This window comes from Rattus norvegicus, chromosome 9 (assembly GCF_021556685.1).
Source record: "Rattus norvegicus strain SHRSP/BbbUtx chromosome 9, alternate assembly SHRSP_T2T, whole genome shotgun sequence".
Taxonomy (NCBI): Eukaryota; Metazoa; Chordata; class Mammalia; order Rodentia; family Muridae; genus Rattus; species Rattus norvegicus.
The window spans coordinates 113606126-113678214 of record NC_141542.1 but is presented as its reverse complement, the minus strand read 5'-3'; the positions used below and the strand labels follow the sequence as shown (position 1 = coordinate 113678214).

General features: G+C 41.4%; 1 long non-coding RNA gene across 1 annotated transcript; it reads right to left on the bottom strand.

Annotated features, from left to right (window-relative positions):
* Window positions 1-52091: 52091 nt before the first annotated feature.
* On the bottom strand, window positions 52092-56799 carry LOC134480423 (uncharacterized). Its single transcript, XR_015629763.1, has 2 exons — window positions 54241-56799; window positions 52092-52952 (listed from the first exon to the last, which is right to left on the bottom strand). It is a non-coding gene; the product is annotated as an uncharacterized LOC134480423 (long non-coding RNA).
* Between the last annotated feature and the right edge of the window lie 15290 nt (window positions 56800-72089).

The window sequence follows — 72089 nt, the reverse complement described above, 5'->3', positions numbered from 1 at the left end:
GTTGCGAGTTGTAAGGTAAATACCCTAGATTCAGAGTATCTGAAATGCAACCCCAGGAAAAGGTCATTTGACCTTTAACACACATACGCAAAGGGGTTGCAGCCCACAGGTTGGAAAACACTGCCATGGACCCCTAATGTTACAAAAGTGAGGGCTTTTGCCCTAGCCAGCCCTATTAGTACTTTTGCTTTGGTCTCTGTACTGCTAGAGGGGAATTTTCCAGACAAAAGTTGCCAGTTTTACCCAGACGGGAGAATCTGTTCCTGTGCTGCGGTCCTCTGTGTCAGAGATCAAAGCTTCCGTCCGTGGGTCATCTGCCCACTGTCTTAGAGCCAGTGCCTTCCGTGGGCGCTCACTTCAAAAGAGAACCCAGACACACAAAGAGTGCTTGGTCAGATTCGTGAGTCACACCAGCGCTGCAAACTCATTCTTCCTACGCTTCGGACTAATACGTTTTTATGAGATTTGTTTCAAATGAAAACTCTTTGGAGCTGCAGGCTTCAACTTCATGGTTTGGGAAAATACTGACCAACAGGCAGGAGAATGTAACGGGCTGGTATTGAGATATTACTCAGGAGTGTTGGGGGTAGCACCTTGGCCCTTCTGCTTGTAGGCCCTCCTCTCAGAATTCCTTGCCAGTTGCCTGGTTTTGCTTTCCGCCCCTCACCTTTATTTCCTTCGGCCACATGATTCTGTGTTCTCGTTTCTTGTCCTGGCCACTCAAACCTGGCTGAGACCTGTGTTGTCATTCCTCTCTTGGCTTCTTCTGAGGACCCACTGGCAGAATAAAAACCAGTATCTCCCATGCCCTTGGCAGTTACTAGTTAATGTGAAGATGTATATGTAATGTGCACACCATATACATGTTGGTCAGCTAATGAGCTTCTGCCCCCGGAACATAGATGTTTTTGATCTCAACTAAAACTGCAAACACATTCTTTAGGGGAAAGGGCAGGTAGGGGAGGCATTGATATGGGGAGAGAACTGAAGTTCCCCTGAGCAAACACTAACCTCACTTCTCCGTTTCCCTCCTTGTTCTCTGCCCCCAAAGGCCACTCCCCTGCACCAGTATGTTTTTCAAATTTTTATCCAAATATATATATATATATATATATATATATATATATATATATATATCCAGAAATAGCACACCATAGATGTTTTTCTGCCACTTCCTTTTTTAATTCAACATTAAATTTTTGAGCTATGCCCCTGATAGTTTATATAGCTCTAGGGCTTTGCAACTCCTATTTTTGTAAAGAATCCCCAATTACTTGCTAAGGAAGAAATACCATTTGCTAGGTCTCTAGTTCACCACCCCATCCGCAGTAAGCCCCTTCGTAAATACAAGTGCTAGAAACTGGGAACTGCTCTGACATAGTAGAAGGACTTTTTTTTTTTTTTGCAGTAAATCCCAGGTTTGCAACTGAAAGAGAAAGCTTCCCTTAGTAGGTTTAAACAATTCCATGCTCACAAAAAGTATTTCTCCTGCAGGCTAAATTAAGGCACGATGAAAGATCGATCCGAGAAGACGCTTTGGCTTTGGGATTTTTTTTTTCCTTTTCTTGTGGTTAGAAATCAGATACGTTTCCCCCCCCAAAGCTCTTGCCAGTTTGTGCAGTCTGCTGCAGGAGTTAAATAAAAGTCAATAAGGAGGCCAGTCAGTCCCTTAGTAATACTCTCGTCGCTCAAATGACCTATTTTGGGCAAAGCTTTGCTCACACCCTTCCTGACACCTTTCCAGAAAATATTCAAACAGGGTTCCTATTGTTCTAAAGCCTTTTCCTCCACTGATGCTTAGGAGGGTCCATCCCCCTGCAGCTCTGAAGCCTCTCTGCCTCTTTGTGTTGATGCAGTCTGGAAGACTCATCCCCTACTGACTGCTTCAGGGATCATTTTCAGACATCATCTATTTAGTTTTTGTTTGTTTTGCTTCCTCAAATGTTTTCCCCCTCCTAAGGACCCATATTTCACCTAGAAGAATCATCTAAAATATTATTATTTATTTTATGTGTGGTGGTGTTTTGTCTATGTACCACTGCTGCTCACAGAAGCAAGATCTGGGTTTGGTGTTGGCAATGGTTGTGAGTCACCATGTGTGGGTAAGGAATCAAACCTGGGATTGCTGGAAGAGTAGCCATGCCTAGAATTTTAATGAAAATTCCTGGGGAAAAAATTACCCTGTGTGTGGTGAGGACAACATATATGTATCAGAAAGCATGCTGCAGTTGTTGGTATCTGCCTTTACCCTAGAGTCAGCTCCTTGAATGACCCCAGAGTTTTTTGACCTGTCCTTTGCTCTGCTGATGTTTCTAAGTGTTTTACCTGCTATATCTCTTCTCCCTCTCCTCCCGCCTGCCTCCCACTGTCTCAGTCACAAACCCACTTATCCTGTGTACAAATGCAGGTTAAAACGCTGTGTGTTATGATTTTAGGGACCATAAATCTGTTCCTATACTCCTTGGTAGAGAGAACTCCTGTGCATGGTTGTTGAAAGGATAAAAATTGCACTCACTAGTGAGATAAAACAAGGATAGAATGAGGGTGAATGGAGGAACAAACTGCAGAAAAGGGCACTTTTCTGTACACCCACTCAGTCTGATCGGCCCAACCTGCACGTGTGTCTTTCCCTTTTGCTGTGTGCACTCTATGTCAACATATTTCTCTCCATTCACACCAAATGCCCTGCAGAATCCCACAGCTGGAAACTCGACGTGTGTGTGTGTGTGTGTGTGTGTGTGTGTGTGTGTGTGTGTTTATGTGTACCAGTTTTTTTCTATCTTATATTTCCTAAAAAATAAAAATGAAAATACCAAACCTCCTTCCGTATATGAATGTATGTTATTGCAAAGATAATAAAATAATTTTCTGCTAATGTGCTTCCAAAAGAAATGCCCAGTCACCAGCTCATACTGAAGGAACCCAAACTGGGATTATTTTGGGTGGGGGAGGATTTTATTTTTAATTGTATATTCATTGCACATAGTTCTGTATTACATACAAATAGTTTCATACAAATATATATTAGATATTCAACACATATAATATATATAATATAAATATATATAATATTTAACTGTTCCCATTCATCTCCTTGTCCCCTAAAGGGCTTTACTTCCAATCTCGTGTCATATATACACACACAATTATGTAGATCTATATTCTACAAGCCTACATAAAATACAGAAGTCACATATATTTGTCTTTCTGAGACTAGCTCAACTTTCTTCCTTTTTAATTTAATTTTAGTTTTTTACTTATTTACATCACATCCAGCTCCCTGCCTCCCTCCTGGTCACCCCCTCCCACAGTCCTTCACCCTTTCCTTCTTCCCCTTTCCCCTTCTCCTCTGAGTGGGTGGTACCCCCCTGGATGTCTCCCAACTCTGGCAACCCAAGTCTCTGTGAGGCTAGATGCTTCCTTTCTCACTGAGGCCAGACACAAGGCAGCTTAGCTAGAAGAACACATCCCACGTACAGGTGACAGTTCTGAGCTAGCCCCCAGTTCCAATTGTTCTGGACCCACATGAAGACCACAACTGCTACATATGAGTGGCAAGGCCTAGGCCCAGCCTGTATATGTCCTTTGGTTGGTGGTTCAGACTCTAAGAGCCCAAGGGTCCGGGTTAGTTGATTCTATTGGTCTTCCTGAGGAGGTCCTATCCCCTTCAGGTCCCGCCATCCCGTTCCCTGTTCTTCTGTAAGAGTCCCCAAGCTCCATCCATTGTTTGGCTGTGAGTGTCTGTGTCTGTTTAATGCCGGTGAAGGAAGGGATTTGCTAACAAAGGTGGAAGCAGCAAGGTGAGAGAAGGACCTTCCTTCTTCAGCAGAAGGGTGGTCCAGACTAAAGGTCGATCTCCACACCTCCAAAGATCCGGATAGATGGTGTGCCTTCCATCTTCAAATGATTTAATTAAGAAAACTTCCCCATAGGTGTACCCAGTCGCTTGGGCCTTAGCTAATTCCAGATGTAGTCAAGCTGACAACCAAGGACAGTCATCACAACTCCCTGGCAGTATTTCCTCCAGAGCTCCCGACAAAGTGCTTGTACTTTCATCAGTCCTGCTGTTGAATCCTGTCTGCTGCCCCATGAATCCTTAACAAATTCCACCTTGCTATCTACTTCTGAAGAGCTCAGTTTGTAAAAACATAATAAATAAAACTGAACAACACGCAACAGGTTAATAATATAGCAGCTCTCATAGCAACAGAAAGGAATATACAGCAAAACAAAAATTACCCTGATACTGTAAGAAAAAAAAACCCTATTAAAAGGAGCTTGGGGAATCTTATGGAAGAATAGGAGGAAGGATTGCTGATCCCGAAGGGGATAGGAGCTCTACGGGAAGATCAACAGAGTCAACTAACCTGGAACCTTGGGGCTCTCAGAGTCTGACCCACAACCAAAGAACATACACAGGCTGGGCCTAGGCCTCCCACACATATGTAGCAGATGTGCAGCTTGGTATTCATGTGGGCCCCGAACATCTGGAATGGGGCTATCCCAAATGCTTTTGCCTGTACTTGGGATATGTTCTATCTTGTCTGGCCTCAGTGGGAAAGGAAGCACCTAGCCTTGCAGAAACTTGAATGCCAGGGTTGGAGAATACCCAGGAGGGCCCCCTCACTCAGAGGAGAAGGGAGTATGGGGGAAGGATTGTGGAATGGGGCGATCAGAAAGAAGTCAGTGAGTGAGTGGGATGTAAAGCGACTAAGTAAAAAGCAAAACTAAATTAAAAATTTTAAAGTTAAATAAAGAAATCATCCAGAAAAAAAAAGGAAAGAAAAATAGAAAACTAAGGCAAAGTTCCCATATATGCAATGAGAAACAAAGCAAAATAAAATCAAAATAATCAGTGTGACACGGGGTGGATTGGGAAAGGGGTTGGCCCTGACATTTAAAACATCGATTCCGACTGAGACTGGAGAAAAGAAAGCAGAGCAGAGATGTGTCTTGAAGCGTTATGTAATCCCAGCACCCGAAAACAGCTGGATCCTCGTATAGGAAAGGTTAGGAAACCTCAAGCCATCTGTCACAAAAGTGGGAAGCCCACTCTTCCTCGACAGGGAAAATGAACATCCCGGATGCCCAATACTGTACCACACATAGGCTTTCGGTTCCAGAGGGATGGCATAGAAACTCCCCAACTTAGAATTAAGATATCCTGAGCCCAGAGTATTGCTAGAAAATTAGACGGCAGTAAATTGGTCTGAATTGAATCATAAATAAATGAATATAAATATAAATAAATAAATAACAAAGGCCACACAACACGTGTTCAGGAATGGTCTAGGATAAATGAGAAGCAGAGAAGATAACAAAGAAGGAGAAGGAGGAGAAAAGAAAAAGGCATAATTAAAGAGGTTTGCATAGAAAACATAAGGGAAGACGAACTCTGAAAAAAAGAATAGCAAGGGATCTCAAAAGAAACAAATATTGCTGCTAAAAAGTGAGTCTGGATACTTGAAACTAACAATTCAGTGATAGATTAAATAGCAGATTAAGTAAAGCTGAAGAAAAAGCAAGGGCTCGCTTTTATATGTGTAGGTGGTTTGCCTGCACACGTGTACATAGGTACTATATGTGTGGCTGGTGCCCATGGAGGCCAGAAGCGGGATAGCAGGATTCCCTGTGATTACTGAGAACCAAACCTGGATCCTTTGGAAAAGCGACTACTGTATTTCACCACTGAACAATCTCTCTAGGCCCAGGACAATTTTGTTAAACGCTCTAACAATGCTTTACATTGCTATAATGGCCATAGAGCAGTCCCACTCAGAATTCCCTTCAAGAGAATCTGTTGAGAAGAACAAGTAACAACCCTAACTCCTGGGCTTTTGAGACCCTGCTTGACTTAATTCTGATGTCCGGTATCGTGGGCACGAGGATCAATAGGAAACGCTTATGCTGTGTAGCCCTTGCTAAGTGATTCCCCTCACCCACTCTACGACCTCAGACCGTCCAACCTGCACCACGGCTGTCTCTTGCTCCCCAACATTCTTTTTATCTCTTCTTCCCCCAAGTCAATCCTGTATGGTGGCCCGAAGTGGCGCAAAGACCTTCTGTCGTAGATGGTTTGTTACTGCTGTGATAAAATACCAGTCACCAAAATGACTTTGGAGAGGAAAGGTCCTACTTGACTTACACTTCCACATCGCGATCCATCACTGACAAAGCAGTGAAACCACAGAGGCAGGCTGCCTGTGTGCTATGAATGGCTTGCCTACCCTGCTTTCTTGTCCAACCAGAGGCAACGTTGCCTGTAGTGGGCTGGGCCCTCTCACATCCTTAACCAATAAAATGCCTCACAGAATCGCCTACAGGTTCATCTGATGGGGACATTTTCTTAACCCAAGTTCTCTATTTCCAAACGACCATAGCCTTTGCCAGACTGACAGCTATCTAGCCCACCATCCTTATGGGCTATTTTTGGCCCCGTCTTTTTTTTCCTATTTCTTTCAACAATTGTTTTTCATATTTCAATTTTACTTGTGCTTCTTAGGGATGCCCAACTTACACACAAATAAACCTGATGTCACCTCAAAGCACTCATTTTAAACATGGGCGGGCCCAGTCAACATTGTAAGGGCTTTTCATTACTTTTCTGCCAGGATCTTCATACATGAAGATAGTGTTTACATCATTCTTACCCCACACTCTTCCCCTCTAACTCCTTCCCTGTCCCCTTTACTCCCTCTCGAGTTTATGAGTTCTTTAATTATTATTTTTGTGCACACACACACACACACACACACACACACATCTGTATTATACTAATGTTGTAAGCAATTAACTCAACAAGTTGAATTTAAAAATTTAAAATCTAAATCCAAATAAAGTAATAGGAATACGGGATGAATGGATGGGGTGGGTGGAGTAAATACCTTAGATAGCTTTGAAATATTTGGCCTCGTGGAACCATTTAGACAAATGTGCAAGGAAACTTGGAGATACTGGCAATATTTTTAATTAACATTATGCGCCATTTGCTTTACTACTCAGGCACACAGTGAGAGAAAACTTCTTTCCAGTCTGAAGTTAATAGTGGGTGTATATATATATAGAATGGAAAATCACGTATCTCCTCTTGCAAATGCAGCCTCTCTAAGGAATAAGGTTACTGTGAGTGTTGTGAGACTAGACCCTTGGGAGAGGTGACGACAGAGTGCAGGAAGACAGCTCATTCTCCTGAAAACTGTCACCTGCTTGCCTCATGAGAGAATCCGCATCTGCAGTTTGTTTCAGCCTGCATAAACACTGCACCTCTTGGGAGGAGTGGGGCTGCCCTCCCTGTTGGCCTCAGGGGATTTTGGGCCGCTTCTTGCAGGCTGAGGAAAGCCTTGATCATCCCCTTTGCGCACCGTTCCTGTCACAGCACGGCCACCAACGGAGGCCACATCCACACTTTGACTTTCTGCTACTCTGTAGGATCCATAGGATCCAGCTTTCTTTCCTAACGCCCCTCAGAAAACCCACATGCTTCCCAGCAAGTGACAGCCCTTAACACCTGATCATGTCATACCTTGCTCAGCTGGATTTGTCTGTCCCCACCACCCCTTCAGAATGTCAAACATCTCCGCGACAGCAGGCACCGTCTACACCTTGTTCTCTACCAAAATGGTAACCGCGTCTATTTGTCTTAGCGTTTCTGTTGCTGTGAAGAAACACCATAGCCAAAAGCGACTTGGGGAGGAAAAGCTTTATTTTGAATACGCTTCCATATCCCAATCCATCACCTGATGAAGTCAGGGCGGGAACCCGAAGGCAGAAGCTGATGCAGAGGTCATGGTGCTCCTTACAGCTTGCTCATCCTGCTTTGTGATAGCACCCAAGACCACCAGGCAAGGGGTACAACTGACCACAGTGGGCTGGGCCCTCTCACAGCAAAAAGAAATGAAGAAAATGCCCTACAGGCTTGCTTATAAGCTGATGCCATTGAGGCATCTTCTCAACTGACGCTCCCTTCTCTCAGTCGGCGCTACATTGGGTCCTCTAAACTAGCTAGCACGCTAACTATATTTATAGGGATTTAAATATGTTTTAACAGATTAATTGAACAATGAATTAGTCGCTCCACAAACGCTCAATGAATCGCCTCTCCGTATGAAGGCTGGAGGGAAGATCGCTAGTACCAGTGTCCATTCTTTAAAGTGATTCTTCTGTTTTAGAGCCTGCCCGTGGCTCTAGAGATAATGTCACGCAGATCCCCCTGTCCATCTTTCTCTGCCAAATAAGAATTATACTCCTGCATGCTGGCCCCGCGCCCAGATTCAATGGCCTCGACTACATCAATTTTAGTTGGGGCAAGATGCCAGCCAAGGACCATTTGGGAGAAATTTCCCACAGTAGGCAAAAAAGAGCCACCTCATTTGCATGTGTGAACTGCTGGGCAGCAAGCAGAGTTAAACAATCTGGCTCTGACACCGCACAGTGGGAGAACACACCTGGGCATTCTGCAACGTGACGTCAGCAGCCGGAAATTGTTTCTTGTTCAAATGCCAACCCAGGAAACCAAGAAAATCCATGCACGCAGCAGGGAACTTCTTGTTTGGCGGTGGCCACTTTACAGCCCTTAATTAGTCCCCCTCCATGAAGGTTTTCTCTACCGCATTTGCTTATTTCGAAGATACCTAAAAGTTCAAAAACCAACAGTCATGCTATTATTATTCTCCTTATGTTTGGATTCTTGAAAAAAAAGGGGTGGGGGGTATGTTCAATTGAGAAAAGACGACCAGAGAATGGAAGCATAATCCTCACCAACACTTCCCTTTCCAGGCAAATTTTCAAACTGTGATAGAAAAACTGATTTTAACATTAAATGGGGATCTGATAGAAATGGCTGAAGGTCAGTCAACTTAAGTGTTTTTACAGTTAGTAATTTACTCTGTGTGTGTGTGTGTGTGTGTGTCTGTGTGTGTGTGTGTATGCGTGTGTATGTGTGTGTCTGTGTGTGTGTGTGTGTGTGTACTTGTGCCCCGTCAAGCATAGCATAGTTTGTGAGAGTTGGTTCTCTCTTTCTTCTACCTGGGTTCAAGGAGTTGACTCTGCTCATGAAGCTTGGTGACAAGTGTCTTTATCCACTGAGCCTGTCCATGATGGGTGACTTTAATCTGGAACCCTTCCAGATACTAAGGTCTATTTAGCCGCCGTGACATGCTTTCTGATCTCCTATCCTTTACTCCTAGAAAGAGGAACGGCATACAGCCCTGCCATGACACTACCCCTATGTTTCGTTTGCTTATCTGTTGGGCTTTTGTTGGGAGGATCTTTTATGGAGCAATTTTCATAAATTTATTAATAAAAGTTAAAATAATAATCATAACTTGCTTTCTCCTTGTGTCTCTCTGAGCTTCACACACTGGACTAGAGTGGGTACTAAACAAATGCATGAGTGAATAGCTTGGTGACTGCTAACAAATGCACAAAAGGAAGTAATGAACCAGGCTAAGTATCATAGTATAGCAGTATAAGAGGTCAAAACAAAAAAACAACAAAATTCCTTTCATGCCTCTAGTCCCACACAACACTGTGATGTCATACATTTGCTATCACGTTACAAGATATCAGTCAAACATTTGCCCAGTGAATGCCAACAGGATGTCCTGTAAGTCCTGACATTATCTACCTGGTGGTCCTAGTGAAGGACACCAGGGTAGGGCCTCAGTCTGCTCATATTCCAGACTCCGCCCACTTAATGCTTGGATGTAGCCTCTCCTTCTAATTAACTGGCTATCAGCTGGTGACTCTCAGAAGTCCCTGCTGCATTGTTTGAACCCTGTAGGTTCTTTCTCCGTAGGAGACACTCCACTCCGTCTGTTTACTGATTGCTAAACAGAGGAAGTGATCCAGAACCCAGAGACATAACAGGATTAAAGACTTAAATAAGGATAAAGTCTGGAAGGGTCTTGAGTGTTAGAGCTTCCTTTCTACTTAAGATTCTTCAACCACTCGGTATATGCATGTGCTTTTCAAGTCGGGTACTCCGATTCACACAGTTTGGGGATTTTTATGGAGGCTTCGGTAAATAGACATGAACAAGCATTAGTTCCGTTCCAAGCCCTTCACCCCTCTCTGACAAACAGGAGTGAGGCAAAAGCTCCAGAATTTTAATCATAGCTTGTTTTCATGGCAACAGCTCCCCATCTAGAAGCCCACCAAGAGGCACCTCATTTGATTAGAGACGCTATCACCCAGATATTAAAGTATACAAGCAGAAAGGTTTATTTTTTTTTTCCCAGCACCATTATTAGCTAGAAAATTACAAGGGCTTTTTAAGCTCTGCCCTTGGGTAATGATAGTAGTCATTCTATACACACGCATATCTTATATGTACATATAAGTATATGTATATATTATATACATCATATACATATTATTTTATAAGCATATACCGCAAGTACTCTGTATCCTAGTCTACCCTGACTTCAGGTGGCTTCCATGAATGATGCAGGGAGGCGAGCCCTCTCACTGTGTCCCACATAAACTGAACCTGCATGCATTTCTCCTTTCTATCCGGGACCTTTTATGATACAAGCAGCAGGGAACTTCTTGTTTGGCGGTGGCCACTTTACAGCCCTTAATTAGTCCCCCTCCATGAAGGTTTTCTCTACCGCATTTGCTTATTTCGAAGATACCTAAAAGTTCAAAAACCAACAGTCATGCTATTATTATTCTCCTTATGTTTGGATTCTTGAAAAAAAAGGGGTGGGGGGTATGTTCAATTGAGAAAAGACGACCAGAGAATGGAAGCATAATCCTCACCAACACTTCCCTTTCCAGGCAAATTTTCAAACTGTGATAGAAAAACTGATTTTAACATTAAATGGGGATCTGATAGAAATGGCTGAAGGTCAGTCAACTTAAGTGTTTTTACAGTTAGTAATTTACTCTGTGTGTGTGTGTGTGTGTGTGTCTGTGTGTGTGTGTGTATGCGTGTGTATGTGTGTGTCTGTGTGTGTGTGTGTGTGTGTACTTGTGCCCCGTCAAGCATAGCATAGTTTGTGAGAGTTGGTTCTCTCTTTCTTCTACCTGGGTTCAAGGAGTTGACTCTGCTCATGAAGCTTGGTGACAAGTGTCTTTATCCACTGAGCCTGTCCATGATGGGTGACTTTAATCTGGAACCCTTCCAGATACTAAGGTCTATTTAGCCGCCGTGACATGCTTTCTGATCTCCTATCCTTTACTCCTAGAAAGAGGAACGGCATACAGCCCTGCCATGACACTACCCCTATGTTTCGTTTGCTTATCTGTTGGGCTTTTGTTGGGAGGATCTTTTATGGAGCAATTTTCATAAATTTATTAATAAAAGTTAAAATAATAATCATAACTTGCTTTCTCCTTGTGTCTCTCTGAGCTTCACACACTGGACTAGAGTGGGTACTAAACAAATGCATGAGTGAATAGCTTGGTGACTGCTAACAAATGCACAAAAGGAAGTAATGAACCAGGCTAAGTATCATAGTATAGCAGTATAAGAGGTCAAAACAAAAAAACAACAAAATTCCTTTCATGCCTCTAGTCCCACACAACACTGTGATGTCATACATTTGCTATCACGTTACAAGATATCAGTCAAACATTTGCCCAGTGAATGCCAACAGGATGTCCTGTAAGTCCTGACATTATCTACCTGGTGGTCCTAGTGAAGGACACCAGGGTAGGGCCTCAGTCTGCTCATATTCCAGACTCCGCCCACTTAATGCTTGGATGTAGCCTCTCCTTCTAATTAACTGGCTATCAGCTGGTGACTCTCAGAAGTCCCTGCTGCATTGTTTGAACCCTGTAGGTTCTTTCTCCGTAGGAGACACTCCACTCCGTCTGTTTACTGATTGCTAAACAGAGGAAGTGATCCAGAACCCAGAGACATAACAGGATTAAAGACTTAAATAAGGATAAAGTCTGGAAGGGTCTTGAGTGTTAGAGCTTCCTTTCTACTTAAGATTCTTCAACCACTCGGTATATGCATGTGCTTTTCAAGTCGGGTACTCCGATTCACACAGTTTGGGGATTTTTATGGAGGCTTCGGTAAATAGACATGAACAAGCATTAGTTCCGTTCCAAGCCCTTCACCCCTCTCTGACAAACAGGAGTGAGGCAAAAGCTCCAGAATTTTAATCATAGCTTGTTTTCATGGCAACAGCTCCCCATCTAGAAGCCCACCAAGAGGCACCTCATTTGATTAGAGACGCTATCACCCAGATATTAAAGTATACAAGCAGAAAGGTTTATTTTTTTTTTCCCAGCACCATTATTAGCTAGAAAATTACAAGGGCTTTTTAAGCTCTGCCCTTGGGTAATGATAGTAGTCATTCTATACACACGCATATCTTATATGTACATATAAGTATATGTATATATTATATACATCATATACATATTATTTTATAAGCATATACCGCAAGTACTCTGTATCCTAGTCTACCCTGACTTCAGGTGGCTTCCATGAATGATGCAGGGAGGCGAGCCCTCTCACTGTGTCCCACATAAACTGAACCTGCATGCATTTCTCCTTTCTATCCGGGACCTTTTATGATACCAGCCATTCACCCTGGCACCCAGGAATGATGGCAGTGGTGAAGACTGCCGTGCCCCCGCTTGCAACAATGCTGAGGAAGGCACTGATCTCATCCTGGCATCTGCTCTGCTTCAGAACCTAGTCCTCTGCTCTTCCCGGATTCTAGAATGCTCTAAACTGAGATGGTAATAAAATTTATTCAAATCATAAGACTCTGGGGAAACGACTAATCAGAGTGTGAAGTATCACTCTAGACAAGAGAGATATATTAATATTAATTAATATTTAAAATCTCATACTATCTCCCAGTACTGATTCAGCTATAGCTACGATTAAAAACACCTCCGTCAAACATCTAACCAAATAATTATGTTTACTTTGCAGCCCTCCCACATCCAAAAGGAACTTGAATTGGCTGCAATGTAGGAGCCTGAAATATGATTTAATCGGGGATAAAAGCACAAAAAGACACGGAGTAGAAACACCCGGGTTATGAGGGCATATGATAATTGAGCGAAACTCTTAAGCTTGACAACATCCCAGAACCCAAGGGAAAATGAGACATGCTAGGTGACCTTCACTATCAAAGTTTGAAATGTTTAACAATCTCGAACAACAACAACAAAAGCGATCTCAGGACCACACAATAGATTTTTGTCTTTGAATTACTGAATTTGCATATAAACCGGTACACTCCCATATTTCTGTACTCCTGGATAACACTGAATGGCTGCAGTGGTAAAATTGCTTAGCCTGGACAACGCAGGCAGACACATGCAAACTATGACCAAACAAAGATCTGTGTCCATTCCTGCCAACGACTAGGCACATAGACAACAGTTAGCAATCCCACGTGATTATGATGATGCTGAAAAAAACTCCTGTTCCCTAGTGACATAGAAGACCTTTCAAATGTAACACACCTGTCTGTGGCGACGTTTCTGAGAGCACACCTCCTATGCTCTCGTGCTCTCCATAAACGGAATTCACATAAAAATGGCATACATACCAGTAGGGAAAACATAATACATGAATGAAAATAAATGAACACAATGCTGGTTTTGAGAGACCAGATCTGGTGCATTCAGACTCCGTCTTTAGAGAACCTGATCTGAGGTTGAACTTGAGAGCTAACTAGCAGGCTGGCACCCCAGCACCAGTTTCCAGGTTACCCCCCAACCAACAAGGTCTGTGTCTAGCACAAGTGTCCAGGTTCTTCCTCAACGAATCTGCACCTCCAGGTTACAAGCCTGACCCTGGCACTTCCCTTCCTAACCACCACTACTCAGGAAAAACAGTAGAAGTTTATGGTTTGTCTCGAAGCACCAGCCGATTATGTTAAAGGCCATAATCTCCCACCTTCCCAATCAGATGGGTGACAGGCTAGAAACCCATGTTGTGTCTCTATAAATGCTCTCCTGAAAAATAAGCTTAGGGCCGCCCCCTCCAGTTCTCCACACCATCCTGTGGGTGGTGTGGCCCAAACTCAAGCTTGAACAGACTTTAATGCAATTGCATCAGAATTGGCTCCTTGGTGGTCTTTGAGGATTCACGAACATTTCCAGTCACAACAGTTTATGCACTGACTATATACTATACATTGTATTTTTTTTAATTAGTATGATTTTTTCAACTGTGATGGTATGAGAGTGGAACCCAGAGTGCTGAAGTTGTCTAGTAAGCTCTAAGACAGTCCCCATCCCTATTGGTAGTTTACGTCCTACTCCTCGCTCTTTTAAAAAATAAATTTTTAAATGAAATTTTACAGGAAAACATGATCCCATTTTACTCCGCAGTTCACCTCGCCTATCTCATCTTATCCAAAGATACATTAAATGATTGGCCTATGCCTGCTCTAGGATACCAACCAATAGTAAGTTGTCAGAAAACACATTTTTCAGTCTTTCCCGTTATTGTGCAATGGACAACTGTGTTTCCTTTAAAAGAGGATTTCCTATAGCCTTTCGATATCTGCTATCCAAACGGATATTGGTGATAATTTAAAGGCAGGACATTTCACTTTGTGAAAAACTTCTGTGTTACATGCAGACCACCAGTTAGATAGACCAGCACCATTTGTTAAAGGTGCTTTCTTTTTTCCACTGTATGGTTTTGGCTTCTTTGTCTGAGATCAAGTGTCCATAGGTGTGTGAGTTTATTTCTGGGTCTTTGATTCTATTCCATTGATCTACCCGTCTGTCTCTGTACCAATACCATGTGGGTTTTTAACACTATTGCTCTGTAGTACAGCTTGAGGTCAAGGATGGTGATTCCCCCTGAAGTTCTTTTATTGTTCAGAATCGTTTTGGCTTTTTGTTTTTCCATATGAAGTTGAGAATTGCTCTTTAATGGTCTGTAAAAAAAATGCATTGGAATTTTAATGGGGATCGCATTGAATCTGTAGATTGTTTTTGGTAAGACGGCCATTTTTACTATGTTAATTCTGCCAATCCATGAGCATGGGAGATCTTTCCATCTTCTGAGGTCTTCTTTGATTTCTTTCTTCAGGGACTTGAAGTTCATGTCACACAGCTCTTTCACTTGCTTTGTGAGAGTCACACCGAGATTTATTTGTTACCCTGCATAAGCTCAAGTCCAAGTGGATCAAGAATATCAACATAAAATCAGATACACTGAATCTAGTAGAAGAGAAAGTGGGAAAGAGCCTTGAAGGCATTGACACAGGAGAGAAGTTCCTGAACAGAACACCAACAGCTCAGACTCGAAAGATTAATGATTGATAAGTGGGTCCTCTTGAATTTGAAAAACTTCTGTAAGTAAGGACATTATCAATAGGAGAAAATGACAGCCTAAGGATTGGGAAAAGATCTTCACTAGCCGTACATCTGATACAGGGCTAATATCCAAAATATATAAAGAACTCAAGAAGTTAGACTCCAGAAAAAAAAAAAAAACTCAAACTAACCCAATTTAAAAATGGGGTAAAGAGCTAAGCAGAGAATTCCCAACGGAGGAATCTCAAATGACCAAGAAGCACTTAAAGAAATGTTCAACATCCTTAGTCATCAGGTAATACAAGTTAGGTTAGAAAATGATTTAGATACAAAACTCTGAACTCATCAAGATAGGCTAGATGATAGAATATGTTGTCAAATATAAATGGACCGGACATTATGAATGTAAACCATACCTTATAGTTTTCATGATTGTTATAACTTTATTCAATTTTTATTTGAAAGAAAAAGGTCTTTTATTGACCTAAAATGGGGAATTGTTGGGCTTTGGTCTGTTACTATGTATTGTAATGCTAAATTCTGATCCTGGTGTATCCTCACAAACACATAATGATGCTACAGGACTTTGCTCCTTAATTTAAAGCTATGGGTTGAAAAAGATGTCAGCAGCCTATAACTGAGCAGAAGAGACATAGGTGGGGTTTTGGTTCCCAGGCTTGGGAGTCTAAGAAGGGAGAGAGGAGAAGGCACCATGGGGTAGGTGAGTCTTGAAAACGTGCCTGTGAGGTTTGACCAGTTGGAGTTAGAGTTGCCCAGATGGAACATGGCAAGTTACAACTTGGGGTTATTAATGGGGAAGTACATTCTAATAGCATAGAGGGTAGATATCTGCCTCCCTCTAGTGCCTTAATGGCTTGTTTTAAATATAAAAGTCTTTTATCTGAAAACTGAATGATCAAAGGCAGGGGTAGAAACTCCTGATTGAGATTAAATTTTAGTACAACACAGGAGCCCTTGCCCAGGCAATGGCGCTACCCATAGCAGAGTGTTCATCATCAATTAACATAATCAAGACGATCCCTACATACATTCCCATAAGCCAACCTGATACAATCCTTCTTTGAGGCAAAGTGATTCTAAATTAAGTCAAGGTGACAATTAAAAGATATTATCATAATCAATAGGATCCTTCTCTTCCCTGTTTTCCTCCCTCTCTTTTTCTTCCTCTTTCTTTTCTCCCTCTTCCAAGAGAGCTGACTTAGATGACAAAACCAAAACCAAATAAAAGTGGCCATTTCTTAAAATCTTGAATAATTTGATGATGAGCTGAAAACTTCACAAATGAAAGACAATGGGCTGGGATGTACACTCTGTCTTCACACTGTGGCCTTAATTCAGTGCTTGCAGACTTCAGGAAAGGAGGCAGGGAAAACAGAGCAGACAGGCTCCTACTGTTGTCTAGCATGGTTATTTGGTGGCTGTAAGGATAATGATGTCAGATCTCTTTTTCCTTCTGTTCTCTCTGTTGCTCATGAGGAAGGATGATTGTAAGAACTTGTCAGACTGTGTTCTCAGAATTCTACCCATGACTGTTCAAAGTACACTGGGTTGTATTGTTGGGGAGATCCATTAAGATACTCTAAAGTCTAAGTTTTGATGCCCATGTATAATTGTCTCCAAAGGGCTCTTTTCTAAACTCTAGGCTCTTAGAGGAGGCAAAAACAGTGTCACTGTACAATTCCAATGGGTATTAGTGTCAAAAGTACATCAGACTTACGTGTTTTTAACTGTAATCCTGGTGTTTAGAACTTACACTTTCACAGAGAACTAATTGTTGCATTAATCCTATTGACTCACAATAAGGATTACTCTTGGTTCTCTCATCCTTCCTCATATAAACTTTAGTTGATTGATCTAAAAAATTAAATATGAGTGAAGTTCCAAGGATAGATTTAGCCACAAATCCTATAAATCTGAGTGTATAGATTTATTACATATATTACAACTTCTCTCAGGCTGTGTTTTAATTTTAGTAATTTTGTACAAAGACATTAGGCATGTTAAGGTTTTAGGCATCGTGTGTAAAGTGGAAGGTTTGTGGGACAGAATGGCTTAATGTCAAGTCCAGTAGATAACCGACCTTCCTTCAAACTCTCCCCGTTGCCTTGATGCTATCATTGTTCTCGGAAATGATCACTGTACATTATAAAAGATTGAAGTATCAACTATAAATTCATCAGATCTTTAATAGAGAGGTCAACAGCTATTAGATTAGTCGAGCTTCAAGCTTAAAGGAAGCAGAGCGAGCATCACTGGTACACATATTGTCTTAGGGAAAAAGTAGCAGCCCGTGTGTTAAATTCAGGGAGCACAGTTGCAAATCTCAGCTGTTCCTCAAACACCTGCTTTCTGCAAAAACAGCAAACCATTCCAAGTCTAGAAACTAGTGTCAACATTTGAAATCTTCACATGTCTAGTCTAAGCTGTGTATTCATCTTCTGACAAAGCTGCTAAATATATCTTATACAGAATTTATGCTTAGTGGTGACAAAACCAGACTCGGAGCTCCACCCCACCTCTATCAACCTGATCAAAGAGCCAGTCCAGCAATAAAATTATGATCACAATGAAAATACAACTTCAAGGCAAGTCGTACATTTCCCTTGGCATCATTCAACCTGGAGAAGCAATCTAGGTCAATGGAGTAGAGAGGTTCGGAAAACACAAATTCAAATTCAGCTCTGGGGCCCCTGTTCAGCTAGACTTCTGCCCTGCTTCTACAGACATCCTGGGTCTACAATGACTATTTAAATGTCTCAATATTAAATAATACTATGTGACAAATATAAAATGTTATCTAACCATAACAGTAAAATAACATCATAATAATGACCATCCATGAATATAGCTAACCATACAATTATGTGCCAATGATATATTTTGTAACATTATTTCAGTCTGTTATTTTTCATTTTTATTACACAGCATTTTCATGAAGTTCCTTGAACTTTTCCAGAAGTTGTTTTGATGAGAATATGAAAAATAATCCTATTTTCAAAGTTAGCAATTCAATAGGAACAGTTGTGGTATGAAAACAGATTGTGTCAAAAAAAAAAAACTGTCCAGTGATAAAACACACATTCGGACTGATTCCAGGATACAATCTCTGGGGTGGAGTATCTGTTTTGGATCCTCTGCCGCGTGATACATGCTGTTACTGATACGGAAGATTTGATTACAGGAAACTATCATCCTTTCCCCTTCTTTTTCTCTTACATTGTTATATCTCCCCTCCTCTCTCTTCTTCTTCTCCCCACCCCCAATGGAATTTAGGGAGAAAATAATCATAGGATGTTGTGATTAGCATATAGCACACTTTATTGGAATATGCGGGAAAGTTCTAGAAACTTCCTTACAGACCAAGAGATACAGGTTATTAGACCCAGTGCAAAGGCAGATCAGTGTTCAAAGGGGGACAACAAACGGAAGGTGTGGACTGTACAAGCAGATCGGAGGGACGGGAGGAGAGAACACCGGAAGAAAACAGGCCCTGCAGACAACGGCGTGTAGGCAGCAAAGCCAACGCGAAGCTCCATTGCTTCCCAGGTGTCTGCCTAAATCCTTCTTGTCAGTGACTTTCAATCCATTACGAAAAGAAAGGTAAAAATGATATTTTTTCTCTGTCTTCTTCACGATTGAACATTTAGGACCAGTCTGGGTATATATCTCCGAAACTCCATCACTCCAAAGGCAAGAGATTGGGAGTTGGAGCCTAGTAAGGATGAAATACTGAAAACTTGTCTGAAAGAGGGGGGGGGGAGGGAGGGAGGGAGGGAGGGAGGAAGGAAGGAAGGAAGGAAGGAAGGAAGGAAGGAAGGAAGGAAGAGAGAGGGAGAAGTAGGCAGGGAACGAGAGGAAGAGAAAGAGAAGAAAAAAGAAAGGTAAGAAAGAAAAGAAAAAATATTGAAAAATATATATTTAGCACAACTCATAACACAAATGCTAAAAGAATTCTTGGGCTTGTCACATTAAAATAAGCTTTGTCTCTTTGATGATTGTTTAAAAGGTACCCAAAGTCAAGCCTCCATTCATAATCAAGGAAACAATTATGTCCATGGTCACCTGTATTCAAGGTCATAGTAAACAGTAACGTACTGTAAGCTAAGGTAAGGGTCCTGTATTTCTCCATCCCAGGTCACCGCCAACCGAGAGCTGTACTTTTGCCAGGCTGGTGCCTGCTTTGTGTGTAGCCCCATTTGAGAGGGATTAATTAACTGGAATCCTGAAGACATTAGGGGGGCCAAGGACAAGATTCAATGAAACAAAGGTTTCTTTGACACTGTTCCCAGTGCAAACAATAGAGGAGGCATGAACTGCAAAAATCCTAATTCCTCAAGGCTGGAACGGCAACAACAACAACAAAACACAGGTACACACACACACACACACACACACACACACACACACACAGCCCTGAAAAGCAATGTGTGCTTAGGTAGCTGAAAACAAACTGACAGAGGTTACCATGTCTCTGCTGCTCGGGCATGGCAGTATCTCGTTCACACAGGAGTTTAATTTTAGCTCTGTATTAATTATGCATTGCAATTGTTCGTGTACAAGGGCAGCCACACATTCTCGCATGTGTACAGGCCCATCACCTGACTATGACTGTGTTTATGATGTACACATAAATGTATACACACATGCACCCACGCGCGTGCACGGACACACCCACACTTGCACACACACACTCATGCACGCTCACACAATGCTCTGTAATGCTGCTATCATGCACCTACCTCAGAATTTCCTCGCCTCACTTCAGCCCCTATGGAAGGAACATGATGTTGTTTACTGTCTTATCCTTCAAACTTACTTTTCTCTAGAGACAACCACCTGGAACCAAGCATCTTCCAAAAGACAAACTTTTGCCAAGACCCCTTAGAAGGGAGAGAATAAGGATTTCTATGTTGGGTGCCATACAGTGACAAAGCCACCATTTCTTGGACAGTGCACCTTAGTGGATTAACGTGTTTGGAGAACATGTTTGGAGAATAGAGCATGTTGCGATGTCTCACAAAGGCGAGCCAATTCCAAAGCAAGGTCTTTCATTTGCCCCGGTATTGGATACTGATGTTTCTTTCTTGTCAGAGGTGCGGTTTGGGTGTTTACAAAATGAGCTGGAGAACGAAACTCATAAAACTCAGCGGGAATGTCTCTGCACTTCCCCCCAAGCTCAGCTGTTTGCCCTTGGCATCTTGAAGCTGGCACCTCCCAGTGCACTCCTGGCCTCTGATCGCAAAGCAGGAACTGTGGGACCTGAAGCGTCTTTTTATTAAGCTCGGTCACTAAATTAATCTTTCCCTCTGGCCAGCTATGAAGTGGAGCTAATGAGGATGGAATGGAACTGAGCTGGGACATATTTAGCCACAGGCTGCACCTCAAGCTCTTATTCCCGGGCAATAGAATCAGGACAGCTCTCTCCTGCCAGGAAACAGGCCCACCCCTGAAAAGGATGCAGGCAACTTCTCCTCCCCCCACCCCTACCTCTTTGTCTCCTAAGGATTGGAAGCCTTGGCAGTGTGACAGCCTGCCTTCCAAGGCAGCTGCACAATACTTGGGCTTCTTCAATGTAAATCGGCCCTGCATGGATTGAATCCCTCCTTCCCTCCTGGATCACGGGTGAGAGACGTTATCTGTCAACAAAGGGGATTCTCTTCTAGATACCTCACAGTGAGATGGCATGACAAACACATCTGAATATGCAGGTCTTTGTGTAATCGAATACCCACCTCCACAGGTTCTAGCAGGGACAAGATCTCTGAGTCACTCACCAGTATCTAAAGAGTAAGGAGGGAAGATAACCCCCAAACTGACTTAATAAGCCACTGTTTTCTGGGGAGTTGGGGGAAGATCTTGGAGAAATGCTCCCCCCAAACGTCTTCAAGTGGAATATTTCTTTTGAGAACCATAGCTGTAAAAATGGCTTTAAATTGTTTGGACCCAGACACCCCAGAGGGGCCACATGATACAGTGGAGAGAGAGAGAGAGAGAGAGAGAGAGAGAGAGAGAGAGAGAGAGAGAGAGAGAGAGAGAGAGGAGAGGAGAGAGAGAGAGAGAGAGAGAGAGAGAGAGAGAGAGAGAGAGAGAGAGAGAGTTGATTCCCGAGGACTCCTGAAGCTTTGGGATGCTGAGTATTTGACTTAACTTCCCTGAGCCTCTCTGTTTCCTCAACAGGACAAACATACGGGTATGAGGATCAAATCACAGAGGGCTGAAGCTGCTTGCCATGATTCTTACTCATAGTAGACGCGGACAAATGGAACTGTTCAGGGTCACAACGAATGTGGAAGACAGGGAACCCCTTTGAAGACCCTTAAGATGTTTGCTCTGCCATTGAACAAGGAAAGGGAGCTGCAAGGGCCTCAGAATATCCTTTTGTGAAAGGGGTGTGAGAAGGTTATTATCCTCACGTCACCGCTCTTCTGCACAACCAAGCAACTAAATCTGCAGGTCAGCACAAGGCGTGGAGGGGAGGGGGCCTCTGGCTCCTCAGGCAGAACTGGAAGCCACATGGTTCTGTGTGTCCTACTATCTCATCTCCCTCTAAGCAAGTGCTACCCTCCCAACTGGATCTGTCCCTTCTGGTTTCTTCTCAACTCACATAGCACACATAAAAGATTTATTATGGGGAAAAATGGCCGAAGGGGTCATTGCTGGTATGAGATTCCTATTAGTCTGTGCAGTGAGAGGTTTATCACACACAACCAACCTGTGACAGATTCGGTGCCAGGATAGGAACGGGCTGCAAACAGCGTCCCAGTTTGTCACTTATCTCCAGAGGAAAGCTGCCTCGGTAAGGATGATGAAAACTTTGTCTGACAAACCAGCAAAGTACAGAGAGCCACAGAAACTGAGTGAGATCACTCGTGGAAAGGTCCTCCCACCGCTCTGTATGCCATGAGACTTTATGTGGAATTGCAATTTATAAGGAAGGTCATGCATAATTTTTATGTAAATGCCAGGGAGATGGCTCAGACAGTGTCTGCTCCTCAGGCGCAAGGACATGGACTTGGATCATCATTGCATCATGAAATCTGAGTGGGTGTGGCAGCATGCACATGCACACACACACACACACACACACACACACACACACACACACACACACATGTACACAGTGTGGCAGGGGGTAAAGAGAGGAGAGATTCCTGGAGCTCATTAGCCAGACACTCTAGCAAAAAACAATTAATTCTGGGTTCAATATGATCTCTTGTCTCTGTCTCTGAAAAAGGTATAGCAATCAAGAAAGATGCAGACATTTATTTAATATTTGCCTACACAGAAGCATGCACGCGTGTGCACACATGCACACATACATGTGTGCACACAAACGGAAAATGAGGATGATGTTTCTCACCCATTTGGTCATTCGGTCTGTAAAAACGAATTGAGCACTGTCCTACGCGATGAGGATATAACAGTAAGTGCAGCAAATGACATTGCATACTGTCTGTCAAACACAGTCATCACAGCAATAACACATCCTGAAACTCAGCAGGATTCAGTCCAAATTGGTCCTGAGCATCATTCTGTGACCTTGGCGTGGAGGTTTAGGCTCTTACATAGAAGTGCAGGAGAGTATGTTCTTCAATTCGCTACCTATTAAATAATCCTCACCTATTCCTTACCTTCTGTGTTTTCATTGTGGAAATAGAAGGGGAAGACAAAGAGTAAATATAGTGAAGGCACAAGGAATCTGCCGAGGGTATTTGTAGGCTGGAGTAGGAGGCAGAGTGTGTAGCTCTCCACCATTTTACCTACAGAGGCAAACCGTAGCAACCCAAAAGTCATTTCGTTATTATCATTCTAAGTAAAATCACCTGCTATTGCTTTTAAAAAACTTTTTATTGGTTATTTACTTATTCACACTTCAAATGTTATCCCTTTCCAGGTTTCCCCTCTGAAAACCTCCTATTCCAATCCCTCTCCCCCCTGCTTCTATGAGGGTGCTCCCCCACCCACCCGCCCACTCCCACATCACCACCTTAGCGTTCCCCTACGCTGGGGCATCGAGTCTCCGCAGCTGCAGCTGCTATTGCTTTTAAAAAAAAATCACACAGCACAGTTTCAAAGTCATCTGGAAGCACACGCGCCGTCTGAATTACTACCACTCCTTCCATTAGCCTGGGTGAGCAGAAGTTTACTATGTGTGTTCAATCTAATCTATCCCCAAGCGAGTCCTAAGATACAGCCATTACAGATGTTCCCCCCACTCCCGCCCTGCACCATGGATCCTGAGAGAGAAGGGGTGTTAAAGCTGAAAGCAGTATACTTCCTGGTGTGGGATAAAGCTGAGAAGGGAAGCCCCTCAGCGCAGGAAGGTGAAAGACATTGGTGTGGCCTGGGAAAACCAAACTCACTCCTTTTTGTCAGAGGCGAGGGTCAGGGGTGGGAGTGGGGAGGGGAGGAGAGGTTGAGGGGGAGGGAATGTGAACTGGCTAGTTACTTTTTCTCCTCTAAAGTGAATCCATAGACCATTCTGAGACAGTTCTTAGCCAAGGCGGGCTTCGAACACTACCCAATAATAAAAGATAAAAAATGAGAGAAGGGAACAGACTGAGAGAGACAGAGACGGAGGCCCAGACCCGGGCTGTCAGAACTCCGTGAGAAGGAACAGCAGCATTGTGCCCGCATTAGTAGAAGTGACCCTCCTGCTATTTCAGTCTCAAAGGAAGCCCCCTCTGTTCACCTTCTCATTAAAACAGCCTCTCAAGAGAAAACGCAGAGACCACACAAAGCAGGACATTCATCACTAGGGCAACCCATGCACGCCGTGGAAGCTGGCGGGCACAAAGGGCTGGCTTTGGGCTTTTGTGGGGACGCTGCTCTCTCTGCCTGTCTTGGTGTACGTGAGATTTAAACAGTCGACTTGGATGGAAATCAAGGTTTATATTGTGTTTGCCTGTTCTAGGTGCACTTATAAAGAATGAAATCCCCATTTAATTCTATGTTGCATTTCAGAGTAGGCAGCTTCTTAGGTGGTAACCCGGCACCCAGCCTTTATTTACCAATACACTGTCATCATTCATAGTCCATCCCGTTTTACACCGCCCCATTGATAACAATCAATGTTGCTAATGTCCTCAGCACGGCTCAGGCAGATAGTAAATCTGCAAAACCATTCGGGAACATGTCTTCTACCTACCCCAATTCCCTTCCCTTCCTCCCCACCCCAAGTTTGCACACACCTCCAAGGAACACCACAACGTACCTACCCACAGATCAAACATAAAGCTTGAAAGGGCAAAAACAAACAGCAATGTTTCCTTTTAGCCCCATGTATTTAAAATGTATATAAATGCTCAGAGACAGTCTTTAAAATTAAAAAAAAAAAAAACTCTCCATTCCACGGTGACAAGGGACAAATGGTCTTGTAACAAAATCGTTACAGACTAGTATTCACCTGGGCAGCCACCCAGGGGTCGTCCACCAAGCACAATGACAGACCCCTTTCCCCGGAGGATAGAACTAAACCACAACATTCCGCTACAGTGTTAATACTGTACTTCTGCTTTATTTTAATTTGATGTTAACATGGATTTTTTCAAAGTAATATCATCCCCGGAGAAATCATCTTTACACATTAGAATCTCAAGCAAAAGGCCCTCTGTGGACACCTGGGGTGGTCTCTGAGATATAGAAGTTGGAGTGTGAAATTAGAACCTTTTCCCTTCTTCATGTCTTCTGAATCAGGGTGAATTGGTTTTTATCTGTTTCATAACTATTCTTTCATTTTGTCTTACATCTATAAAAAGTACATAAATAAGAAACATACACGTGGTAAGGCTTAAAATGGATTTTTAAACTTGTTAATGTAATATGTAATGATTATGCATATATCACTATATGCATATGCATATATTCTAATATATTCAACTCCTGTTACCCCTCTTTTTTCTCTTCACTTTCCTCTTTAAACCAGTTCCTGTCCTACCTTTCTGCCTTAAAGGAACTTAACAGCTAGTGTGGTGGTGCACACCTCTGATCCCAAAATTTGGGAGGCGGAGGCAAGAAGGTTAGGGATTCAAGGCCAGAATCAACTACATAGTGAGTTTTGAGGCCAGCTTGAGCTACCTCAAAAAAGAAAAGGGAATTTCAATTTCAATTTAGCTAAATCTTTGACATTTACCAAGGGAACCGAGTGATTAGGAAAAATAAACCCAGACACAATACTGACTGTGCAGTTTGGGTCTTGTCTCAGAAAGAAAGGAATGTTAAGAGATCAAGGCCCACAGTAGTGCTATTGAAAGGGCCAGTGGACCTTTAAGAAAGGGGACCTTGTTTTAGTTAGCTTTATAACACTATTGCCAAAATGCCTGACAGAAACAATTTCATGGAGGAATGACGTGTCTGGGCTCACATTTTCAGAGGATTTGGTGTAGGGCGAGGCAAGGCTGAGTAGTTCCCATCAGTGTGCCGAGAAGACAGGACGGCAGCGCTCTCTCTCTCTGTTTTCTCCTTTTCAGTTACTCATTTCAGATGCTCAGCTCTGGGAGGACGGCTCTCAGACTCAGGGCAGAGTACACACTCAGGGTACGTCTTCTTCCCTCAGCAAGTCCTTCCTGGAAGGGCCCTCGTGGACCCATCAAGGCAGGCCAATCTGTCCTGTAGTTGTTTCCTCTAAATTAAAACAGTCCATCATGGAGGAAGGAGGACAGCTTATGAGATTCAGGAAACTTAGGAAAGTTACAAGACTCACAAGGTTAGGAAGCAAAAAGCATTTGCAGGAGAGAAGACGCTGTCTCGTGAAGGGTGCCTGCAAGTAAGAGCAAAAGTTTCCACAAGCTCAGCACTTGGGAGTCACCTCTCAGGCTGGGGTAGATTTCCCAGAGGTGCAGCTGCCTTTCAGTTCCTCAGGCCCTCATGAACTCATTGGTACACAAAGACAGACATGATGGGATTGCTGCTTTGATCTGTCCTGGTGCCTGGTGTCTGAAAAGAACAGATATCTTTTCCTGTCTCCTCAAGAAACATCACACAACATCCACCAACCTCTTAGATGACTTTAACACTGTCAGATGAGCCATGAAGAGTAGCCGCTACAGGCCTTGTGATAGGCTGAGTTTGGGGGTACACGTTGAGAGGGGATGTTCAGTCTCTGCCCTCCTACCCCTTTGACTTCTACTTCTTGGCTATGAAGTAAACACGTACTCTGCCATCTGTGCATATCATTGCCATCCAGAATACCCGCCAGAGGCCTGAAGCCATGAGTTTGCCTGCAGACCCATGTCCATTCTGCCATAGGGCACGGCAGCTTGGGGAGGCAGAACTCGGGAAGTTTGACTTCATTTATCCCATGCCACTGCTGGGGTGGGTGCTGGTCTGTCCAGAGCAGCCTGGGGATATAGGAAAGCACTTTCTGAGCCATGAGAAAGCAGAGCTGGTACAAAGGTCTCTGGGCCAAGGCCATGGGGTTCTCAGACTCTTGGACATCCAGGTGCTCTTGGGAGTCACAGAAGAGCAGAGAATGGCGTCAGGAGCCCGTGAGTTGGGGACAGCATCTAGGCTGGGGCTGGGGAAAAGGGGAGCTCTGGCTTGTCCCACAGAGGCAGGTTGGGGGCGGTGGGGCTAGGATCATAGAGAGGCCTTCTAAGGGGCATTAGGCTGTAGGCGAAGGCCTTCTTCATGGCTCCTCTCAGCTGATCTTGATGAAAAAAGACAATCCAGGGTTCTAAACAGTTTATTGTCATGGTGGAAAATGGGTGCATAAAACTGTACTCTGCTTCTCAGGGTGGGTCTGAGATAAAATACCTTTTGCAGGGAAGGATGTCTGGGAAGGGAAGCTTATTGGCTAAGCTCTCTAGGTGTCTGGGTAACTCAATAACATGGAGAATTCTGTTTTGGGTTCACATGACCACAGATCACATCTCTTTTATGTGAGAAGCATGGCATGTGTTCCAAGTCAGGAGTCTGACAGGGAGCTGGGAGTTATCTAAACCTCAGGTGTGTGTCCACCAAGTCTCCTGATGCTCGACCTGCTCGACCTTATCAAACTTCCTAGTATGGTTTTATGTCCCACATTTGCTAACTTTAAGTTTTTCCATTTATAATTTAATTATCACAAGTATTTCGTTATAGAGATACAAAGGTACCCAACACACTGAACAAAAAGAGTGCTGAATTCAAAAGCCCAAACCAAGAAAGATCAAAATAAATACTATGTTATTTCTGTTCTCATGTTGTTCGCTCAGGTGCAAATATATAAGGCAGAATATGTATCTATCTAGAAAGAGAAGTTGAACATCTCAGGATAGGAAATAACTTTTGGATAACCACCTAAGTGCTACTTAGGACATCAATAAATTTCAACAGTCTTCGATCTAAAGGAAACCGAGATAAAAATATTTGAAATTCTAGCAGCTTGATCAGGGAGTGAGAAAATAGAGACATGGGGAAATGTCTTCAAGAGGTCTGGCCATGAAAAACATATTGGACTGATATTATTAGAAAAAATAACTGTAGGACTGGGGCATGTGTGTTTTAAAAAGCGGGTTTCAACATGTCTGGGTTCCAATGCCATCTAAACCCAGGGGTCCACTGAGAAGAGCAATGCTGCACAAGAAGGAGGACGGGAGAGAGGAGAAAATAAATCCCTCGGAAGACGTAGAATGGTTCGTCTTAGATTGAGGCAGGTACCGTTTGGAGAGAACCAGGAAAGGTGGATCCTGACGCTGAGGAAATCTTAGTTTCTGTGGTAGGAGGTTGAGGAATTTGATGGGAATTGCAGGCTGTCAGGAATAGCAAAGGGAAGAGTAGGAGAGTAGACAGATCTGCTTTTATTCCAGCGAAGAGTGCAGCCCGTGCCGATGGAGACCAGGAGAATCTTCCAGGAGCACCAAGGGTTCTGTGGACTGAAACTGAAGCCCACGAGGTTGGGGTGGATGAAATCAGTTGGTTGAATAAAGTTTTATTTTGCTTTATTGTAAAGTATGGCGCACATCGGAGGAATCCTCAGAAAGCATATTAATAATACAGTGAACAGTTCTGATCGACTTTCACCCTCATAGCAAACAGTAAGGACTACAGGTAGCCTTCATGAATTTAGCCATTCAGGGTATATTATTAAGTATCCCAGCAGGGATCTGATTCTACAATACGTTCTTATTCTGACTAATAGGTGTGCATTCCTGTTTACCCACTTTCCCCTCACCACTTCATTCCTTTGTTTCAGGCCTTCCAATGGGACTCAACTTCTCTTAGAATTCCCTCTAATGATGATAATAAATTATAGAAACATATCTTATTTTCATTTGTCTTAAAAACAGACATCATTTCACATTTATTTTTAGGGTTTTTTTTTTCTTCTGTATGTAGAACTGCTCGACAGTTAATGATAATCCAATGACCCACTGTGATCATTACTAGTGTCAAGATGTCAGCGATTACCCTAACACATTCCCTCGAAAGGGGCCTGACACTGTCTACTGGCAACTTCGAAGGCTTTTCTCTTCATTAGTGTTCCGTGGTTTTGTTGCAAAGCACCAAGAAGTGGAATTTTTCTTTGTTCTGCTTACACTCAAATTAGAAGCACAACATGACGGAGCTATACGACTGCTGGGTACACACCCAATAGAACGGAGGTCAGATTACAATAGACATACTATTCCCAGCAAATCAGCCCAAGTGTCCACCGCCCATCAGTGGGTGAACGGAATTAGAGCATGTGGCATGCACTCACAGTAGATTATTTGGGGTGCATTAAAAAGAACAAATGCCATCTCTTCCAGGAAAATAGTTAAAGCTAGTGATCATGTTAAGCAAAATAAAAAAGCCAGTATTTCATGTTTTCGTTCACTTGTGGATAGAGTGGAAAGGAAACTATTAGAAAAAAGGAAAGAGGCTGCAAAAGAAGAATCAAATGTGTCCCTACGAAGACGAAATGATCAAAGTACCTTACCTACTGGATGAAAAGATTATAATTAAGCCCATTTATTTGCTACAAAAAATGCCTAATAATTTAAAGATCTCAAAAGAGAGATTTAGATAAAGCTGAATCTTTTAATTGCTGGATTTCTTAAAGTTTTTCTATAATTTTTTTTTATGTTTCCAGGCCACTGGATTGTTTTCTTGCTTGTACGTGCTCGATATAGTAGATACTTTCCAGAAAAATATAACATGCAAATGGTAAGCTTTTAAACAAAATAATAAAGTTAGAAATGAATTTTTAATTTATGCTAATACATGTTTATTAAAATAGAGTTATATATCTTTCCCTTTTTCCCTCCAGCCCCTTACACCCTCTTCTTATGTTTCCTGACTCTTGAATTGATAGCTTGTTTTCCTTTAGGTATAAATGTTCCATACACACACATATGTGCACAAACCTATTTACTCAGTTTTTCTTTGAGTGTATATGAATTTAGGGCTGGCCAGTTTGCACTGGATAGTTATAAGGAGGCTCATCATTGGGAGAATCTAAGTCTCCCTATCAATAGTTGCCTAGAGTTCTTTGTCTAGTGATGGATCCCTCAAATTTCCCTCTTCCACATGAGCATGACTATTGATACTGTGATTGTTCCAAATCTTGCTTATGCAACCATTCCTAGGAGAGATGCTTTCCCAGCAGACTTCCTAGTATTCTGGGTCTTCTCATCTTTCAGGCCTCTCTTACATAATTTCCCCTAAGCCAAAGATGGGGAGCTGTGCTGAAGATATGTCTATGGGGGTTGGGTTTCCCCATGGACCTTTGATCTCTGTATCATAACCATCAAGTTCTGGTTCTCTGTGATGGTCTCCATTTGTTGTAAAGAGGGATGGTAGCCAAAATCTGTGAGTATAAAGATTTAGAGCATAGTAAGGAATTGTGGTAATCTAGCACAGTGATTGCGTAGATTCTTTCTTTTTATTTTTTTCTTTTTTCTTTTTTTCAGAGCTGGGGACCGAACCCAGGGCCTTGTGCTTGCTAGACAGTGTAGATTCTTTCTTAAGGTCCATGACTGCACTAAATCCCAGGGAGCCGGCTAGGCTTCAAGTACCAAGCATAATAATCCCCCAGTTAAGTAGTCCTTAAGTCTAATGAGACAGATATTACCACCAACATATCAGTGCCATCTATTGCATATTTATAAATATATAGTCATTGACATACTGTTCATTGTGGTTCATAGTCATTGAGGCTATGAATTTCTTCCCTCCATTGGCAGTTTATATGGTAATTTCTGGAACCATTGAAGGATATAGCAGGATAGATGGCTCCAGCTTAGTCTCAGTGTGAATCACCTGAGTCCTGTGTCCAAACATGTGATGTCTACTTGTTGTCTACAAGAAAGTTACCTTGGCTTAAGATACACACAATCTCAAAGAATGGAGAGAAGTGTTCTAAGAAAATGGGATCAAGAAGCAAGCAGACATTGCCATCCTAATCCCCGACAATATAGACTTCATACTAAAACTAATCAGAGAGCACAAAGAAGGGCTCTGTACCCTTATCAAGAGATTGATTAATCAAGAAAACCATTACAACAGTAGCCTTATATGTACCAAACTCTGGTGTCCTAATTTTATTTTAAAAAATAATAAATGGAATTACAGACATAAATTAACACAAGTTCAGCAACTCTGATTTCAGTCCCTCTTTCTCCAATAGATTTGTCATCTAGACAAAAAAATAGAGAAACTCAGATTTAAATAACATCTTTTATCAAATGGACATAACATATCTCAACACAATATTCTACTGAACAGCCAAGGAATATATTTTCTACTCAGCAGCACACAGACGCTTCTCTAAAACAGACCATATGCTAGAACACCAAACGTTAGAATATACAAAAAAACAGAAATAAGTCCATGTCTGCATATGATCATCGAGCAATAAAACTTAAAATTAGCATCACACAAAATCCCAGTAAATGTATAAAATTATAGGGATTAAGCACATTTTTACTGAATGATGACTAAGTCAAAGAAGAAATCAAGAAAAAAAAAAAAAAAAAAAAAAAACGAAGACGTTCCTGGAGCTAAATGGAAAGGAAGACACCACCACAGAACTTCTGAGACACAGTAAAGGGGAAGTTTACAGCCCTAGATGCCTAAAGTAAAAGACCAGTCACATCATATAAGTGACTTTATGACGCTACTCAAAAAATCGGAACCGCAAGAACAGATCAAGTCCAAATCCAGACGATGGCAATAAACAGTAAAAATCAAAGCAGAAATTAATAAAAATAAAAGCAAGGAAAGGATATGGAGAGCTAAAGAATATAAGAAGTGGGTCTTTGAAAAGATGAACAAGATCTAAAGCCCCTCGGCCCAACTAACCCAAAGAAAGAAAGGGGGAGATCCAAAATTTACAGAACCGGAAATGAACAGGAAAACATCACAACAGACGCCAAAGATATTCATAATGTTACAAGGAAATACTTTTAAAATATTTCCTTCCACCAAGTTGGAAAATATAAAAGATATAGATGAATTTTTTGATTCATCCAAATTACCAGAATTAAACAAAAAAAAAAAAAAAAAGAGACAAACAACTTAAAGAGACCCATAACACAGAAGAGATGGAAAAAGTAATGTAAAGTTTTCTGAGAGGAAAAAAAAAACAGGTCTCAATGGTTTCACAGTGGAATTCTAATATACTTTCAAAAAATAACTACAACCCAACTTTCTTAAACTCTTCAGAAAAATATAAATGTCCACACCCAAACTCTTCTTAGGCAGCCCACATGACCCTAATACCCATAACCAGGTAAAGATGTAACAGTAAAAAAAACAAAAAAAAACAAAAAAAAAAACCAACAACAACAAAAAAACAAACAACCCACAAAATTATAGACCAATATCTCTGATGAATGCAGATGCAAAAATATTCAATAAAATATTAGCAATCCTAATATGAGCATAGACTAAGATCATCCACCATGTTTTGTTTGCCAAGAAAATCAAAGGTTGGTTCAATATACACACCAATAAGTGTTATAGACCAAATAAATGGACTCAACAACTAAAAAAATGACATGATCATTTCAAGAAATGCAGAAAAATCATCTAACAAAATCCACCATGACTTCATGGTAAGTGTATTAGATAGGGTAGGACTGGAGGGAACAATAAATTCTACAAAGCCAATATGCCCTAAATTGAGAAAAATTTAAAGCAATTCCATTAAAATCTAGAATAAGACAAGACTGTCCACTTTTCCCATACCTTTCAAATATAGAGCTGGAAGCACTTGCTGGAGCAATAAAACAAGAAAGAGAAAATAAAGGAATACAAATAGGAAAAGAGAAGTTCAAATCATCCCCATTTGCATATGATTACCCCATATGCATATGGTATTATACATAAGAGATCCCAAAAATTCTACCAAAAACTTCTGGAAACAACAGTTTCATCAAAGTGGCAGAGTATAAAATCAACTTATAAGAATTTGGTAGCCTTTCTATCACACACACACACACACACACACACACACACACACACACACAAAACCACATTGAGAGAGACATGGACACACCCATATATATATGTGTGTGTGTGTGTGTGTGTGTGTGTGTGTGTGTGTGTGTCTCTGTGTGTGTGTGTGTCTGTGTGTGTGTGTGTGTGTATCTTGAAACAAACTTAACCAAGGAGGTGAAAGACTTCTACAATGAAAATTTCAAATATCTGAAGAGATTGAGAAATACAGTAGAAACTGGAAAAAAAATCCTATGTATATGAATTGGTAGAATAAACTTGTGAAAATGACCATCCTACCAAAAGCAGTTTACAGATTCAGTTCAATACCAATCAAAATTCCCACAACTTTCTTCAAAGAGATAGGAAGAAAATCTAAAACTATATATGAAATAGAAAAAAAAAAAACTGCCCTGTATAACCAAAGCCATCTTGAGCAAAAGCAATAATGTCAGAGAGATTATTATTCCAGAGTCCAACAGCATGGTAGAATTCTAGTTATAAAAAACAATATGGTATTGGAGAAAAAAAAGACATCTATTCTAACAGGATAAAATAGAAGGTCCAAATGTATTAGGATGCATGTGTAACTACAGCTGTCTGATACTTGACGAAAAGGCAAAAAAACACACATTGGAGAAAATACAACATTTTCAACAAATGGTGCTGGGAAAACTGGATACCTAGAAGCAAAAGAATGAAAAAAATTAGGTTTTGAGTCAAAGCCTCACTGTGTAGCTCTGTCTGGCCTGGAACTCCCTACATAGACCAAACTTGACCTAGAACTCTGACCAGAGATCTTGCCTGGACTTAAAGTGCTGGACTTAAAGATGTGCACCACTGCCCAGCTCAAATAATCTTGCAAACATACTATGGAAGTCAAATATTTACAGGAAAACTATAGTGTATTTCAACCATCTCTTCGAATTTTGTCTTTGCCATTGTTCTCGGTCTTCTCTCCTTCATCCATGGCTCCAACGAGCTTCTCTCCTTTTGTGCTTTTCAACATTTTGCTTCTTGGGGAGGCATTCTTGACTTTTCTTTTTCATCTTCCCATTTCCTGTTGGTGCTTCAAGTCAGGCTCATAGACCAGTGCACCAGGCTCCTTTGAATCTATGACCTTACAGCCTTCACCTCTGAACTGACAGAATCTCCTGCGTGTCCACCAACTCCGCTTTCTCATCTGTATTTCTTTTTTTTTCAGTATATTTTATTTTATTTTTTCTCCATTTTATTAACTTGGGTATTTCTTATTTACATTTCAAATATTATTCCCTTTCCCGGTTTCCAGGCCAAAATCCCCCTAATCCCTCCCCCTCCCCTTCTCTATGGATGTTCCCCTCCCCATCCTCCCCCCATTACCGCCCTCCCCCCAACAATCACGTTCACTGGGAGTTCAGTCTTGGCAGGACCAAGGGCTTCCCCTTCCACTGGTGCCCTTACTAGGATATTAATTGCTACCTATGAGGTTGGAGCCCAGGGCCAGTCCATGTATAGTCTTTAGGTAGTGGCTTAGTCCCTGGAAGCTCTGGTTGGTTGGCATTGTTGTTCATATGGGGTCTCAAGCCCCTTCAAGCTCTTCCAGTCCTTTCTCTGATTCCTTCAACGGGGGTCCCGTTCTCAGTTCAGTGGTTTGCTGCTGGCATTCGCCTCTGTATTTGCTGTATTCTGGCTGTGTCTCTCAGGAGAGATCTACATCCGGTTCCTGTCAGCCTACAGCTCCTCTTCTTCTTTATTTGTGGCTAAACAGTTGTTTAGTTTAGACACCGAGTTTAATTTTCAAGTACAGACATTTTACTTAGTTCCTTTTGCAATGTTATTAGACTAAGCTTAAAAGCTTCTTGTGTTCTTTAAATAGAGTTAGCATCGGTATTTATAATTAGTACTCACTGGTTTCAGTACATGAAATCCTGAAGTTTTCATATACTTGTGGAGTTTCTTTCTCTGGAACCTCCGTAAATCAAGGGTATGGGAGTCTTTGTAGGCTTTATGAAAATCTGAGAACTGCTTCCCCAAATCTGCAGCGCACTGATCCCAGGGCAGCAAGTTTCCCAGGAGTATTTTTCCTTTCCTTCCTTCTCCCCACCATTCAGTTCTAAGGCAACCTTTTCAGCAGTTTCTTTCTGACTCCCCATTTTCTTTGACAGTCAACACTCTGTAATTATGGGAAGAAATGTGATCAGTCTCTGACTAGATTTTCTACTTGAGTTGACTCTGGGCCTTAAGTTAAGATCCTTTTTCCAGGGAGGCCATAAAAACATGAGTTTAATTTTCTAACATTAAAAAAAAATAACTTCTGGAGCATATGCCTTCAGAGTTTAGCATACTTTGAATTTTTACCTTTTTTTTCCTTAAATTTGATCCAACATTCCTCAAAATATTTGAGAATCTTTAATGTTTTAAGAGCTGTGTGTTATAACACATTCAATGTGTTTACAGATTTTCATCAAAAATGTATCCAAATAATCTGGTCAACCATTATCAAAATAGAAATTTTATTTCTTCTTAATATTGATTAGCCTAGGTAGTAAAGTAAAAACATGGATATTTTATTTAATCTAAGACTACTTGCCAAGTAGGTTAACAGAAAGATTAGTCAAGTCTGTTACCATGTTAGTGAGGCAGTGCTTAGAACTCTGAGTTATATAAAATTTGAGATAAATGAAGAATAAAATAGAAACTGCGAGAAATGTTTGTAGCATTGGAAGTAAGGTGGATAGACTGGGTGTGTCCATTAGGATAAAGAGCCAATAGATTATGAAAGGGTCAGGACAGACACAGGAAGTTGTGATTAACAAGGAGAATCCCTTAGTGTGTGATTTTTCAAGACAGTGATGTTTCTTAAGACTACAACAATAGGCAGGTACAGTATATTTTGAAAATCAAAAAAGGGAAAAATATAAAGCTTTGAAGTTGGCCAAGGTGAATCAGCGCTAGAAATGGAGCCAAAGATCATGAGTCAAATGCATAGTGTCCAGTGAGCAACCAAGAGTGGATATTACAAGGGTCGAATTCAAGAACAAACCATGATATAAGACATTAAGCCAGGTGTTCTTGGCCTCAGAAGAGTGAAACCATTTGCATGGCAGGAAAAGAACAATCTTCCAGTGCAACTTTCAAGAATAAGGTGATGCAAATTTTATAGTCGGCTCTGAGAAGTATGGAAGGAAGGGAATTGTGACAGAACAAGTTTAAAAAACAGCCAAATGAGACCATTTAGATTATACAGTGATACTCAGTCTCTCTGGCTCAAGAGGAATGTAAGCTACTCCATGTCTTCTTCAAGATTTAAATAAAAGATGTGGAAGAATTCTAGGAATACTTACACAGTTTAACCTCAAAGATTTTGCCTTACTGTTATATATTCAATATTCATGGATCTCTGGCAACTGTGGTATAGAAAGGGTGGTTTAGAGCAATTTGCTTATGGTACTATTTACCACATACTCTGAATACTAAGAAAAAGTGCCCAAGGAATTTTTACTAAAATACTCAAGGAATGAGTTTACCTCTAGAAAGAGTATAAAATTTATAAGAAAGCAAGCATTTAGAGATTCCATGAAGGAAAAACACAAGAATCAGACCTACGATGGCTTTGTGTTCTAGAATTAATAGTATGGAATTGAAAGTAAGTATGCCCTGTGTGTTCAAAGAAGCCAAAGAGAGACTGGTAGATTGCTCAGTGCTTGTGAACACTTGGGCCCTGTCAGAGGGTTTGGGTTCAGTTCCAAGCACTTCCAAGGGCGGTGACTCACAATCATGCATAACTTCCACTCCAGGAACCCCAGAGACCTCTTCTGACCTCTGCAAACACCATGTATAGACACGCATGTAGAACACATGCACGCACTTAAGCAAGGCATTCACATACACAAAATAAAATAATCCAAAGTAAATGTTAAGGAAGCAAGAGATGTGATGTGTAACTAAGGTAACTAAATAGATTCCTGTAAGAACCAAAGTCTAAACGAGACGTTTGGATCTGGGGAGCAGGTGGTAATAATTGAATTTAATACCTCAATAGTTGATTAAGCAAGTGATTATATATAACTCAGGAATCTGTAAAGCACAATAATTCATCTGCAGTTCAGAGGCCCTCAACAATTACTGTTCCTGTTTCTCTCTCAGGTGCATTAGTATTTGCTTTGTATTCTTAGCTCTGCCATGCTGGGCATATACATACTTATGATTTTTACACCCTATAATTGAGTTGATTCCTTTCTAAGTTCTGCTTGCATGAAACAGGATTTCACTGTCTAGAGCAGGCTGGCCTTGAACTCACAGAGCTCTTCGTGCATCTGCCCCCCAATGCTGGAGGGAATACCACCAAGCGCAGGTGCCTTTTAGAGTTTATGATGACTTTTTATATTTTTGGAGTTAAGAGATCATTCTGTCTAAGTGTATGTGTAATACACTTCTGTGTACTTTGATTTTCTTTTGGGTGGAATAACTGTCCCCCATCTTTCTTATTCTGCATACGTCCTTAAAGCTGAAATGAACTTATTTTAAGCTGCAAACATTTGGGTCTTTCCTTCTTTTTCTTTCTTTTTTTTTTTGTCCCATTCATCTATTTTCTATCCTGTGATGATTGGAGACCTTACTATCCCTACATTGAAAAAAATTAATGATAGTTAAGAACTTAATTTGACAATTTTGTTCATTATTGTTCTTGCTGTTTTGTAGTTTTATTGTTCCTTTGAATAATACGTAGACTTGCCATTCAAAAAAACACTAAAGAAACATTGGATTTGACCTATATCTTCAGCCAAATGAACCTAGCAGACAAAAGAACATTTCACCCAACAGTCATGGCATATACATCCCTCTCAAGCAAGTATTTTTAGGATAGACCAAATATAAAGCCACAAGCTAAACATTACCCAGATTTAGAAAATGTCACTGTTGAGTATCTTCTCCAGCTAATAAACCATGGAGTTAGCAATCAATCAGAGAAAAACAAAAGAACCTCTAAGTAAGTGGCTATTGCTATTAAACAATAAACCAAGAAAAACGAAAAACAAGAAAATTGAAATCATGAGACAAAAGAAAACAAGAGCACAACCCAACAATCTTAGTAGACTCAGAGAAGGCAGTCAGGGGAAAAAAGAGGCCAGAATAGCAAATGTTTACAGGAGAAGAGTCACAATCCCAAATAAACAGCCTAACTTCCCATATTGAGGATCTAGAAAAAGCACAACCTAGGCCAAAGATAGTATAATATAGAAAATAACATATATCTGTAGCAAAATAAATGTTAGAGAAGTAAAACATCAACAAAATCAAGTTGTCTTTTTTGAAAAACACAAGCAAAATGGACAAATATTTGATGAAAATAAAGTAAAAAATTAAATGTGAGATATTATAACTGATAATGCATGAAAATAGAAATATAAGACACTTCGGTATAAATAATTATATATTAACAAATAGAATAACCTTGAAGAAACAGATGAAGTGCAGTATACATACAATCTATCAAAACTAAATGACAAAAAAAGAACTTAATACACCAGTAATAAATAAGGATATGGAACTGAAGACTCCTGACCCAGTCAGAGACCTGCATGCTTTCTGGTTCACATCTGTGCCCAGGCCAGCTGGTGCTGGACCCGAACTCACACAGCCCACCCCCCAGTTGCAGCATGACTCCATAGATATTCTGACACGTCCAGGATCCCAGGATCCCAGGCTCACAGGCTCACAGAGGAAAGGCTCCAGTCATGGACAGTGAGGGCAGATAACACCAGAGATAATCAGATGGTGAGAGGCAAGCATAAGAACATAAGCAACAAACACTAATTTACTTGGCAACATCCGAACCCAGTTCTTGCACCACATCAAGTCATGGATGCCCCAACACACCTGTAAAGAAAGATTCAGAGCTAAATTCTCATTTCATGAAGAGGATAGAGGACTTTAAGAAGTCCATTAAGAAATACAGGAGAACACAGATAAACAAGTAGAAGCCCTTAAAGAGGAAACGCATAAATCCCTTAAAGAAATACAGAAGAAGACAATCAAACAGGTAGACGAATTGAACAAAACCATCCAGAATCTAAAAATAGAAATAGACTCAGTAAAGAAAATTCAAAGGGAACAGGCCTGGAAATGGAAAACCTAGGAATGAGAACAGGAGTCATAGACAAGCATCACCAACAGAATACAAGAGATAGAAGAGACAATCTCAGTGGCAGAAGATACAATAGAAGACATCCAGACAACAGTCAAGGAAAATAAAAAAAGCAAAAAAGCTCCTATCTCAAAACACTCAAGAAATTCAGGACGCAATGAAAAGAACAAACCTGAGAAGAATAAGTATAGAAGAGACCGAAGGTTCCCAACAAAAACAGCCAGCAAACATCTTCAACAAAATTATAGAAAAATTTCCTAACCTAAAGAGAGAGATGCCCATAAATATACAAGAAGCCTTCTGAACACCAAACAGATGGGACCAGAAAAGAAATTCCTCTCATTACATAATAATTAAAGCATCAAATGTACATAACAAAGAAAGAATATTTAAAGCAGTAAGGGAAAAAGGTCAAGTAACATATAAGGGAAGATCTATCAGGTCTAACACCTGACTTCTCAACAGAGACTCTAAGAACCAGAAGATCATAGGCATATAGACCCTAAGAGAACAAAATGCCAGCCCAGGCTGCTATACCCAGCAAAATTATCATAGATGGAGAAACCAAGGTATTTCAAGACAAAACCAAATTTAAACAATATCTTTCAATAAATCCAGTCCCACAGAAGGAAAAGTCCAACATAAGGAGGGAAACTACACCCAAAAAAGCAAGAAATTAATCTTTTTACAACAAACCCAAAAGAAGAGAAACATGCAAACGTAATTCCACCTCTAACGACAAAAATAACCGGAAGCAACAATCATTGGTCCCTAATATCTCTCAACATCAATGGACTCAAATCTCCAATAAAAAGACATAGGCAAGCAGACTGGATATGTAAACAGGATCCAGCATTTTGTTGAATACAGGAAACACAACATCAAAGTCAAAGATAGACATTACCTCAAAGTAAAAGGATAGGAAATTTTTTCCAAGCAACTGGCCCCAATAAACAAGCTGGAGTAGCCATTCTAATGGCTTTCAACCAAAAACTATCCAAAAAGATGGGGAAGGACACTCCATACTCATAAAAGGAAAAATCCACCAAGATGAACTCTCAATTCTGAATATCTGTGCCCCAAATGCAAGGGCATCAACATTTATAGAAGAAAACTTACTAAAGCTCAAAGCACACATCGAACCTCACACAAAAATAGTAGGAGATTCAACCTCCCACTCTCATCAATGGACAGATCATGGAAACAGAAACTAAAAAGACACAGTGAAACTAAAAGAAGCTATGAACCAAATGGATTCAATTGCTATCTATAGAACATTTCACCCTAAAACAAAAAATATACCTTCTTCTCTCAGCACCTCATGGTACCTTCCAAAAATTCAACCATATACCTGGACACAAAACAAGCATCAACAGATACAAAAACATTGAATTAATCCCATGTATTCTATTGGAACACCACAGACTAAGGCTGGTCTTCAATAACATCAAAAACAACAGAAAGCCACATACAACTCTCTACTCATTGATAACTTGGTAAGGGAAGAAATTAAAGATTTTTTAGAACTCAATGAAAATGAAAGCACAACATATCCAAACTTATGAGACACAATGAAAGCAGTGCTAAGAGGAAAACTCATAGCTCTGAGTGCCTCCATAAAGAAATTGGAGAGATAGTACACTAACGGCTTAACAGCTCATCTGAAAGCTCTAGAACAAATTCACTCAAGAGGAGTAGACATCAGAAAATAATCAAACTCAGGGCTGAAATCAACCAAGCAGAAACAAAAAGAACTATGCAAAGAATCAACAAAATGAGCTGGTTCTTTGAGAAAATCAACAAGATAGATAGACCCTTAGTCTATCAGACCTTAAAGAAAATCTAATACCAACATTCCTCAAACTACTCCACAAAATAGAAACAAAAGGAACACTATCCAATTGTTTCTATGAAGCCACACTTACACTGATACCTAAACCACAAAAGACCCAACAAAGAAAGAGAACAAGAGAACTTCAGACCAATTTCCCTTATGAATATCAATGGAAAAAACTCAATAAAATTCTTACAAACCGAATCCAAGAACACATCAAAACAATCATCCACCATGATCAAGTACGCTTCATTTCAGGGACGCAGGGGTGGTTCAATAAATGGAAATCTATCAATGTAATCCACTATATAAACAAACTCAAAGGGAAAAAAACCACATCATCATCTCATTAGATACTGAAAAAGCCTTTGACAAAATACAACACCCATTCATGTTAAAAGATTGGAGAGGTCAGAAATTTAAGGTACACACCAAAATATAATAAAAGCAATTACAGCAAACCAATAGCCAACATCAAACTAAATGGAAAGAAACTCAAAGCAATCCCATTAAAATCAGGGACAAGACAAGGCTGCCCACTTTCTCCCTACCTATTCCTTATAGTACTTGATTTTCTAGCCAGAACAATTGAACAACAACAACAACAAAAAAGTTCAAAGGGATACAAATTGGGAAGGAGGAAGTCATTATATCACTATTTGCAGATGATATGATTGTATACATAAATGACCTCATAAATCATACCGCATGTCTCCTACAGTTGATAAACAATTGTAGCAAAAGTGGCTGGATATAAAGTTAACTCAAACAATTCAGTAGTCTTCCTCTACTCAAAGGATAAAAGGACTAAGAAAGAAATTAGGGAAACAACACCCTTCACAATAGTCACAGATAATATAAAATGTCTTGGTTTGACTCTAACCAAGCAAGTGAATGATCTGTATGACAAGAACTTCAAATCCCTGAAGAAAGAAATTGAAGACGATCTCAGAAGACAGATAAGACCTCCCATGTTTATGGACTGACAGGATTAGTAGAGTAAAAATAGTTAGAAAGAGCAATTCTCAAATTCATTTAGAATAACCAAAAACCTAGAATAGCAAAAACTGTTTTCAACAATAAAAGAACTTCTGGAGAAATCACCATCCCTGACCTCAAGCTGTATTACAGAGCAATAGTGATTTTTTTAAAGGCATAGTATTAGTACAAAAACAGGCAAGAAGTAGATCAACCAGATAGAATTGAAGACCCAGAAATGAACCCATGCACCTATGGTCACCTGATCTTCGACAAAGAAGCTAAAACCATCCAGTGGGGAAAAAGACAGCACCTTCGACAAATGTGCTGGTTCAACTGGAGGTCAGCATGTAGAAGCATGCAAATTGATCCATTCTTACCTCCTTGTACAAGCACAAGACCAAGTGAATCAAGGACCTCCACATAAAACCAGATACACCAAATCTAATAGAAAGTGGGGGAGAGCCTCAAATAATTGAGCACAGGGGAAATTTTCCTAAACAGAACACCAATGACTTATGCTTTAAGAGCAACGATCAACAAATGGGACCTCATAACATTGAAAAGCTTCTGTAAGGCAAAGGACACTGTTATTGGGACAAAACAGCAACCCACAGATTGGGAAAAGATATTTACCAACCCTACATCAGATAGAGGGCAAATATCTAATATATACAAAGAACTCAAGAAGGTAGACCCCAGGGAATCAAATAATCCTATTAAAAAGTGGAGTACAGAGCTAAATAGAGGGTTCTCAACCAAGGAATCTTGAATAGCTGAGGAGCACTTACAGAAATGTTCAACATCCCGAACCATCAGGGAAATGCAAATCAAAACAACCCTGAGATTCCACCTCACACCAGTCAGAATGGCTAAGATCAAAAATGCAGATGACAACAGATGTTGGCGAGGAGGTGGAGCAAGAGGAACACTCCTCCCTTGCTGGTGGGACCACAGGCTGGTAAAACCACTTTGGAAATCAGTCTGGCAGTTTCTGAGAAAATTGGAAATAGTTCTATCTGAGGACCCAGCTATACTTCTCCTGGGCACATACCCAAAAGATGCTCCAACATACAACAAAGACACGTGCTCCACTACGTTCAGAGCAGCCTTATTTATAATAGCCAGAAACTGGAAACAACCCAAATGTCCCTCAACAGAGGAATGGACACAGAAAATGTGGTACATCTACACAATGGAATATTACTCAGCTATCAAAAAGTGACTTTATGAAATTCATAGGCAAATGGATGGAACTGGAAAATATCATCCTGAGTGAGGTAACCCAATCACAGAAAAACACACATGGTATGCACTCACTGATAAGTGGCTATTAGCCCAAAGCTCACAATGCCCATAATACAACCCATAGAGCATATGGAGTGGAGAATGAAGGAAGGACCAGGGTGTGGATGTTCCCTCCTGCACTGAGGAGGGAACAGGACAATTGTGGGAGGTAGAGGGAAAGGGGTACTGGGGAGGGAGAAAAGAGGGGCAGGAAATAAGGGTGGCAGTATCAGGAACTGGAGGAGATGTGAGAGAGGTACAGAGGGTCAGGAAATCAAACAAAAATATGTAGCATGGGGGATGGGGAGCCGGGCATAGCCACCCGAGGGTCCCAGACACCAGGGAAATGTGAGGCTTCCAGGACCCAGTGGGGATGACGTTAGCTGAAATGAGCAAGAGAAGGGGGAGAGAGAACGTGGTGAGACCACCTCCAGTAGACAGGCATGGCCCCTGGTCGGGGAAAGTTTTTAACCCAGAAATGTTCCTGTCCAAAGAAAGAACAGGGACAAAAAAATGGAACAGAGCCTGAAGGAAGGGTCAACCAGTGACTGCCACACCTGGGGATCCATCATGTCTGCAGACAGCAAACCCTACACTGTTGCCATGTTCAAGAGGCGCTTGCTGACGAGAACCGAGTGTGGAGGTTCCTTTGAAGGTCAGGCCAGCAACTGACCAAGGCAGATGTGGATGCTTGGAGCCAACCATTAGACTGAGCTCAGGGAACCTGGTGAGGGAGCTGTTGGAAGGACTGGAGGAGCTGAGAGGGATTATAACCCCATTGCAAGAACAACATAGGCTACACTGACCACCCAGTTCTCCCAGAATCTAGACCACCAACCCAGGAGTGTACCTGTTCCACAGATCCAGATACATATATAGCAGAGGATGGCCTTGCCTGACAGCAATGAGAGGAGAAGCCTTTAGTCCAGGGAGGGCTTGATGCCCCAGCATAGAAGGATGCTGGAGCAGTGGGGTGGGAGAGTGGGGGTGAGGGAACACTCTCATACAGGCTAAAGAGAGGGGGGAGGGTGGGTGTGGGATGGGGAGGTTGGTAGAGGGGGTAACAGGAAAGTGAGATATCATTTGAGGTGTAAACAAATGAAATGATTAATAAAAACTAAAAATGTTTTTAAAAGGATACGGAACTGAAAGGGATACCTATTGGAATCCAGATGAGGACCCTCAACAGTAGACAACGCAGAGATAGCCCAAAGCAATGGAGAATGAAATGAGAGGCTACAAGGCAGATTTAGTCAGAGTCTCAAAAGCAGAGAAGAAATGAAGTGGGTAAAATAAATGGGGGGTCAGGGAAAATAACTAATAAAAGAACAAACAGATAATAATCAGGAAAAGGGAAAAAAGAAGAAAGAAAAAAGAAAACAAACAAAAACTTCATGTCTAGAGTAACCATGAACTGTGCACATCACCAAAGATCACAGCAAAATCCTAAGAACCAGCACTTATGGAAAGCTGCATTAGGGTCAAGACATTTTGTGCAGGAAAGGGCAGCAAATGTAGCTTGCAGGCCTTAGAGTTGCTCTACTGTCTTAGTACAAAAGCATGGGCACTCAAGATGTAATGAATTTCCCTGACTGTATTCTAATAAAACTTTATTTAAAACAAGCAGTGAAGCAAATTTTCCTCATGACTTCCAGCTTGCTAACCTTTAAAGTATCAAATGACCCCCAACTTTTCAACAACAACAAAAAAAGTTTTTCGGAACTTAGATATCCACTTGCTAGGATCGAGTGCTAGGATCAAAAGTGTGCACCACAGCAAAATCAACTTTCCTTGAAACAAAAATCATGAACCAAAAAGACTTGAGCCAAAGATCATGTACATACCTCATCTTCGCTTTCCCTACCTCATAGCCCACCCAACCCAACTATCTCATGTTAGACTGAGAGAACATGATTGGTCCAAATCACAGAACATAAGCCTTAAGGCAAGCCTGCTAAGAAAGGTAGTAGAAAGGTGATGAGGTTTTACCAATAACAAAACTTCTATTCCTCCCAAACCCAACCCCATTAAAGTTTGCCCATATAAAATATGAACAAATCATTTAAACAGATTTCACAGGGGACGAGGGGTGATGTAGAACCGATTTGAACTTTTCCAGCCTTTACCTTCTTCATATCCCAAGATCAGAGAAAGTATTGTGGTCTATAGATACACATGTATGTGGCCTCTCGTTTTCATGGTGATTGTTAACTTCACATCCAACTTGTCAACAGCTAGACCCATTCATGAAGGGCCATTCACTTATGTGAATTCTATAAACTGTGAGACCAGAGGTGAGTCTGTTTTTTAGAATGAGGTTGATCCTATGTTAAGAAGACCAGCAGAGGATGCTTCTGAAGATGTCCTTTCATTGGGGTGCTTGAGACGAAGCAATTACAAATAATGACTTTGGCAAAACTGCTCGGGCTGTGGGGAGCAAACAAAAGTCTGTATTGCAAACTCTAGTGTACCATCAGCAACATGTACAGGCAGAGTTCCCAAGACTTTAACTGACTGTTCCTCATTGTTCCTAATTACTGTCAGTGAGCGTGCCCAAACCACTCCAGGCAAAGCCAATATCCCAGGCAACATGTTGTCTTCCCTCATAATTCATTTTCTGTCCTTCCCGTAACATAATCTATGGCTGTTCTTTTTTGGTGTTCCTTCATAGAAACACTGATTGAATAATGTCATGACCTTTTCCTGTGTTCAATGCTATAAGCAGACTTCCAGAATCAAGCACTCATAAATTTAAACAGTACCTTGCTTTCAAGAGTGCTTAGAAGTAGGTCTTTCTAAGCTATTTCATGGTTGGCTATTGGGAAAGGCACAGCCCACGTCATGCCCTGTCTATTAGAGTAGAGAGCATTGTGAATGAACCCTAGGGAAAAAAAAACCCTTGATTGTTGTAGCACCCAGTGCCTTCAACCGGAAATGGAAAGGGGCTAGTTCCTATTAACCTAGTCCCTGAATGCAGTGGACTCTTTTTCTAATCTTATAAAAATCCATGATTTCCATCTTAAGTTAAGCTTTAGGTGGGTCATTTTCTTAATGGATGATTATGAGCGAGGGAGGGCCCAGTCCACTATGGGTAGCACCACCCCTGCTGGTCAGTGACTCCTGGGCTGGCTGTACAAGAAAGCAGTCTGGGCAAGCTACATGGAGCAATCCAGTAAGCAGCAATCCTCCATTGTCTCTGCTGCAGCTCCTTCCTTGAGTCCCTGATAGACTTCCATCTATCCTTTACTAAGTATCCTTAGTATTATGTGAGGCAGACAGGCAGGCAGACAGACAGACGACAGTAGCATAGCTCATTCTCCCAAGAAACAGACTTACCATGCAAATACTTTGTCCAAAATGGCAGTGTCAGTTTCAGTTTTCCTATCATCCCACTCTGATCCTAAAATTGGACTTTTTTATTTTCTCTTCAATTTCAGGAGGACTAACTCTTTTTTATTCCTCCTAAAAAGCACTGCTGGTTGTGTCTTTTGCCTGCATTCTTATGGGGGAAAATGTATGTTTTTTTTTTAATATAGAGTTAATGGTAAGAGAATGAACGGCTCCTTGTCAGCAGACCTTCATTTGACCTTGAAGTGACAGCGTCTCTTGTTATGAAGATTCCAAGATGATAGCACAGCAGATGCTGCCAAATGAAAAAATTTGCTGCAATGAGCTTTTTATGAAATATTGAGGCTAAGCAGAGAAACCATTCCTCTGACAAAAATATTCTCAGCCACTCCCTGCGTTAAACCACAGTGTGGAGGCTGCTGGCTCGAGCTTGCAGTGCCAGCAACGACACCCTGAATGTACTTAGCTGGAAAACATCCAAATTCCAGAAATGACCTTTTCATTGCAGATCATATGAGACCCTCTCCCTTCCCTTAGGTCTAGAAATCACTAAAAAGGCACTGAGGATGCATTGTGTGTTTTCTCCTGCCTTGTGGTCCCGCTCATCCATCTCATGGAAACCCTCAGACCAACATCCCAACAAGAAAACAGGGTTTTATTCAGTTAACCCTTCCTATCCTCTCCTCTGTCAAGTGCTAAGTGGGATCAAACTAGCTTGAGTTTAGAGAAAGAGGACAGAGTCCTGAGGAGCGAGGCTACAAGAGTGGCTCGCTCTCTCATTCTGTCACCTAGCTGACACACTACGTGTCATGTGGTATTTGAACAGCCAGAAGGAGCTGAGATCTTGTTCACTATTCTGCCAAGGGACTCTGAGGGCCAGCAACCTTCCACAGGGGCAAGTCTGAAGGAATAAACTGTATCCAGAATGCAAGGGTGGCAGCAGACTCTGGGATGCTGGAAGGAGGCATGTGGTTCCAACAGAGGTCAGGAGCACTGCCTGGCCACACCATGGCAACCTTTTGTTTCGCTGACTGCAATAGCCCACTGTTCTATTCCTGGCATGATGCTCAGTACTGGCTGGGATTCATTTCTCTCCATTCAGCTTGGATTGTAGACACATAATAAAATGCAGGGTGACAAGATTTCCTAAGGCTTTCAGGTGCATACAGCCTGTCAGGCTATGGGTTGCTACATTCCTGTGTCCAAATGTTAAATGAAGGCACCTACTGCTTCCAGACTCTAGTTGGAAACCAAACAGACACTGTCTAGTGTTCCTCATTTAGGGGACAATTAAGGATCCTTTGATTCATTTATATAACCAAATACTTCTAGAGTAGCAATTCCATCCAGGCACTGCGCTCGGCTTAGGTTGATACAAATATAGAGAAGACATAGCTGGGAGGCTTGCAGAAATACACATGCAACGTAATATGCTCAGTGCAAGATTAAACTAGATTCACAATCCTTAGAGTGAGAGCATTTAACCTGTCAGAAAGAACTGAAAAGGAACTGCTGCCTAGAGAAGGGGAGAGAGATAACGACAGGACATTCCAAGGGAAGACTGTAAGCAAAGGTAAAATACCATGAAAGAAGAACACTGAGATACCAGAGTGAGGGGAGACACAGAATATATTCACCTCTCTCTCTCTCTCTCTCTCTCTCTCTCCCTCTCTCTCTCATGTGTGTGTGTGTGTGTGTGTGTGAGAGAGAGAGAGAGAGAGAGAGAGAGAGAAACAGAGACAGAGAGTCAGAGAGACAGAGAGAAGCAGAGAGAGAGAGAGACAGAGAGACAGAGACAGAGGCAAAGACAGAAATACAGGGAGACAGAAAGACAGACCACTCTGAGTGTATGGTGCTTGGTAAGAGTGCCAGCCTGCTACTAAGGAGCCATGTAGAGGAGGACAGGGCCAGCTCTGTGCCTTGCACTAAGGAACTCCATGCTGCAGATAAAGAGGAGTCACAAGAAGTCAGAACTCACTATAATGAGCCATCGAAGACGGAGCAAGACAGATATAGTCAATTTCCTATAGCACACTGTGCGACCCCTCTCAGTCACAACCTGGCCATTGCCAGAGAGAAAGTCTTCCTGGGTTCTTGGTTCTCTCTTGCAACTCATAGGTGTCCCACCGCAGCTGCAACTCAGCTTTCCTCTGGTGAAGATCAATCTTCTTCTATTAGTGCAGAAAGCAAGAGAGAGAACTGTTACCTGGATATGGTCCTGAACCTTTTCAGCTCCCATCTCACTTCTCAGTTGGAGAGAGAGCTGAGAAGATGGGGATCTACACACTGCCACTTTCTCAGACCCTTTTATGGCATCTCAACATTGCTTCTGGGAAGCAGTGCGAGGGGGTGGTGGCTGAAACGGGCAGCCTGTGTGTTCCCACTCCTGGCAAAGTTTCTCCAGGCATCCTAATTACCACTTACTTTTTAGCTTCTCCACCAGAATATAAACTTCTTGCAGAGCTGTGATGGTTGTCCCAATGACCTCAGTCCTTAAACCTACCTAGGGACGTGCCGTTATCCAGTTTCTATTGGCTGAATACATGAACAGTCATTGTCTCCAATTGCAGAAGTGAATGATAGTTGAGGATTCAGTATGCTGCAGGCATGCTGAGAGCTATAACTGAGACAGTCCTGATCTACAGGCTATGCCTGTGACTGCAAGGGCTTTAAGACAATATACTTGTTTTCCAGGAGCGTTGTGCTCTCAGGCAAGTGACTCTGAGGAAAGAGAACTTAAAACCAGCAACTTTAATCAAGACAACAGAAAACTCTGTATAGCGGCTGCAAGTGAGATCACAGAAATGCTTGCCCTGTCACAAGAGTCAGAACTCACTTGAAAGGTGCCATGGATGGTGACCTCAGCTGACATGGGTTGGGCCAATGTTGAACAAAATGCTAGGAACAGTTTCATTCCTCCCTTCTTTCTCCTAATGTCACTCCATCATAGCTTTTGCCAAGGTGCCCAGAGCACTGGAAATTCTTCATTGCAAAACAGAACTTCTATCAATGTCAGAAGTCTCAGGTCAGGTCAGGTTAGCATGCCTGAGAGCCAGCATCTGGGCAGGTACATAGAGGACTGTCTCAGGTGTGGACAGTCAGGCCCTGTGTAGTTCAAAGGGTCTAGTAAACTTTTGGTATAAATTAAACAATAATTGGTTTCACTCCAAATCTAAAATAGGGCAGGTGACCTCTGGCATAGCAAAGTGAGATGAGATGATTTTCTGACTGACACCTGGTGAAAGTGGAAAACCACCTTGAAAAACAACCATGAAACATCGATGGGAGCTGGGGGCTGTCTTCAAGCCCAGCAGCCAGTTATGGGAACAAAAGCAGGTGAGTTCAAGACCAGCCTGGTCTACATAGCAATTTCTAAGCCAACCATGGCTACACAAAGAAACCCTGCTTAAAAAATAGATAGATAGATGATAGATAGATAGATAGATAGATAGATAGATAGATAGATAGATAGATCGACAGATAGAGATTTAAAAGCCTATGGAAATTATCTTATCCTTGGGCATATTTAGTATCTCAAAGGATCTGATAGAATAACTATTAATACATACTATATGGGAATTGGCCTACAGGCTGTCGTATCAGAAGTCCAACAATGGCTGTCTCCCAGTGGAAAGACCAAGAATCCAGTAGTTGTTCAGTCTACTGAACTGGATGTTGCTGGTCTGGTGTTGAAGTCCCAAGATTTAAAAGTTAAAGAAATCTATTGGAAATTTAGAAGACTTTAAATGTTAAGGAAATGTTGTTAGGGCAAAATCAAAAGTGTTAAAGGCTACATTTGATTAAAAAAAAAAAAGAAAAAAGTCTTATCCCCACTCCAGTGGTAGGCAGGAGCCTGCATGAGCCACCAGCTCAGGGACTTGCTTTTCAGGGTTTCCAAGAGCCAACTGAGAATGCAATTTGTATTTAAAACATAGATGATTTAAACTCCTATTACATAGATTAAAACAAGGCAATAAAAACGTAGACCCATTACTTCTTTATGCTTTATCACATGTCACTGATGTTTATCGTGTCTGTCGTTATGATGAGAATACCTAACGGTGGACTGGTGGCCCTCTCTCCTCAGGCCGGACTGGTGACCCTCTCTCCTCAGGCCCAGTGACATCACACATTGATGGCTGGAAGTCATCCAGGGTGGAAATATTGACACATTTGCAATCAGAGAGGACTGGGAAATAAGCTTGACTTGCTATTTAGACCTGCAGTGTCCTTCTGGTATATTATTCTTCTCATGGCTGTGACCAAAAAAAAAAAAAAATACTTGATAAAAGCAACGTAAGGAGGGAAGGATTGACTCTGCCTCCCAGCTTGAGGGCACAGTCCATCATGGAGGCTACATCCGCCGGGGCCGGAGTATAAAGCAGCTGGACACAGTGCATGGGCAGTCAAGATGCAGAGAGATATGGACTCTAGGGTTCAGCTTTCTTTCTCCTTTCTATTCTAGGACAGTGAGATGAAATGTCCCTGTATTCAGAAAGGGTTTTCCCTCCTCAGCTAAACCTTTCTGGAAATATCCTCACAGACAAACCCAGAGAAGTGTTTCCATGGTGATTAAAGATTACCAGTTACATTGAGTGTTTTCAAACCATTACATCATCGGCGAGGGTGCTACTCAAATGACTGAGAAGTGAATGGCGTTCTACGATATACCTTTGCTTTATTTACTGATTAGAAATAGCAATGAATCCGTTACAGCGGCTGATTAACTATAGTCATAGTTTGACTGGCAGTACAAATGTTTGGCAAAAATAAAAAACAATAAAAGTATTACAACTGTGGAATTTATAATTATACTCAAAGTCGGGAATATTTAATCACTTGTGGTATACTGCATAGTTTTTTAATTAGTTAAAATCGATATATACTGTAAGTACGAATTCTCCATATCTTATTTTCAGAAAATTGGTTGTTAAATATTTCTAACATCCTTTCATTTAGTTCTCACCCCTCACCTATATGATATCTCATAAGTTGAATCACTTTAAAACATGGTTTTGCAAGAGACTTCCGGATGAGAGTCTTTATGATTGATGTCTGTCTCAACCCTCACAGAACTTCATAAAGAGAGTAAATATTTAGAGTGGTGCATGTTCTCCTCTGCTGAACCTAATTAAATTGACCTAAGCAATATGTCGATGGGTGTGCATATGTGAGCAGGCCTTTCGGTGTAGCTCCATAGAGGAACAGATGCCTTCCTATGGTAAACCATAACAGTTATGGAAATAAGCCAAGAGCATACTGTTTCCTTATTCATCATACTTTTGCACCCTGTAGTTGAGGTATGTGCCACACTACATATTGGCATTATAAGCACAGTCAGGTCAAGGTTCAAATCAACACGTAACTGGCTCAGCATTTATGTAACTCCAGCAGCAGGGCATCATGGGACACAGAACAGAATTTGCTCACTAGTAAAAGCAAGAGAACGGAACAATACACCTCACAGAGCTTCCAATGCCTGTGGTACTCAAAGCTCACGCATCACTCAACTTAAATATAGAAATATTTAATATTAAATATAGAAACTGTGTCAGTGTGTCACACACTTTTATTTTATCTGGTAAGAGAAGAACATTTGCTGTACATGTGGTGGGGCATGCCTTGGATTTCAGCACGCAGGAGGTAGAAGCAAGAAGATCTCTGTGAGTTTGAGACCAGCCTGGTCTACAGAGTGAGCTCCAAGATGGTCAGGAGTAGAGAGAGAAACCCTGTCTCAACATGAGAGAGGGAGGGAGGGAGGGAGGGAGAGAGGGAGGGAGGGAGGGAGGGAGGGAGGGAGGGAGAGCTTTTAAATTTTATTTTTGAATAAAGTGACATGAAACATAGCCATTCTATCTTTTAATATTTTCAAACAAAACTAATATTTTCCTACAGATGCTTCTTGCTAACACACCAGGTGTGTGCTGTGAAGCCACATTTTTGGTGACCCACATCGTGTTGGCAATCTCAAGACAACTGTTCTGCAGACTCTGACAGATACCCTGACACATACAGCTTCCTTCCCTCCTTGGGAAGACCTTGCTGGCCACGGATCTCCCACGCACCTGTGCACTTGACTGTCGTAACTGTGGATGGGGCAGTTCAGCCCAGTGGTGTGACAGGGTAGCTTGCCCAATTCCTTGGAATTTTCCAGCTTGGTTTTCTGAAAATGAGCCCCTTTCCTGGAAAGCATTGTGTGTCTGTGGTTTATTTTCTCCACCATTTTGTCAAAACCTGTGCACGCTAGACTTCTGGGCACCAAGAACACAGTATCTTTCCAGGATTTTTGTGTCTGCCCAATGTGTTTTGGGGATGGAGTTGGCTGTGGAATATCTCTTCATCTGTGTATCCATGATGTCTACCAGCTGATTGTTTTATTTAAACAACCCAAATAGTTTGGGCAGATCTCCTCCTCCTCGCCTCGGCTGACTGGAAACCAGTTCAGTGAGGGCTTCGTGAACTGCAAGTCTGAGGGTGATGGAACTGATTAGTTTCCACACGGTCACTCAAGTCCAGGTAAAATTGGGCTATGTGTTACAAGACCACCGTTAACAGTGCGACAAGGTCAAAGAGTACTGGTTTCCGGGTCAGTTCTGCTTCGTGTGCTCTTCACAGGCTTTAAAGGAACTGACTGCTCACTTTCCCTTGTAGCTGTTGATCATCAAAATGTGGTCTCCCAGCACAAGTCTTTGACCCCCACACATTCTGGAAATAGAGACAGGCAGATTAATGTGAGTTCAAAGCTAGCAAGGGCTGTATAGTGAGGCCTTGTGTGTGTGTGTGTGTGTGTGTGTGTGTGTGTGTGTGTGTGTGTGTGTGTGAGAGAGAGAGAGAGAGAGAGAGAGAGAGAGAGAGAGAGAGAGAGAGGTGTAGTTAAGAAGGCTACCAATTTGATCCACTCACTATGGGCACCCAAATCTGACTTCACTCAGACTTACAATTGGTATGGTATCCATTGCTACCCAGGAATTAATTTTTAATTTAGACCTTTAAAAAATAACAAAAAAAATCTTTAGAAACAAAAGTAAACTTGAGAAACAAGGAAATGGTGATGATGGTGATGGTGGTGAAAATAAAGATGATGATGATGATGGTGGTGGTGGTGGAGGGGGTGGTGGTGGTGGTGATGGCAACAGTGATGACTATGATGATGATGTCTGTAATGGCTGATTTCGTGAATCAACATGACTGGATCCTAAGGTACCCAGATATTTGATTAAACATAAACTGGGGTGTTTCTTTCAGGGAGAGGGTTTTTTTTTATGGTTTAGATAAACAGATATCATAAAGTACACGAGTCTCCATATTCTGAGTATGCACCGCCATCCAGCTGAAGGTCTACTACGCAAATGTACACAGCTGCTCAGGGTGAGAGAGAGAGAGAGAGCATTCTTTCCTGGTCACCCTTGAAGGGACACATCCACTCATGTTGGCTCCACGGCAGACTCTAGCCTTCAAACACAAACTTTCTACTATCCATTCTCCATAAAGCCTCGTGCTGACTCCTTTGCAATAGATAAATGTCAAATTACTCATTACAAATGTGTTTTGGCAGCCTCTCAATTCCTGTTTCTGGAATCACGGACTGATAGCCACACTATACTGAGTCCCAAACACTGGGATATGATTAAGTCACTTCTGTTACCTTCCCTCATAGTGACAACACCCGTATCAGTTAGGTTTCTTGTGTATAATACCTACCCTGTGCATGAAGAAACTGATTCAAGTCACAGTACATTGTTGGGGTCATTGAACTAATTCCCTAATAAGGACCTATAGGTAAATGCAACATACTCTATATTGTTTTGCTGTATTTATAACCCCCCCCCTTTTTTTTACTGTAGAGGAAATTGTTAGTGTGGGAAGATATCCACATTCCTCTCCATTACCCAACCCTCCTCGCAGGTGAGCAGGTGACCATTGCCATCCAGTGAATCTGAATATTTGTCATGTGACCTTACAAACCCAGGCAATTAACAGCCAGTGTACCCACCTCCTTCATATCCTGGAGGAGACTTGTTCCAGCTGGCAGCTACAGGAGGCAAGAAGTCAACTGCTGAGTCACTGTTTGGATGGGAGCGGCACCGTAATGGCATCCAGGGCACATAAAGGGACACTTTTTTTTTTTTTTGAGTTGTAGTACTGGAGGTCATATCCAGGTCTTTGAGTACAACAGACACAAATTCTACTACTGTGCTATATTCCCAACTCCAACATAACAAAAAAATTAAATTAACAAGTCCTCCTCCGTATTTAGAGGTCGTTCCTATCATATTTGGCAGAGCTGTGAAGATCCAGTGCATACTTAAATGAAATCACGGAGATGAGCAATGCAGATGTATTTCCTAGTGAGGCTTCCTAATCCCCATTATGATGTCATTACAATTAGAGCTTGGGCAAGAGAAGTCACCTACCCATTCTGTGCTTAACATGTGTAAAATGGGAAGCAGAAATAGACAAAAATACTTAGGATGACTGTGATGATTTGAATATGCGTGGCCTAGGGAGTGGCATATTAGGAGGGGTGGCCTTGTTGGAGTGTGTGTGGCCATTTTGGAGTAGATGTGTCACTGTGGGCATAGGCTTTAAGACCCTCATCCTAACTCCCTAGCTTTCGCCTAGCAGCCTCCAGATGAAGATGTAGAACTCTCGGCAACTCCATGCCTGCCTGGATGCTGCCATGTCCAACCGTGATGATAATGGACTGAACCTCTGAACCCATAAGCCAGCCCCTATTAAATGTTGTCCTTATAAGTGTAGCCTTGGGGGCTGGAGAGATGGCTCAGCGGTTAAGAGCACTGACTGCTCTTCCAGAGGTCCTGAGTTCAATTCCCAGCACCCACATGGTGGCTCACAACCATTTGTAATGGGATCCGATGCCCTCTTCTGGTGTGTCTGAAGATAGCAACAGTACATCATATAAATAAAATAAATGTTTAAAAAAGAAAGAGTAGCCTTGGTCATGGTACCTCACAGCAGTAAAACCCTAAGACAATGACCAAGTGAGTGTGTTCATCTAAAAATAAATACTGTCATATTACATAGTAAATAAAGTGTTAAGTACACATATAAAAATATTTTCAAAGGAAAAAATCTATCGTTTACCCAAATTTGTTAAATAAACAAGCATTTTAAATGAGTCTAAACAATCAACAAAAATTAAATTCCAAGGACAAGAAGATAAATTGCAACGTGGTTCTGTTTTATAGAGTTCACAAAACAATTCCTATTGTAGGAACTTGACGTGTTAATTTGATTAATGTTAAAATTCAACAGGTAAAAACTAAAAAAAAACAAACAAACATTTTTTATGAAATTCACAATGCTGTATTTGTGGGAACTATTTCATTCCAGATGCCTTGTAAAAGGTAATTTGTGTGGTTTTGTTAAGGCTAATCTTGGCTACGCCACTGATATGACAGAAACGGCATTGGTCTCCCAATTTACTCCAGTTTCAGTGTCTTCTGACTCCAATTGTTCTCTGAGCTGCCCCCTTGAGCACAGTCCAGATAAAATAACTCAACTATTTGAAAATAACCATTTTCCAGAGACTAGTTTGTAGATTCGAACGCCTGTCTGAAACTAGCTACGGCTAAAATCCCGTTTCTCCCCTGGGAAGAAACATACTGCACTATCGCATGGCTAACTGGAGTGGACACCTAAAACGAGGGCCTAGATCCTGCCCCTTGTTGCCTGTGTAACACCGGGTGAGAAACCTCCATTTCTCTTTCCCCATCAATTTCATGGAAGCTTCATTGAACAAGGTTGCAGACTGATGACATTGTCACCTCGAAGGCAAACTGTGATTTACACTCAGTACATCCAAGGTAAGTAAATGCCTCACAGACTTTAGGGGAAGGGATCCCCTTGGGCTGATGTTGTTAAACATGTACTCTCTGGGCACCATCCCCTGGTCATTGGATTTTATTATTATTTTTACCATGCACCACAAGTGATCTTATGTAAACGATCCATATACTGGAAAAATACTGATGCCAATCATTATAAAGTACAGAAGGCTGGGTCCTAACGAACACAAAAATTTCTTTCTTAGCTCAACCAAAATAAATAAATAAATCAAATTAAAAAAATATATTTCCTCATTCTTTACAATATCTACTTTATTATCTTTATAATAATTTTAAAAGTAGAAATTGTTATCAGACTACATACAAAGGAGAAAAGACTCAGAAACATTTATCAAAAGACCCAGAAAATTTCACAGGTTTTTACTTCACCTTAGGCTATGGGAAAATGAAAGTATATAGCCCCATTCTGAATTGTAAAACAAAATTTCAAATCTCTGGGATGATTTGGAGTGGAATTTGAGACTGTTTAAGTGTCAGTATAAATCCCTGTATTTTTCATGTTTTTATGATTGACTTTTAGAAAGAGCAAGAGTTGGCCAGAAGCCAAAGACTTTGTAGAAGGTTTTAGGCTATAGAAGTGGCTGTTATGGATCCTGATGAGTTTCAACTTACAAATCAATACTTGCCCATTATCGGTCGCCACTAGATATGCCTATAGGCAAATCACTAAAAGCACCATCCCCACCGTTTCTATTCTTCTCAAGATGCTAAAGAAGAGAGGAATGATGGCCACAGCTGTGCACAAGACAATGCTCTCTGTCAGAGATTTAGAGGAGATCCGGGTGACGATTTTACAAATCATCTTCTTTACTAGAAATTCTGAATCGAGCTCAATTCCATGCCAACAGTCAGGAATGGAAACAAGCGAATAAATGTGTGTGTTTTTAAAATATCTAGGAAAATCCCCTTGGAAAATATAAAAGCAAACAGTCTAAAAACCTGGTGCTCGGTCAAAGATTAGTGTGTGAGGTGTGCCCACGTGCATGTGTGCACATACACACAAATGTTGCAATTAGTAATAAATGAGGCCAGATCATGCTCACACATATACACACATACGAGTGTGCTGTAAAATAGTAATAAGTAGGGGTTGGGGATTTAGCTCAGTGGTAGAGCACTTGCCTAGGAAGCGCAAGGCCCTGGGTTCGGTCCCCAGCTCCGAAAAAAAGAACCAAAAAAAAAATTAGTAATAAGTGGCACAGGATTATATCATTTTCTGGCAAAAATGGAAGCCTTCTCCAAAAAGAAAAGGTCAATTTGTATTACCTTAATACTGCAATTAAGACCTATAACTCCAAAACTCAGAGGTGCACAAGGACATAGGAAAATCATACAAAAATATGAAAACAACAAAACCAAGAGGGTCTCAGTCCCAGCGACTCTTCCACTTGAGGCAAGCATCCTCAGTTGCACTGGTTCCTTCGAGCCTGCTTAAAGCTGAGTGACTATGCTGTGTTAGTAGAACAACTTTCAGGGAATTAGGCAACAGAGAACATGGAAAAATGCTCTAAATACAGAAGAGAATATACTATACACCGTGCTACATCCCACCAGTCACATATCTTTAAAAAAAAAAAAAGTCAAGCTAGAACAGATGTGTAGAAGAGACTGAAGGAAATTTTCTTTGCGCTAATCTGAGCTGACAGCCGTGATTAGGGCTGATTCTGTAATACTGCTGTCATCGCTTCTAAAAAACAGCTTTTCAAATGTGGAAATGGGAATTAAAAAATATGAGAGGGAAACCGCAGAGATATGAATTTGGCTGTTATCGGTGCTGAAGTCCATCACCTTTTAAACTCTCAATCAATGTTTTCCCATTATCAAGTCTGCCCCTGGGCATTTTGTACGGAAGACCTGAAAACACCACTACTGTAGTGGCTGTTCCTTTTCACTGTATTGGTGGCATTTTTTAAGGAACTCATTGGAATTCTGAAATCCCTGTAGTGCAGATAAACTTTGGATTAACATATTTTAACATGTAAATGTTCTGGTGGCTCAAGGTGCAGTAGAAAATAAGGATAAACAAATAGAGTAGGCTTTGCAGTCAAGATGGTCCAGACTTACTCTCCTCTCTTTGTGACCTTGGATGAGCTACTTAATTTCTTTAAACCTTTATTTCCTCCTCTCAGAAGGAGCAGGGACAGTGACAGCATCTACCAAATTCAAACATGTTGAAGATCCAATGTTACACATGCGTGCATATCTCTACAGATGTGTATACAACATGCATGCACACACACACACACTCTCACACATACACACACTCACACACACACATTCACACACACACTCACACACACACATATACACATACTCACACACAATACACACACATTCACACACACGCACACACACCCCCATATTCACACACACATGCAGACACACACACACTCACACACATTCACACACACTCACACACTCACACACACACTCACACACACTCACACACACACATTCACACCCATACATTCACACACACACCCATATTCACACACACATGGAGACACACACATACTCACACACACACTCACACACACATTCACACACACACGCACACACACACCCATATTCACACACACATGCAGACACACACACTCACACACACATACACATTCACACACACTCACACACACATTCACACACACTCACACACACGCACACACACCCATATTCACACACACATGCAGACACACACACACATACACATTCACACACACTCACACACACACATTCACACACACACTCACACACACATTCACACACACTCACACACTCACACACAATAAATACACATTCACACACACACCCATATTCACACACACCCATATTCACACAAACACACATGCAGACACACACACACACAGGGCTTAAAACCACACCACAGCTAATACACACACTCTTTAAGTATTCTTTATTATATTTATAGAATGTAATAGTATTACATTCTATTATTGCTGTAAGTTATTATTAATTCCCTTGCGAAGTCACTGTCAAGGTGTACATATAAAATTTCCTACATAGGTATGTGAGTTAAAAACGTGGCTCTCCCACAGATGGTTCTGTTACCAAGTTTCTAGAAACAAGGTGGGGACCAGCTGGAGAAGGGTCTCTCATGGAATAGACCTTGATGGGTGGATCTCAGCCTGAGGTCTGTTGTCCCTGCTTTCTATCCCCTGCCTTAGTCCACCTCACATCCTTGCTATACACCTTTTCCTGCTGACATGACTATCCTGCTTCAAAAGAATGGATCCCTTAAACCCTGAGTCAAAGTACACCTTCCTTTCTTGGGTTGTTTTTTGTCAGTGATGAGGAAAGTCATTAATACATCCACTTAAAACCTAGCCTCTAGCTCAGACTAGAGAGGGCACTGCTTAGTTCAAGATTGCTGTCTGCAAGGCAGCTTCATAAGAAAATACATTATATCTCCTAAATATACTTCATGCCATTTCACTGAGCATTTACAGTTTTATTTACTGGATGGACTGTCTGTTTGGTTTGGGGTATACGGGAATATGGCACGATCCATTTCAAAGCCATTTCATCACACTAAGTTCCCAGTACAGAAGAACATCAGATTCTCAGTGGGTGTGTTAATTATTTTTGAGACACATTGTGCTTTTTCAGGATTATAGGGTATGATAGGGCTCTTTGCTGCATTCTTTGATGAGGCTAAGTTTTTGTGTCTCTGTGTTGATTTGTTAGTTAATAAAGATGAGTAAGAGTGTGTGTGTGTGTGTAAGAGTACAGGTATGTGTGTAAAACTGTATTGTATGTGCGAGAATATGTAAGTATAAAGGTGTGTGCATGTCTAAGAGTGTGTTAGAGTGTGTATGCGTGTAAGAGTGTGTAAGTGTGTATGTATATAAGAGTATTGCAAGAGCACGTAAGTATAAAATTGTGTGTCTAAGAAAGTGTGTGTAAGAGTGTGCATGTGTGTAAGAGTGTGTAAGTATGTATGTATGTAAAAGTATGTGCAAGAGTATGTAAGTATAAATATGTGTATGTGTCTAAGAGAGTTGTAAGAGTGTGCATGTGTGTAAGAATATGTATATGTATAAGTGTAAAAGTGCGTGTGTAAAAATGTGTGAAAATTCTATGTGTGTAGCACTGTGTAAGAGTGTGTGTAACTGTGTATGTAAGACTGTGTGTAGGTGTGTGTAAATGTATGTATGTGTGTGCATACTCATGTATATTTTGCATGTTCCTAGGGTGGGAAGGCAATTACATTCTTACTAAAAGATAAATTCTTTTTATCATTAGTAGGTTGCTTGTGTTTTTCCACTAACAAAAATAATTTGTATCAGAAGTAATGTCTTCGATCCTTCCTACTCCCACTTCCTCAAAAGAATTCTAATCCCCCTTTCACTTATCAAACTGTGATTTGTTTCAACATGTAACAGGATTCAGATTGAGGGTCACAGTATCCCTTTTCAAACATTTCAACTTATCTTTATCTGGACAGAATGTATTTTTCAGGTATCAGCATTTCTAATTATATGAGCTCTATCTTACATAAATATAGAGCGTTTATTTCCTCTAAATCCACAGGGAAAGGACTGTATGTGAGATTCATGAGAACAGTGAACTCTGTGAACTCATATTACTTCTACGTTTCTCAGAACCACAGGTAAATTTTCCAAACAAATCTTTTGAAGCAAACAGGCCTCGGTTCCGCACTGAGCCTCGTGTCGAGAAGACTATAATCCTAACCCTGGCTTTTTATTGGCCCTGTCTTTGCAGATATCTCAAAAACGTGTTCATTTTAGTTGATTAACATAAAGGCAGCTGAAATGCTCAGGATAATAGAATAATAAGGGGCTGACAGCTTTTTTCCTGCTAGATAAACATGCCTCACAGAAGGCTTAACTGCCACATACCTACAGCGTCAGCTGTTGGAGGGAGTTTTGATAACAGCGTGAATGTCAAAACTCAGCTGCCAACACTGAGCTGTCAGCTTTCAAAATTCTGTGAAGAGCACTCATCCCATAGGGCATAAATTCCAAGGAGTAACAGATCTGCCCTGCAAAATTGACAGCTTATCCTGGGTTCTGGAAAGCCTTGCTTTCTTTGCAGACCCTGGAAATGTGCGCGCAGCTCTGAGACGTGAAGGCGGGACGAGAGGACCAGCTCTCAGAAAGAAGCGCACAGAGCATGTGGGTCCTTGATGTGTGAGGGTCTCCGAGGCCTGTAGAAAATGAAGTGGACCTCTGCTACACTGCTGACCAAACCAGGCATCCAGCACTTACAGTGTTCCAGCCATGAGTCTCCTAGAAGAAAAGCAGAACACGATATCCCAAGAGTTGCAAATTTTGCTATGGGTTACCGTCCTAAGTAGAAGCGACTTCTCGGATTAGGGCAATAATTTACCAACAAGTATTACAACATAACCCGTATCATTCTAACATTTCAAACTAAATTATTCATGTTGTTTGGGAAATCATGTGGGAACTTCAGTTCAAATAACTATTTACTGCTAAATAACATTTTCCTTTTTCTCCTTTATAGTCTCTCTCTCTCTCTCTCTCTCTCTCTCTCTCTCTCTCTCTCTCTCTCTCTCTCTCTCTCCCCTCTGTGTGCGTGTGTGTCTCCCCTCTCTCTTCCCCCTCTTTTCCCTCTCTCTCTCCTCTCTCTCTCCTTCCCCTTTTTTTCTTTTCTGTTTACATAGAATATTGCTTTGATATAACACATTTTCCCCCTCACAGTAGACTTTCTGCTAAAAAGCACATTTAAAAAAAAAAAAAAAAAAAAAAAAAAAAAAAAAAAACCTCCCAAGACCACATTAAAGATTGCCACTGGCTGTGAAAACAAAAGTGCCATTCTTAAAACAAACAAAAAACTTACGTCATATGAAAAAATCTCAGCTGATACTAACACCCCAAGCCTTGAGTGTAAGAAAGGATTGTTCTGTGAATGTGGTAGTGTACATAGTGAGAGAGTGTTCTGATTATAATATTTGTATCCTGGCTCCTAAACTTCCAAGCTGTGTCACATGGATAAACTGTTCTCTCTTGGCCTAACTCACTTCATTTCTGATACGACCATATTGATTACACCAGTTCTGAAGACTTCTATAAGAATTAACTACCACATGGCAATGGAGTGTTTAGTTAATGTTTACTACACATTATCTTCTGGGGTTGTTTGTCAGGGTTTTTTAAAATTTAATATAAGTTCTTATACTACCACCCAGGCTGGACAGAAAGTCACAGCCACTCTCCTGACTAAGCTTCCTGAGGTGGGGTTACATCTGAGCCACCTCGCCCGGCTGAACCATCACGGTTTTACATGTTGAAATAATAATGACATTCTCCATAGGTCGCCTTATAGTTGTTCACTTTATTTTAATAAATAACCAGAGTTGGCAAACACAGCCGTTAGCTGTGGTTTTCTTAGATGTCTGTTACTAACACATTTATTTGCACATGAGAGTAATTCGTGTTTGGTAAACCATCACATTTAAACCGTCACACTATAAACCATCACATTTCTAAAAGAAGAGAGTTTGCCAGCTTACTCTGGGAATACAAATGCCTCAGAGGCATGGATGAAAACTCTGCATTCATAGTCTTGCCTACTCTACCACAGGCTCAGCAAGAACCCGCCCCGCCCAGCTGAGCTCGAGAGTCTCCTGGGATCTTGCCTTCCACCCCATTGCCCTCATAAGATGCACGAGTGTCTGACATGGCTGATTGTACATTATTTGTTTACTGACTCCCCGATTCACATTTGTACACTTCTATACTTCATTCCCATTCACAACATTCATAGCAAAACATGCCTAGGGCTTCTTCAACGCTCAGCATCATGAAAAGGGAGGCGGTGCATGTGGGATGCTCATGAAGCCTAGGCGAAGAGTGAGTGCCATCCCTAGCATAGCACCAAGGGAAATTATGAGCATCCATCACGGGAATGAAAGTCAAGACCTTGGTCAACCGTCAAGACCGAACTCTACATTTCAGAACCACCGTTGTAAAAACAGAAGGAAGGTTATTTAAAAAAAAAAATAATTCCATGTTTGCCATTGTGCTTGAAGGGGTTAACATCAGAGTAACACCTGCAACTCCAAAATAAAGCCACATTATCCTGATATTCCATTAAGATCGTTATTTTTGGGTTAATTAAAGTTAAAGATTCAAGTCTTCTAATACATAGACTCTCCGTAAACAACGCTCCCAACTCGTGACTTGGTGATTCTCCCATGGGCACTTCACTGCGTGCTCTATGTGACACAGGCTGGCTTCCTTTTCTCTGATTCTGGAAGAGAGACTGAACCAAGAATACAAGCTAATTCTTGGTTTTAGATTCAGACACAGATATCCTCTGACAATCATAATAACCAAAATGAGTCCCAGTTTGTAGTTAGACACACAGATTCCCACAATAAGAACAGAGAACAGATGCCTATTCGGCCATAGATTATAGAATTTACTGATGCTTCATTCTCAAGAGAACAAAAACAATTCTCCAGACTTGATTTCCCACCCTTTGCATTGGCAACATTCCCATTCCGTTGGAATGCAAAAGATCAAAAATGGCTTGAGACGCACAGTAAGTGAGCTGCATGTGTTCTCTCTAGAAGATATTTCAGGATAGTGGACTTTAATATGACAATCTGAACCTTCTAGGGGCAGTATTCCATGATATGTGAAGTGTTGTCTACTAATCATTTAAGACTGGAATCTAAGACAGCTTTACAGAACCCGGCCAGAGTCCAAAGAACAGACATTGATGTGGCCTCTAGCTGTCAGTGGTGAGAATGTTCTAGGACTTGTGAATAACCTTACTCTGTTACAATACAGTCACCCCATGATTTTAAATAAATAGCTAATTCATGCACTAGTGAATTGGAGACATGGGATACTTTGGTCAGATGTCATTAAACGATTTTATTAACCTGGGATTTATTATGCCTGGGATAAATTGTGTGTGTATCTGATTAGAATATGAAGAGAAATCATGAGTTGTTCTGAAAACGTAGGTTTTGTGAAGTGATTTCTGTGACTTTGTGTATTAAATAATGCCCTTCCCGGGCTGGGGATTTAGCTCAGTGGTAGAGCGCTTACCTAGGAAGCGCAAGGCCCTGGGTTCGGTCCCCAGCTCCGGAAAAAAAAAAATAATGCCCTTCCCAAATTCATATGATAAAGTCCCTATTCCTAGTACGTCAGAGTGTGCCACAGTTGAACACAGGCTTTTCAAAAGGCAAATTAAAATGCTATCATTAGGGCTGTCTCTAATACAACATTCATGGTATCTGCATAAAAGGGAAATTAGCATGTTCCAATGAGGGAACTATTGGTCATTACAGATGCTGGGGACAGGAAGTCACTGTCTTCGCTGTAAACGCACTGGTGAACTCACAATCTGAATAAATAGTTCCGCACTCTCCATACAATCATGCAGAAAGGTCATTGTTAACCTCTGTGAGTCATAAAATAAAACAAAAATACACAAACATGGAGGCAGGACAAGCAGGGAGACGTGGTTGACCAGGTTGAAGAAGATAAGAGAAGATGGGGTGAGAATAATCAGAAGACTATTCATGTACGATACTGTCAAAAATAAATCCAATTAATAAAAAAATATTTCAAAACATCTATTTACATCCCAGCTATTTCCCTGCTTCTTGTATTCCAAGCCCATATATTTGAATACTAAATACAATCTCCACTGGTTTCCCAGATTTAGTAAATCCAAAGATTCAATTGTCCTTCAGTTCCTAACAACCAACCCATCATTCTTACATCTTACTCATTGTCATCCACAGTGATAACTCCATACTGACCCTCAAGCAGAAACACCGAGAGCATCACTGACACCTTTCACTCCTTAACTCAACATGTACAACAAATTCTGAGTATAGATTCTCTTTCTTAATATATTTATATGCCCACCACACATACACACACACACTCACACACACACACACCTCACACACTCACACACACACTCACTCACACACATACACACACACTCACACATACTCACACACTCACACACACTCACTCACACACACACCACACACACACCACACACACACACTCACACACATACTCACACACACACTCACACATACTCACACACTCACGCACACACTCACACACATACACACACACTCACACATACTCACACACTCACACACACATTCACTCACACACACCACACACACTCACACATACTCACACACTCACACACACTCACTCACACACACCACACACACACCACACACACACTCACTCACACACATACTCACACACACACTCACACACACACTCACACATACACACACATACTCACACACACTCACACACACATACTCACACTCACACACCCTCACACACTCACACACACACTCACACACACATACTCACACTCACACACCCTCACACACTCACACACACACTCACACACATACTCACCCTCACACACTCACACACACACTCACACACATACTCACACTCACACACCCTCACACCCTCACACACACACTCACACACACATACTCACACTCACACACCCTCACACACCCACACACACACTCACACACACATACACACACTCACACATACACACACTTGCACATTGTGGTTCATCTTTATCATCCAAGTTCCTTTAATTCTTTCTAGAGACCCTTTTCTTTGACTCTGACTGCCCCCTAGTTCATTCTCCACATAGTTACCTATGCTCGTTGTAAAAACTAATTGAGATGAAGACTTTTTCTTGCATGGAATCCTTTTATGGTGCTATAAGGAAATGCCCCAGATCAAGGAAAAGTCCAAATCCCTTCAAATGCAAGGAGTACCAGTGTTTGGCCATAATTTTCCTGACTAATTCATACTCCTTACTTCAAAACATATGTTTGGATGGCACTTTGACAGAATGCTACTGAATTCCTTTCCTAGCCTGGCTTCCCAACTTTTCTAACTCCTGTCTTTCTTTGTAGGTCCTGTGCATAGCCTCTCCAGTGGATTTTCCCCTCTGGTACGGCCACACATATGTTCATCTCTCACCCAGGGCACTTAGCTATGAGAGACCAGCTATTATTAATATCCTGAACTCACAGTTTCCATTTAACAAATATTTGCTAGTTTTCCATATATATGGAGTTTTCAACTACATATTAAAAATATGTCTCAGTGCCCTGAAGTCACCTGGGACCACATGGAATATTTTCCACTGTGACCTATGTCCACACACAAAATAGCCAAGCCACTAGATTGGGAAGAAGCTCTTGCTTGCTCTGTGGCTGAGTTGAGGAAAACAAATATAGATGCCAGTTCAATGGTGATGATTTGAAGAGCCGTCAACTGTGCACAGCACTGCAAACACTTCTGGCTGGTAAGCAGAACCACAAGCTGTCCTTTGAGGATGCCAGCCTGGCGCTAAGTGACCAGACACATGTGCAGGCAGTAATGCTCAAGATCATGACTACAACAGTCAGTGCACTGTTTGCAGATGCGGAGTGGCTCCGTTCTGGGGCATTAAATAAAACAATCCCTTGACTGCATGAACTAGTTGTCCTTATTGTAAAATATTTTACCTCCCTAAAATAAGTTCACTTTTAGACAATGTGATGGATGTGGTTTTGAGTTCACAATTTTAACCGTGTTTATAAAAGTGTATTATTTGGATTAACTTGTGATTCGAATACTGTGCATAGCCTCTCTTATACTCATAAAATGTAACATCAACTCTTGCATGTTTTTCTGACTCATTTTTTATTAATCATTTTATTCATTTACACTTTAAATGGTACCCCCCTTCCCGGTTACCCCTTCACAAATCCCCATCCCATTCTCCCTCTCCTCTCTCCCCTTTCCTCTATGAGGGTGCTCCTCCACCCCACCTACTCCTGCCCCTCTGCTCTAGCATCCCCCTCTGCTGGGGCACCAAGCCTCTGCAGGACCTGAAGGGGATCGAAACCCCATAGGAAGAACGATATCAACTAACTGGACCACCCCGAGCTCCCAGGGACTTAACCACCAACCAAAGAGTCACATGGAGGGATCCATGTCTCCAGCTGCACAGGTAGCAGACAATGACCTTGTGTGACATCAGTGGGAGGGGAGACCCTTGCTGATCCTTTTTATGGGTTTCTGTAAAAACTGAAGGGCTTTCTTCAACTCCAAGGCATTGAGGAAGAATAACATAGCATAGAGCACCCTGACCCTAAACACCATGCACGAGTGTGGCTTTGAAGAGTACGACATTCTCTTCAATTGACTCCTTCACGTCACGTATCTTTAGTGCTTCATTTAGGTGACGATATAAGCCTTTCTCCCTCAAAAAACCAAAAGTGAAATGTACTTGTCCTTCCTTGTAGTCTCGGTAGATGTGGGCTCTTCTTGCTTCTTTCTGCATGATGTAGTTAATCATTTTTCTTTTGGGAGAACAAAAGGACATATTTACTGTTCCAGATACCCCCACACAAATAGATTCTTTTCGTTAGCAATCTTGTAAAAATTTACCTTCACTCTTGATTCCATTTTTTTTTCGGAGCTGGGGATCGAACCCAGGGCTAGGCAAGTGCTCTACCACTGAGCCAAATCCCCAACCCCTTTTGATTCCATTTTATAATAAAATTCAAATTTCTGCTGATACATATTAAAAACTAGGAAGTAAAATGTGCCTACCATCAGGAAAAATAATCTCGTATCTCTGACTGCTTGGGCATGGCAGAATCACTCAAAGCCATAAAGATAAGGAGTGTGCTTGCCTAGGCTTTTTCTCTTTCCCATCACTGCCATTCCATGGACGCATCACAGTATCTCAGCCTTTGTCAGTCTCAGCTCCACCAGCATATTTCCCTCCCCTTCAGGACATTTTGGAAACTGCAATGATTTACCGAATCAGTTACAGTTGGACCACGCTGCAAATTTACACCATCCACATGGTCAAGTTTGACAGTCACCGCACTGATACTCTTTCCCTGTAAACTAAGAGCTGATGCAGAAACACTGTCTTTTGTAGTTTCACAAATTACTTAGATTACCATGTGCTCCTTACTTCACTGGACATCACTTTCATAAGATTACACCTGATCATGGAACGGCCACTCCACAGTTACAGTTTCTATACAGAACTCTCCAGAAAGCATTAATATATTATTTTATTTAGTATCCATTTAGTTGAGGCATGGTCTAGTTCCAAAGAGTATTAGGGTCTTATTTGTGTTATAGTATATTTTTCTATATAAGGCACAACCTAGACTTGAGCATCTTGAAACAATGACTCAGTGTTTTTTATGATCTCGTGGCTGGGCTGTAGCAATCTCTACTCTTAGTCAGGTGATGGGCTTTGGTGAGTAACAAGACTGAAAGATCAACACTAGGCTTAAGCACTTGTCTGCTATCAGTACTGGCAGCTAATATTACCCATTCATTCTCCACAAGGACGCTCATCTGACAATAAGTTAGACCTCCACGACGGTCTCACTGCTGAATGTCAAAACAGAACTTGCAAGACCTGATGAGGTCCACATTTCTGAATTCAAAAAATGCCATTCTGCTGACTTGTTATCTAGAGACTTATAAAAGGTTATCTTCTAGTCCATATTTGAGAGGGTGGAGAAATAGACTCCACCTCTTAGTGGGTGTACACACCAGGAGGAGGAGAACTAGAAGCCAAACATTTTTTTTCCAACTCACTTGACTTGTGTACTCACTTATAAAATTTTCAAATGTTATTCCACAACTATAGGGGGAAAAACAACTCTAAAACCTTCCAAAATAAAATTGTTTCTAGAGAAGCATTTAAATAAACGTGTTGACTACCTCCTAAATGCAATTACATTTTACTTTTCTGTTGTTCCAGATTGAACTATGACCAGGAAACCTGCTTGGTTCCAATTTATTATGTGTAGATGAAGATCTCTTCAGGGTGTGTGTTAGGCCCCCTGTCAGAATGTGATGCCATTCTACAGATACAACCTCATATTACCCACAAAAGAAATGACACTCTGTCATTTCTCCCGATGTTCTTATCCCCGAGGCATCCGTGTCACATTCTTCCAGCCTGCCTTCGTGAACTATTGCATGTAATCTTGGTATTACTCTGGAATGTAAGATCTCTCTAACTAGAAACCTTCTCCAAAATCCCAGATGCCCACGTACATGCACTCTGCAAGAAATGAATGGCCACCAGGAGCAATTAACAGTTTACATGGGGTGGAGCACTGGGTGAACACTCCTCCAGGCTCCCTCGCATTGGATTATCAATTCAGAGAGGCATTCTACGTAATTCTCACACATCTTCACACTGCAGGGAACTTAGTCATATATCTCACTGACCTTTACTTTTTCCTTCCTCTTCTTTCTTTCAAACCCCTCACTCTTGCTTCCTGAGATCACTGATCACTGACCGTTAAAAATGGGTTATTCATACCCAAGCATTCATTCAAACCCTACTTTCTTTCAGGAGAATGCTCGGGGGGGGGGGACATATATAGTGTGTGTGTTTATATATATATATATATATATATATATATATATATATCATTCCTTGAAATCTGTCTTATCACTGCAGAGTGAACTTTCAATGAGGAGACGAGGTCAGTAGATTAAGCCCGATTCCCACCTCTCAGACCCTATTGAACGGTAATTGTTTATATGGCTTTTTCAAGGACTTCTCAGAATTGAGCAAGAACTTAAGGAGTGGTCAGGCTGTTAACCACACTCATCAGTTCTCCTCGTTTCCCCACCCGACTCCACTTATCTTACACACTAGAACTGAACTCCAATAAAGTAATAATCACAAGTCCTTTCACTCATATATATCCAAACTCTATCACCACACAGGAGTCAATTCAGCAACTGGTGGCAAACTGTAGGTTATGAGCTGAGCGTATTTCCTGTTTCTAGAAATGTTTCTGAGCTGTGAGAAATGAAAAAAACGCCCCTTCTTAGATCAGTCAGAGAAATGAGGTCACAGGACCAACGGCTGTCTTCATGATCAGAGAGGCAGACACAGAGAAGCAGGGCTTGCCAGAACAGAAACCCTCAAGAGGAAACCCCTCCATGGGAACCAGTGCTGGGTGGGAACACCTGAGCTGTAGCTGACAGATTACTGGAGGCTCAGCACAGGCAACCCTGAGATGTAAAACCTCCAGGGAAACAGGGTGCGGGGAGCCTCTCATGCTTACAGGTTTAATTTTAGCACCCTAACCAGCTTCTCCCAGTGACTAACCAATCGATTTTAACCAATCGATTTCCCCCACCCTCGATTTTAACAGGAGGAAGGCAAGCAGAGCTTAAACACAACAGAGCCTTGCTCTTAGGCTTCCTGCCCCACCAGATGCAGAGGTATAAACGGGAAGCTCAGCTGAATTCTGAGGCCAAAGGTTCACCAAGACTGCATCCAGTCCTACAAATAGAGCATGCCCTCTGCCCCACACCACTAAATGTCTACTTACCTACCCCAGTTGCCTCTACCAAGACACCATGCCTATCTTCCAATAGAACATAATGATACATACTAAAAGGAACTTGTAACAAGACTAAACACATAACTAAGAAAGAATGACCGAGACGTCAGATGCAGCAAGACTATTTATTCTAAGCATCAGACCAAGACTTTGACAGAATGTTTAAATTACCCACTTATGCTTATATGCTGTGACCTTCTCTATTAATACCCTTAGCGTATCCATCATGAAGAAATATGTCTGGACAATTCCAAAATGCTTAGAAAATGTGTTTCTCCACTGAGCACAGTACAGAATATCTGGACCAAAAAAAGAAATCTCAAGAAAACTTTAAAGTGTTGTGAACTAAAATTGAAAATTCAATGTGTGGACATTGGTTAAGTGCACGGAGAGTTCTAGAAGAGAGATCTAAAATCAATAATCCGGGTTTCTAATCAATGAAACCAGCAAAAGAACAAAATAAATCCAAGGGAAACAAATCAAACGAATCATGAAAATGAAAGTATAAATGGATGAGCCCCAAAAATAATGTGTCAAACACCAAATACCTTGTAACATCCATAAAACCAATGATATAACCACCCTCACTAGACTAATGGCTCTAGACCCAGATCACGTGCCCTTTAAAGAACTTAACTCAAAATAGATTGTTCAACCAAGTATGAGCCACAAAATGGCAGCACATTCCCAGAGAACAAAAGGGTAACATTCCCAGAATACATGGGGGAATTGTCTAGTCTGTCTCGCATGCTGGTTAATACTTTCATTTTTGTTTTTCTGTCATCTTGACATAAGCCAGTGCAACTCGGGAAGAGGGAAGTTTGGTTGAGAATGTCCCTGCACCAGGTTTACCTGTAGACAAAGTGTGTGCAGCGTTCTCTTGGTTGGGGATCAATGACTGATGATTGATGTGGAAGGATCCGGTCCCAGAGTGGGCAGCGCCATCTCTGGGCAGGTGGTCTTGTGATACAGAAGAAAGAAAACGAAGGAAGCCAAGAGGAGCAAGACAATGGGCATCCCTCCCTCCTCCACAATCACAGCCTTAGGTCCCGCCTCCAGGTTCCTTTTCTGCTTTCCTGTCTTGGCTTTTTCAAGTTGCTTTTGGCCACAAAGTTTATCAGTGCAATAGAAACCTAAGACATTCTTTGATGTAGCAAAGTGTGTGTGTGTGTGTGTGTGTGTGTGTGTGTGTGTGTGTGTGTGTGTCTGTTTCTGTGTATCTGTGTATGAGTTATTGGGGACTAAACTGGCCCTTACGTTTAACAAATTATTGTGCTCAGTTAGTGGTGTCCTAGGTTCACCAACAATGTCATGATCAATGAATTTAAAAAAAAAAAAAAAACAACAACAACAAAAATCATTATGTTGGACTTGACCAAAATTAAAAACTTTGGTCCAGAAAGGCAAAAATCTAAAGAACAGGCAGATGAAACGCAAACTGGGGAAAGGAGATTTTTGTTTCAAAAGACACACCTGATAAGGGAGCTTTGTCCAAAATATACAAAGAAATCTTAAAACGCGTCGCTAAGAAACAATGGACCTAATTCAAGGCTA